This window comes from Ambystoma mexicanum, chromosome 6q, assembly GCF_040938575.1.
Source record: "Ambystoma mexicanum isolate Mex_15411 chromosome 6q, UKY_AmexF1_1, whole genome shotgun sequence".
Lineage (NCBI taxonomy): Eukaryota > Metazoa > Chordata > Amphibia > Caudata > Ambystomatidae > Ambystoma > Ambystoma mexicanum.
In genome coordinates, this window is record NC_090937.1 from 1,269,034,870 (window position 1) to 1,269,106,958 (window position 72,089).

Consider the following 72,089-nt stretch of genomic DNA (forward strand, 5'->3'; position numbering starts at 1 on the left):
TGATACTTTTTCTTACAGATCGCCAGCATGCTTCTTGCACTTTCAGTGTTAGCCCATGTCAGACGTATTTTTTCAAAGTATTATACACCCAGGCACCTCTCACTGAAGCAACCGGCAGCTAGACAGCTCTAATGCAGTGAATCTGTTTTTGCACCAACTTGCTACGTAGGAGCACAAAACAACACAATGGTCGTATGCTAAAGACACCCTACCTACTACCTACTACGCCAGTCGCCAAACAGCCAAACAGTACTCGGTGATGCACTCAGCAGGTGCTGATAAAATGACATTATTTGTAAATGTTTAACTACCAGAAACTAAAAATAATCCTCTGTTTTGTAGACCTGATTTGAACAGTAATTCTACTGAGCTAATATGGCTATCACCCCCTTGGAGGGGACATGGCCGGTATGGGCCACAGCCTGAGCCAGACCTGAGCAAAGCTCATTGGGAGATAAGCTCAGTGTGGAATGCGCGAGCATGTGGAGTATGCGAGAACATCTCCTGAGGAAAAAAAAGAAAGTTACAAAATGGCCGCCGTCACTAAAATGCAAGGTACTAGGTCAATTTTTGGATGGCAGTGACCATTAAAAATGGAACGAAATGGGTGGTGCCACTTGAAAAGGGATTTAGTCCCTTTTCTATTTTATGTCGCCGGTGCAGGCAGCGATTACAGAATCGCGCCTGGGAAAGACAGATTCTGATTGGTAATGGATTCAATAACTGGCTTAGGGCTAGATGGGCCACAAATGTCAGCACAATATCTGTGGAGTTTGGTTGGGATGATGAAGCTGGACATGGCAATCTTATGAGTGTTTTATAAATTATAGCTCTGCGGCAACGCCTTGGAAACAAGATTTCAAGAAGCAATACAGGTTCGATCCTCGGGTCCACGCTTAGTAAATCTCTGGGTGTTAAGCGTGCTATAAATACCCAACTAAGACATATTCCTGTAACAGCGCCTCGATGCTGCCGGGCTGTGTGAGTGCTTTAAAAATGCAAATAAATAAATAAATGATTCGAGATTGGAGTAATGCAACATTTCAAAATCAATGCCGGCCAGCCCTGTGGTTTCAAAAACATATTTGGGCTTGCTGGGTGATGAATGTTAGTGATTTAGGTCGAGGAATAGGTTGGATAGTGCATTGAAGAATGTTTTGGGATTTATTGCCTAGAAGGAGAAAAAATGTGCAGCGATTATTTTGAGCATCTATGTTTTTTTACCGTTTCACAATGTTAATCATTTTGGAGATTCTAAGGTCCAACAGGTGTTTCTTTATGGTAGTGTGCTGCAAGTGGTTGTGCTACATGCGTTTTGACATGACAGTGACCTTTCTTCAGGTTGATTCTGATCTTTGGTAACCTTCTTTATGTCTAGTTGGTGAACCATCCTAAGTTCTTCGGACACATCAGTACCTCTGGCCAATGTGACACCATTGTCTGCTGTTTTAAAGACAAAGATGATAAGAAAGAGCTCGGTTGTGTGCTGCTGTGGTGCATTGAGTGTATTGTTGTTGACAGGATGTCGTAGAACAGAAGAATGTGTAGTCTCTCAGTTTGTGGCGGTGGGTAGTGTTGAATTTTAACTGGTGCTAGTTGACAGAAATGCTGGACCGGAATATAGAGTTTATAATATTGAGCTTTGTAAAATGATGAACAAAGTGGTCAAAGTGGTATGTGATTCAGGCAGAAAACATGTTTTTGTGGGATTTTTCTAGTAGTTGGATACTGTTGGCTGTTATAGTCTGATTGTTGGCCTTTTAAGTGAAGGAGCGCAACATTAGCTAAGGTATAAATTGACATAAATCCTCCACCTCAAGGTGAAATGTCTAATTTGTTGGTGCTGTAGAAATTGCTGCAATTCAGTTAACATGAAATAAAAGTTGGTGGTTATGATGATCTTCACCTCTGCTGTCCCTAAAATGACTACTCAATAACCTCTGCCAAATAGTGCATTATACATGTCATTGGGGTGGTTACCCAGTTAATACAAACATTGTTTGGAAAACCAAGCACTAGACCTGCACCACATGTGTGTTATGTTAATATTTCTAACTCCTGCTTTCTCCTACAGGTAGGCTTTTTTGTTGCACAGTAGGTGTTACTTTCACCACAGTTTATATACTCAAGATTTCCAACTTTAGAGAGAGAGAGGAAAGGCTACTTCTGCCTGGCTGAGCATTGGACAGTGATCTGGCACATGAACTCAGATCTCTGTAACAAGTGTTTGACACACTGGGATTTCATCTAAACCAGTGTGTAGAGGAGGATGGTAGGCGAACAGACCACGGTGTTCCATAGCAAGCATTCTGGCAGGTCCTTCGGTAGCAGTATCATTTGCAGTACCGTGCCAGCAAGCACTAAATCGGGAGCATTGCTGCCCTTCCTCCAGAATGGGATGGATATGTTTGAATGGGATGGATATGCTTTTGACACTGCGTAATCTAGATGTAGGATGAACGGAAGTGAGAGCTTTGGACTTCTGATTGTCTGCCTATCCAATCACCTAGTTGCTTACCTGTTTAAAATAGTTGCAGAAAGGCGACTATTTAACTTGAATGGCTAGTCAAGTTCATTTCTCTTATAATTGCCATAGTGAAGTTTATGTATACATTTTGATCTGGGGATGGAAAATTAAATACTTGTTTGATTTTTGTTGGGGGATAAAGGCAGTGGTGTAGCACAACATGTGTCCCCCCCCTCATCCATGCTCAGGGTGCCCACCAAGCTCCTCAAGAAAGCTTAGGCTGTGCCTCACTCTTCGCTGCCCTGGACCAACACACATGCGTAATGCCAATGATGATCATGCTGCTGCAGGGGCAGGTCGGGTCAAAGATGTATGTTCTACAATTGAACCTTACATCTTTCACCTAAGATAGAAACAAGGGGGGCAGTGCCTGGCCCTGGCACTCCAGTGTTCCAGCCACATCTGTGCCTGACCAGTATCATTGTGTGCAGTAATCATACCATAAGGAAATGCTCATGCTGGCTCTGCAAAAATGTACTAGTATCCTCATGTAAGAACATACTGCTGTTGGATTTCCCCGTAAAGCCAATAAAAAGCTCACGCCATTGAAATAAAACATGTTATTGCTGGCTGCACATAATGCTTTCCACACAACCATGTAAGAGCTCTGTTCATGATGACTTTGCCCTTAACACCAGTAAAAAATTCAATAACACAGAAAGGGAACATGTCTTCTTTCTGCCTGCAAAAATGCCCCTCCCCCATACCCTAACACTCATCGTGACTTTGCCCTTAACACTAGTAGAGCCATGCCTCAGTAAGAAAACGTAATCTCTTTGCTGGCTGGAAAAATACTTCCCCACCCCTTCGACATGAGGGCCTCATCACAAGGTGGGCACTAACCCTGGCGGTATTACCGCCAGTGCTATTAGCCCTACCGCCAAACCTCCCAGCGATATTAGTGCCGGATCACGGGTTTGGCGGAACGTTAAGTCCCCATTCCCCCATTTGGGCCCATTCAGGAATTTTCCATTCCCCATTGGGCCTAATGGGTAATGTTTGGCATAATGTTAATTACCGCAGTATTACTGACCCTCTCAGTTGGACCTGAGAGGGTCAGTCAATGAGAAAGGAGGTCAGCCAGGCCAGGGCCTGATCAGTGATACACATGTTATCAAGGAGGTGCTTGATCAGGATGGCATGTTCAATGTGAATCCTTCTTCGGTAGACCACAGATGAATCCCCTAAGGGACGGGGGGTTATAAAGGCAACATGCCACAGCAGAATGGCCAACTGCAAACCTGTTGTTAAGGGTTCAATCCTGTAATAAGTGTCCTTTGCATTCTGATGTCATACTGTGCACTATCTGCTGGAAGTGTGAAACAGAATCCCTTGTAAAATCTGAAATGGTGAATCCCTCTCTGGACTAAAGCTCACTCTTTGACTATTTTTTGACTATTCAGGCTTTATCCCGTCCTCTGTCCTGCCACTTCAAAGGGACTCCAGTAATCACGTCCCTGGTGGAAGGTGACCATTGAAGTGACAGGGCTGTCTTTTAAGCACCAGGGTATCTTCAGGGTGTTTTCTTGTTCCCTGGATGAAGGTAATTGCCCTTCTAAGGGGGATGAAAGAGGGGGCGTCTTGCACTGATCCTAAAATTGTGGTTGTGTGTACACCAAGCCTAAACTGATTAATAAACACCAGGCCCTGTCATGAATGAGGCACTGTCCACCAAGCTGACAATAATATGACATCAATTGCTTATGGCTGTATAGTTGTGTAATCCCAGCAGTCACCATGTCAATACCAGACATAGCTTATAGTTAGATCTTGATCTGCCATCAGGCCTTTTGGCTAATGCAATTAAAGACATTTAACACTGTTTGTTCAATTTCAAGGTTATTCACATGTTTATTGCAACAAAATCTTATTTGAAAATTAGAATTACAGTGTTCTATACATGCTAGCTAGTAATCCTTTGGATCACACCTTAATAATGTAATCATGAATGCTCCCTCTCAATAGACTTCTTCCACTTTTGTAGCAGATTGGACAGATTGGACAACTGGCTTTGTAAACTTTATTAGTCAAGCCCCACTGTAGCAATACATAGCATTGGCAGAGATTACCGCCAAGCAGATGGAAATCCGCCACACTCCCCGTAGATTCCTAGTAAGTGTGGCTATTCCGAAAACCTGATTGGTCGTAACTATTTACTGGATGAATTAGCATAGCCCCAAGAGGTACCCTCAGAAACAATAACACTTTCTTCTTAAGCCTTGCTATATATGACAGGCAGTTGTCTTACCCAACATGCAGGAAGTAGGATGGGCACACTAATGGGATTGTGTTGTTCTTGCATTTTGACTTGGAGAGCAATCATGTAATTTTGTATGGTGCAACCATAGTATCCAATGGGTAATTGAGAAGCATGTTAAGCGTTGCTGATGCTTTCTCAGAAATGTGGTCTTGCAGTAGGCGTTAGAGATGTGTTAAACCACAGGATTATTCTTATTGTCTAATAATAAAGATCACCCCCAAAACACACCCTAACACTAATAGGGCCTTGTATGTGTTCATGCTTATATGAACCCTTTGTACATGTCTTAGATATATGTAAGTTCAGTTACTCACCCCCCTTCTGTTTCTCCACTTCCTCTTCACCAGCAGGTTAATTTTGATTCCTATCACACTATGATACAATTGTGCAGGAACGTGAAACAAGAATGTTCCATATTTTGCCACTTAACAATAATGATAATAATGTTAATATTAACAATTATTTGCTATATCTCCAAGGATAGCAGCATCGGATTAGGTGTTCAATACCTATACAGGACACAGTTGCAGAGGGAGCAGTCTATGTTATTTTATCCAATTTGAGATTCAGATGTCTCAATCGCCATTTTCATGGCCTTGTGTCTAGCAGGTTCTCTGTTATCGGCTATTCTACTTTAAATGCAGAGAGACAGCATGGGATAAGTGATCTTCATTTCCTTGGGGAAAAATTCTGTCTGCAATTAAAAGCGATTTCAAACCTATTGTTATTGGATATTCGGCACAATGTCTTGGCTCAGCCCCAGTAGATAGAATCCCAGACTTACATTGGTCTCAGCAACGTGTTTCTTTGGTGGATTTTTGCAGTCTTTATCCGGGGAAAAAAACAATATCTCCTCTCAGGCCGCCAACAACTCTATCTATAGTGTTAACAGAGGTTGTCTGGCTCTATAAGGAGACCAAGACCCAGGAAAAACCTCACAAAATGGAGTAAAACCTTCAGCGTAGAAAGACAGGAATATTCCTTGGTATGCATGAATGGAAGCAGTTGCAGGACACCAGATCAGGATATGTAGCAGCGAGTTTGGTAGGTTAGACAGTGAGAGTGGAATGTGGAGACACAGGAATGAGTCAGAGAGATAGATCCAGGAAATAGACTAGACAGACAAGGCAAAAAGAAAGAAGGGGTACAGGGAAACGGGATTCTCCACATGTCGGAGCAACACAGTTGTCACACATGTGCTTATAGAAAATCCTTTGTTTTAAGGAATGCCGGCATGTTCCTGCATATAATCGTAATGTCAAACAGCTAGAACGCTATTGTGTTCTTCTATTGGACAATGTGTAAGGGATGCATTTCCAACGCAACCAGAGAGAGGCACAATGTGTGCTGACAGCATGATTTGTGTACCATGCAGCCAAAAAGTAGAAGGCGCTGGTAGAGAAGAAGGAGGATGTGATCTACTGACCCCTTCATGATTATGAGGGCAGGAGGGGAACACCAGGCATGCATTTGGGTTAGCTAGTTCACCAGTGACAGGCCAATGAGAGGCAAGATGGAGGCAGGACATCTCACAATATTTAAGGTGAAAGCAGAGCAGGGGCACCCTCTTATTTGGCAAACACAACAGTGCTTCACCAGAAAATACACACACAGCAAGTTCATAAATAGTTCCCATGCTGTTTGGAGTGGGACAGATTCTTCAGAGGAGGTTAAAAGGCTTCGATAACAGACTGATCAAATGATGGAAATATTGCACAGGAGGTGGGCCTGGGTTTTGTCAGACACACCCTAATAAGATGGATATTCCGGAATCTTTCAAGCCTGGTGGGGCATAGCTGGTTGAGCAGGCGATGAACAAATGGCTATTGAGGAGGTTAGGGAGGGATGGAAAATATGCTTAGAGAGCAGGGGAAGCGTGGGAGAGCTCCCTCCGGCAGTGCAATCACTTGTGAGGCATGGTACAGCAACATGGTGGCTCTGAAACACAAAAAACATGGCTGCTGCTGCAGAGATGGCGGTTTAGTCCTAAATCCCCTTATTAAAACTGCACAGTATGGGAGGGCACTCCGGAGAGATGGGAACCTATATGCCCAAGGTATCAAATAAGCAGTGTCACATAGCAATTTACTATGCAATTCCGCAGGTTTGCTAATTAAATTGACAATTGTGTGGCAGAGCTAGCTTTTTAAATTGCTTAGTTCAATGAAAGCACAGGTCACTCTGCATTCCTGTGTTGACCTCAGGGCTCCCTACAGCCCCTTTTCTCTGCTCACCATAGGTTCAAAGGGGCTAACAGAGAGAAAGTGCAACAGAAATCATCTCCTCCACTAAAAGTACCAAATGCCTGTGTTTGAGTGCTAGGCAAGAAAAGTTCTTTCTTTTTCAAACAACTCCAAATCAGAAGTAAAACAGATAATACTTATATTGAGCTAACTATATTCTATTTGGCAAAGACCAGTATGTGTTTTTTATCTTTTAAAATTTAAAAGGCAGCCCTGCAATTCTATTCCTAAAATTGTAAGATAATACCTAATACATAACTACAGAATTGCTACTGTAAAACACTGCATTGACTATTTTTCAGTAAAGTTTAAGTTATTGTAGATAAATCACATACTGTTAACTATATTTCATTTTGTTGGGGAAAGGACATCATATTGACCAGTCAACACCTTTTCAAATGTACATGATCACACAACCAAATTATTTTGAAACTAGTTCTGTGAACAGCTGGTTGCATTTATGTGTGCTAGAGGTGCACAACCCAGGGGCGATCCCCTACTCCTTTACATTGTATCATATCACCCTGTTGCTTTATACCAGGTTCCCTGAAAGTGAAACGGTCACAAACTACAATATGCCACCTAGTTTGCCGAGTTCCCTGCCTGCTCTGCCATCTACATGTGATCCACTCTGTTTATCCTCTTACATAATTGATGTACAAAGCTGACAAGATGTTTATGCAAAATAGTTATCAATTCTTCCATTCAGTCTGTATATCTACAGGTCTTCTGCAATACTATGCACTGTAGTCAGCTTACAGAGCTCACTTTGCTCTATGGTTAGAATTGCAATATATTACCACTTGCAGGAGAGTCTGGGAACACAAAGAAAATCTGCAACTAGCTGCCAGCATTTCATGCCAGGCCACTTACGCCTCTGCCCAGCCATCACCTTGTCCTTGGAAGCGGTGCCCCAGGACAGGTTTCCGCTGGAGTGCCACACCTTGTCCTCCCCTCCCCCCGTCCACTCACTTGCGCACCTCCTGGCTCACATCCAGATCCTGGAAATAGTTATTTCCAATTGTGGACATGTGTTATTACTTTTAAAGGGAGGCAGGAATTGTGCAAATCCTGGTTCCTTAAAAAGAAACAACAAAAGCATCAGCACCCCAGATGGGCCTCAGAGTGCCAAAATCAATAAATACAACTTTCATGGGTGCGCAGGGCTGGAATTCTGTGCTTGGGTCTACCTGGCTTGGGCTTGAGGACCGTTAGAGGTCCAGCACCTCCCCCAAATGTGGTATTTAACGCTATATTGAAAACCATTGATATTAATGACAGGCAAGGGCCATCTTGTCCAGATGAAGTTGACAATTACCCTGCCCGCTGCATCAACATATTAGTCTCAGGTTATCACTTTCCCTTAACATTGTGAGCTTTTTGATTTACAAAACGTTTCCTTACATAACAAATGATGGGTAAAGCATGCAACACTTCCCTGTGCAACACCGACTGCACCAAGTTGGACAGAGCATTGCACTGAAAACTGTATTCAGAGCCATTTATCGTATCATATTTATTTGTGTCCATTCATGCATCTAACCTTTACATTTTACAGACACTCATCTCATTTATGCCTCACTTCAGCAGTACACAAAAATGCTGTATTGTTGCTCATTTTATATCTTAGGTAAAAATAACATCTGGTGACATTAAAAATATCAGTACAAAATTGCTAATGAAATAATTTTGTTTGCTAATAAAGGACATTTTAATTAGCAAACTCTCCTAATCAATTTTTGAAAGCGAATGTATGCCTTGATGCCATTGCACTCAGGAAGAGAGGCCTGTAATGGGTTATCCCAAAAGAAGCTAAGCAGGGAAACAATTAGGCATTAATCAGCTGTGCTCTCCAGTTTTATACAGCAAAGAGAATTGCTAGCATGTCAAGCAGCATCGGGTCCCTGGCATTTCACGAGTGTGAGATGTAGGTCCGAGGCAGTGGCTTAAGGGGGATCACAGGCATAATGTGCAAACCATAAAACAACAAGGCAAGCTATGGGATTCCATTTGTATTTTTTAATGGCGTTGTGTCTGCCATTGCTATTCATCGCGGTGAGTCACTGGCTGAATCTTAATTCGGATACTGCATGACATACAGCAAGCTACAATTAAACATAGAAGCAGCCAGATATAGCCAAAACGATCCCTTCTTCCTCTATATGCTCCAACATAAATAATAATAACCAACATAAGAAAACTGAGGAGCGGATAAATGCCTGGAAAACAACAATCCACTTTGGCAGATCTGGAGGTGGCGAAGCAAACTGTTGCCGGACCCCCCCAATGTTTAAGAGAAAGCAGACGAGAGTTGGGGCAGCACTATACTGGCACTTTAGCATTAAATCGAGCCGTGTCTCTAGCTACACACACAGTGTGCCACTTTTACTGTCCATTTAGGGCACCTTTCATTAATCTTTCTAAGTACACATGTTTGAAATAATGTACAAGAGGAATCACACTGCAATCCCACCTCTCTGAGCCCCAGTCCTTTCAGTAACTCCTCTTCACTCTGCAACATTTGTTTCAATCAGTCACAAAATAAGCTCTCAAATGCTGTCACTCACTATCTTCTGCAATTGAGCGCTTTATAGCAAATGATAGTTGACACTCCACAGGACATCTGGCATTGCAAGTGTTTATGGCTCACATGTTCTCCTAATAACTCATTGCAGTGTCCACACCTCGACAACAGTGTATATCTCGTCCGATCATATCATGCACACAAGGCGCAGCCTTTTTACAGGCGGCCGTTTGGGACTTAATTCAAGATTCATAAATGTAAAGAGTGAACAATGAATTGTGTATGTTACAAACTGAGATGAACATATCCTATATTGAGATGAAAACATTAGATACTGAAATATACACACTGTACACTGATATGCATATATTGTATAATGAGAAGTATATACTGTATATTGAGATACTGCTCAGATAAAGTAATGGTATAACGAAGGGTATATACTGTATAGTGAAATTCAAATACGATATATTGAAGTATGTATGCATGGGGAGGTATGCCGGAGCTCCTAGGTATAGGGAGTTAGCATAGTCCAGTCTCAACATCACAATAGACATAACTGCAGCAAGTCTGTTCGGGAAGGAGAGGTAGGGAAAGATACGTCTAAGAAGTTTGAGGTGATAGTGACAGTATTTTGACACGTTGTTGATCTGACGGGAGAGGTTAGGCCTGAGTCCATAGTGCAGCCTAGGTTTTTCACTGTGTCGGGGTAGTGGTGGGGGCAAGGGAGAAAATGAAGTAGAAGGGCAGTGTTGCCGCAAACCATGATTTCAGTTTTGGCAGGTTTCAATAGAAGGTGGTTTATTGTCATCCATTGATCAATATCGCAAAGACAGGCTTCAAGGTCGGGGTGGGGGCTGGAGCCTGATTTGGGGGTTCTTAGGATGATTTGGGTATTGTCAGCATTGTTGTACATGCTACAGTGATGCTGTGCATGCGGATAACTCCCGGAAGGGTGGTCATATAGAGGTTGAACAGGAGAGCAGATAGGCCTTCCACCTTGTGGTGCTCCAGTGTTCATCGAGCGAGCAGCTAAGAGAAAATGGGAGAGGAGGGTTATTTGTTTCCTGTTGCTGAGGAAGGAGGCGAACCACTTGAGAGCAGTGCCACGGATTCCAAGGGAGTGGAGGCGGTCAAGGAGGAATGTGTGGTGAACTGTGTCAGAGATCAAGTAGACTTAGACCAGCGCATCCTTCAGAGTCTGCAATAACCATGAGAGCATCCCAGATCGAGGTCAATGCGGTTTCAGTTACATGTTGCATTCTGAAGCTTGATTGCGTGGGGTCAAGGAGACCGTTGGATTCCACAAAGGTGTGGAGCTGGGAGTAAGCTGTTCGGTCGATGAGTTTTGCAAGAAATCTGGTGTTGGAGATTGGTCTCTAGTTTTTGGGGCCAAGGAGGTTGAGGGATGCCTTTTTAAGATGAGGCATCAGGGAAGATGCCAGAGGTGAGGGAGTCATTTAGTATGGCTTTAGCATGATCTCCTGCACAGGTAGATGAGAATATTTCTTTCAGGACAGAAGCGGGGCAGGGGTCGAGGGGTGGACCGGACTGTTTGCTGGCAGATAGTAGATCAAGAAACTCATCTCTGGAGATGGGCTTGAAAAAGTAAAAAGTGGCGGAATTAGGCATTGGGGCAATGGGGTAGGGGGGGCGGTGGTGGGAGGGGGAAGAGGAAGGACAGTTTGGTGTTAAGGGAAGTCGTCCTGTCAAGAGTGGTGGTGTAGAAGTGTAGGGAGAGGGAGGCATAAAGTGATTGAGATGGGGCGGGTTGGGTAGAGGTGCAAATGGGTTTGACTAATTATGATATGATCATGTGGAGTTCTTTGCTGCAGTTTCCACAGTTGTGAATTTGTTTATTGTAATAGGCTTTTTTGGCCTTCTGGATTTCAGCTTTGTAGTTACGGTGGAGCAGGGCAAACATGGATTTGCTGAGAATGGTTTTTGATGCTCGCCATTTGCGTTCAAGTGAGTTATTTTGTTTTTTGGCATGGTCCATTGCTTGAGGAAATGGGGTGTGAGGAAGTGAGAGGAATTATTGAGTCATAAAGCCAAGAGTCGAAGGAGTCAATGGTTAGGGCTCTATCTGGGGGGAGCAATTGCAGGGGGATGAAGAAGTAGGTTTTCGGCTAGGTTGAGAACGATCTTGATTTTGTTCCAGTATTTGATATACTGGGGGGGCCGGTTGAGCTGTAGGAAGAGGGGTAGGGGTGTGGATAGAGAATGGGATGGCATAGTGGCTGGTCCAGATGAGTGGTTTGGGACGCGATATATAAACCAGGTCATGGTGAAATGCATACATGACATAATGAGAAATTGCTTTTACTTTAGTAATAGTATACTTATACTAAATGCTTAGAGATCTACATGTTACATTGTAATGTATCTATAACATAGTAAAAATGACATACTGTAAACTGAAACCTCTTGTACACTCCATGTCAAAACATTTATATTGATTATTTAAATGTGTATGCTATTCACTGAAATGTATATACAAAATGTTGAAAAATATACATTATATATTGAGAATCCTTACATACTGTAGTGAGAAGCTTGCATATTTTGAATACTTTGTGAGCTACAAACTCCCATCGCCCCTCCTGCCATGGTGGTAAATGACAACACCTGGCGGCGCAATGTCCAAGACACCTTCACTGGGAAAATTACAAAGCTCCAAGCCAGAATTAACACCAAGCGCTCCTGAACAATAGTGGCCTCATCATTGCCTCCTCAAACCAACATGCCTACAAATACCCCCTTCTTCCAATTCCAACTGATCTCAGTCCCTGACTTGGTCACCATAATCAAGGGTCTTAATGTCATGATGCCTACCTCCAAGGAGCCAGGTCCGACCCAGCAACCCCAGAGGCAGGCATCATTCCCCCCAGGGAAGTGCCAGCGGGCCCAAGCTGGGGCCCTTTGGACACAGTCCTGGCGTCTTAGGCACCAGGCTCATGTTGGACCCCTGTCCTGGCGCCTTAGGCTCAACTTGATCACAGACTTCAAAATAGAAAAGCAGATCGCTTCAAGTACGAAACCCGAGTACCGATCAAAACCCACGCTAACTCCAAGAGTATCGACGTATCCGAACCTATGCAAATCGGCGGTGTTAAAGGACCATTAATGCAGAAGGAACGAGAGAGAAGGCGGCAAATGCAACTTTGTCTGTTCTTTGAAATTGTCTAAAGACCTAAGAAGGTGGTTGGAGCCACTGATAACGATTTATTGACACCTGATTCGAGAAACGACCTAGCCCGACAAGTGTAGGGGTCCGCTTGCCGAGCTTGAAAACAAACTCTTTGACCTCGCATTTTGTCATGCCAATGGTGCTCGTGGACCCAAAACAGCCTCAGCAGTTGCATTCTGTAAAAGCATACATCGACAGTGGAGCTATTGGAAACTACATAGACCGTGAATTGGCTTCCAGGATTAAGCTCCCTCTCCGCCTGAAAGTAACCCAAGATGTCATTACTACAGTAGATGGAACCGAAATAGCCTCAGGGCCTGTAACACATTCCACTGTTGAAATGACACTGGTGGGTCAGGATGGACATCGGGAAGCAATCGTGTTTGATGTGATGAAGGCCCCACAATTTCAAGTAATTCTTGGAATTCCTTGGTTAGAAACACATAATCCCAGAATCGACTGGCGAGCAAAGAAGATAAGTTTTCCTGATTGTGAACCAACTTGTTATCCAAGAAATCCAGTTATGGGTCTAGCCTCAGCAACTTCCACCCCTGTACAGCTACCGTCAGAATACCAAGAATTCCAAGACGTTTTTCAGAAGGAACAGGCTAGCACGTTACCTCCCCATTGGTTTTATGATTGCCAAATCAAATAATGATTAAGAATCGTTATCCTCTGCCCCTGATCCCTGAGCTTATCGACCAGGTGAAAGACGCGTGTGTGTACACCAAGTTAGATCTCCGAGGAGCTTATCACCTGGTGCGTATAAAAGATGGCGACGAATGGAAGACTGCATTCCGCACCAAATTTGGGCTCTTCGAATATCAGGTGATGCCCTTCGGTTTGTGCAATGCACCTGCCGCCTTTCAGTACTTTATGAATGATGTTCTTCGGGAACTAATCGATGTCTGTGTCATTGTTTATATTGACGACATCCTGGTGTACTCTTCTTCAGAATCCGATCACAGAAAACATGGTAGGGCAGTTCTTGAGAAATTGCGCCAGCACAGACTATTTGCAAAGCTCGAAAAATGCGTTTTTCATACCACAGAAGTTGAGTTTCTCGGATTCATCCTGACACCTCAAGGAGTCCGAATGGACTCGCGAAAGGTGGACGCCATCCTCAAATGGCCATCTCCTAGCTCGGTGAAGGGAGTTCAGATTCATTCCAGAATTTTCCCGAACAGTCCAACCCATCACAGCTCTCCTAAAGAAAAACAAACGCTTTGAATGGACTCTTGAGGCCGAACAAGCCTTTCAGGACCTGAAAACCAAATTCACCTCTGCACCTGTATTGAAGCACCCGCACCCAGATCTCCCTTACATTGTGGAAACCGACGCATCCAGTTCGGCCATGGGAGCTGTCCTGTCGCAAAGAGACCCAGAAACTAACCAACTACACCCTGTGGCCTTTTGGTCCAGGAAATGTTCTCCTCCTGAAATCAACTACGCAATTACCGACAAGGAGTTACTGGCTATTAAATCAGCTTTCAAGGCTTGGCGTCACTACCTTCTCGGGGCAAGACACACCATCACCGTAATTACGGACCACAGAAATTTACAATATTTAAAGATGGCCAAAGCTCAATCTTCACAACAACTCCGATGGGCTCTATTCTTTGCGGAATTTGATTTCGTAATTACCTATCGCCCTTGCTGCAAGAATGGTAAAGCGGACGCCTTATCCCAGATTGGCATGGAAGAACCCAATTCGAGTTTCGAACCTGTGCCAATCATACCTGAACAAAGAATCTTAGGCCTAACTTCATTGCAAACTATTGAGGACATCCAAACGCAAGTAAAACAACTTCTAGACTCTTCAGCCTTACTGGAATGGAGTCAAAAGGGTCCTCATTACACCGTTAAGGATGATTTACCCTACTTCCAGGAGCGGTTGTTTCTGCCAAGTAAAGAATTGCAAGAACTTGTTATTGCCCATCATCATGAATCATTAATGGAAGGACACCCTGGTATCGCTAAAATGGAGGAAAAAATCAAATGCCACTTCTGGTGGCCTTCTTGGAGAAAAGACATAAGTCTTTTGTATTGTCTTGCGGAATTTGCGCCCAAAACAAGGGTCAAAAGAAAAGGCCAGCCGGCCTACTTCAACCCTTGGATATTCCACCGGCACCATGGCACACCTTGTCAATGGACTTTATAACTGACCTGCCTCCTTGTGCTGGTTACAACACTATCCTTGTAATTGTGGATCTATTCTCCAAAATGGCCCACTTTATCCCTTTAAAAGGTTTGCCTTCAGCTTCCACCTTGGCCAAGGAATTTCTGTAGAATATAGTTCGCATACATGGTTTTCCTTCCATATTAGTCTCGGATCGTGGAAGTCAATTTATCTCCCATTTTTGGAAGAAATGTTGCCAACTAGCACAAATAGATGTGCGGTTATCCACCAGCCACCACCCCCAGACCGACGGACAAACCGAGAGAACCAATCAGACCCTCGAGCAATATCTTCGGTGCATGTTACACCAATCTGAGTTAAATTGGAAAGACATCCTTTGGATCGCAGAATATGCATACAACAATTCAGTGCATTCTGGAACCGGACAAACTCCTTTTTATACTTTGTATGGTCACCATCCTCGGACCTCTGACCTAGATCCACCTCTGACCCTGGAAATGCCCGCAGTAAATCATCTGCATTCCACAATAACCCGAGCCTTCAAAGAAGCTGCAACTCATGTACAACAAGCCAAGAAAAAGTATAAAGAAAATGCTGATTTGCACCAAAGTAAAACTCCTCCTTACCAAGTAGGAGACCAGGTATGGCTAGCAACAAAACATTTACCCCTCAAGGGCCCGCGAACCTTCAATCCCAGATTCATAGGACCTTATCCCATCAAGGCTATAATCAATCCCGTGGCCTTTAAACTGGATTTACCGTCTAACATGCGTATTCATCCAGTTTTTCATGCATCACTTTTGAAGCCAGCACAACCAGGGACCCGACTGTCCAAGCCTCCAGACCCAGTTCAAATTGAAGGGGAATTAGAATTCGAAGTTAAAGACATTTTAGACTCCAAGGTGTTAAAGTCAAAACTCTTCTATCTTGTTGACTGGAAGGGATATGGACCTCAGGAGAGATCTTGGGAGCCTAGTAACCATGTTCACGCACCTCGATTAATACAAAGGTTCCACCGGAGATTTCCGAACAAGCCAAAACCCCCGGAGGGAACAACCTTGGGAGGGGCCTTGAGGGGGGGTACTGTCATGATGCCTACCTCCAAGGAGCCAGGTCCGACCCAGCAACCCCAGAGGCAGGCATCATTCCCCCCAGGGAAGTGCCAGCGGGCCCAAGCTTAGGCACCAGGCTCATAAAGCTAGACATGTGTTCAAGTGTTTTAATGTTCACTTACCTGATGCAGACCATGCTGCTACACCCAGGCCCTCTTGAGGCCTGAAAGGAACTACTTTACCTGTGGGACTACTTTCCACCTGGGTGTGGTCGGGGAAGGATACATACCTGATCGGTGGAAGGATACATGCCTGGAACTTCTTCCAAAGCTATTTAAACCATGCCCGATCAGCAACTCACGCTTCGCGTTGTTCTGCTCCTCACAGCTGGACGCTCACCGTGTCAGCTCCTGCATCTGGACTTCAGCCACGCCTGTCAGCATCTTGGGTTGCCTGCAAAGGGAGATAAGAGAGAATTGTAGAGAAAGAAGACCTTACCTGCTAAAGCTGCATCACGGGGACATCATACCAACGATCCTGAAAGGGAAGACATCATTTTAAAAGCATTTCGCTTCGATCGCTGCAGCGCTGCATTTCACTCACCTTTACTGGGCGCCTCCATCTTCAGCAGCGAACATCCGGATCCGCACCCACTTCCCAGAGCCTAGAGAGAAAAGACAAGAAAACAAGGTGAGAGAAGGAAGGGAAATAGGAAAAGCTCAGTTTCCTTCTAAGACTTACCTGTTGGGTCATTTCCATTTCATTTCGGGTCCTGCTGCTTCCTGGCATTCCGGACCCCGGCCCCAATGGGGAAAAAAGACAAAGGGCCTCATTACGACCCAGGCGGTAAGGGGTTTACGGCAGCGTAAACAGCGCCGACCCTTACCGCCTGAGTACGAGGTCCCTTAGCGCCATGGCGGATTTAACACCTGCTTTTAGCAGGTGTTAAAATCCATGGCGCTAAGGGACCATGGAGTTAATTACGCCACCGTAATTTATGGTGGCGTAATTAACGCCTTCCCCACTCCCATTATGCCCTATGGGGCAAAAATGGGAATGGGGAAGGGTAAATGGGGATTGGGGACTTACTGCCCCGCCAAGGTCGGAATGGGGCGGTAAGTCCGCCAACCACCATGGCGTAAACATAGTTTACGCCATGGTGGTAAAGTCACGGCCCAGGCGGTAACTTACCGCCTGGGTCGTAATGAGGCCCAATGAACATTATTATTAAGCTTGAACTTTTGAACTTGCAACAGAACTCTTACAGCGCCTCACCTGAATAGTCAAGCTTATTTTGAACTCCCATCAAACCTCAATCCAGTGAAGTAACTGGGTTTCAATGCGCCCCTGCATCAGAAGCAGGATGGAGAACTCATCCTTCCAGACCCTAAGGTGAGACTTCATAGGGAATCGTGGAAGGGTATCGAGGAGGGTTGGAAGGGAGTGGGAGGCTTGAGCATTATTCCGTCAGTAGGTAATACTCACTTTTCACGCACAGGGGAATATTCCTGCGAGCCAGAAAAGCCAGAGTAGAGGGGCCCTTCCTGTCCATCATCAGAGTCCTGCGCTTCACCATTGAAGAAGCATCAGCACTCGAAGCCGGACCTGCGCCTCCGTGGGAATCAGGTGAGCGTGACACTTAAACCATCCTCATTCAAAGGTGGCATCTGCCCAGCATCCCTTGTTAATGACAGCAGTGAACCACTGCTTCCTCTAATTGCTGCCATCACCAATTGTATCTTTGTGTCTTGCTCTGTCCCTAACACCCTTAAGGAAGGGTGGCACTCCCCATTGCTCAAAAAAACATCTTTAGGCTCAACGATACTGACCAACTACCATCCTATAACTACTGTTGCCTTCCTCCTGAAAATTATTGAAAGAGTGGCCTACCTCCAAATATGAGACTTCCTCGAATCCCACCCCATTCTAGGCACCAAGCAATCAGGCTTCTGCCTCAGACATGGAGCTGAGACGGCCCTACTGGATCTAAGAAACAAACTTGACGATGCAACCCCGCCTTCTCCTTCTTCTCCTGCTTGATCTCTCGACGGCCCATTCAACCTTGCCACCAATTTCTGTGCCATCACCTCACTACCTCTGTGCACTTCTCTTCTGATGCCACCAAATGGATCACTTACTTCCTATCTGACCGACTCTCCAGAGTCTTTGATATGATATGATATGATATGGCATTTATAACGCACCTATACACAAGTATTTCAAGGTAAGGTGCGACGAGGCAAGGGAGGGGAAACGTAGGGAAGACAGAGACAATTATCCTACTAGGCCAGGTGACATTGAGATCCTGCAAGCGCAGGGAAGGGGAGAAGGGGAAAAGTTCAGGGGGAAAGGGGAGCGGAGGGGACAGTGCAGTACATAGGATAACAATCAAATAAATAAAGACAATAAATAAAAGTGCACCAGCTGGTGGCAAGTGCAAGGGTAAGTACAGATATCAGGTGTCAAGTGCTACTAGGGGCTGTTGGAATACAGAAACAGTCCCTGAGTGCAAGGGTTTCCAGGGGGGCAGTGCAGGTGTGCAACTGGCAGATCAGGGGACCTGGTCCCGAGATCAGAGGGTAGCCAGGTAACCAGTGGAGTATCATATTCAGCCAGGAGATGAGCAGGGGAGAGGAGGAGAGAAAGCAGAAGCAAAGAGGAAGGTATTGAGGTGCTTCCGGAACCAGAGATGGTTCTCCTGAAGTTCCAGAGAGGCAGGGAGGCTGTTCCAGAGGGAAGCCCCAGCATAAGAAAGAGATCTACCACCAACTCGCTGCTTGGAGAAGCAACTAACTCTAAGGAGTTGGAGGTGGATGAGCAAAGAGCTCGAGATGGAAGATATTTAGGAAGAGAGAGTTGAAGGTATTGAAGCCCCAGACCCCAGAAGGCTTTGTGGACAATGCAGAGGGTTTTGAACTTAATCCTTGCAGTCACTGGGAGCCAGTGCAGAGATTTCAGTCCTGGAGAGATACGAACCCTGGGCTTGAGGCCAAGGACAAGTCTCGCAGTCCTGTTCTGGATGAGTTGCAGAGGGCAGAGAGTAGAGGCAGGCAGATGTAGAAAGTGGCTGTTGCAGTAGTCCGGCTTAGAGAGAACCAGAGCTCTGGACACAGTGAGCTTCTGGGGGAAGGAGAGGAAAGGAAGAATATGTCTGAGGAGGTGCAGCTGGTAGTGCGACTTCTTAGAGATGTCAGAGATGTGAGGAGAGAAGGAAAGTTTGGAGTTGAAGAAGGCACCAAAGTTTTTTGTCTCTCAGGTGGGAGCAGGAAGAGGGCCAAGAGAGGCCAGCCAGAGAGCGACAGGAAAGGAGGGAGCAGGTGTGCCAATGAGGCGAATCTTGATCTTACTGCCTTTAAGGAAGACATCATTGGCGGCACACCAATCCTGGATGGTGGACAGACAGTCAGAGATGAGAGAAGGAGAAGAGGTGGCTGAAGGGAGCCTGAAAATGATCCAAGTGTCATCTGCATAGCACTGAAAGTTGGGGCAGAGAGCGGCAATGCGATGAGCAAAAAGTGCCAGGTATTGGTTGAACAGCCAGGGAGAGAGGTTAGACCCCTGGGGAACACCACAGGTAGAGATAGGGATGGAGGAGAGGAAGGACCCAAGTTGGACCTGGGAGGGTCGGTCGGAGAGGAAGGAGGTCAGCCAAGCCAGGTTATCATGGAGACGGTTGAGCAGGATGGCAAGGTTGACCGTGTCAAAGGCAGAAGAGAGATCAAGTAAGATGAGGACGCAGGGGGTGTTGGAATCGAGGTTGGAAAGCAGGTCTTCACAGATGTTCAGGAGAGCAGTTTCTGTGCTTCTGGCAGCTCTGAAGCCAGACTGATGGTCATGGAGACAGTCGACAGATTCAGAATGAAGATTAAGCTGGGAGATGAGCAGCTTTTTCAGGAGTTTGCCCAGGAAAGGAGTGATGGAGATTTGGCGGTAGTAAGCAGGGCAGGAGGGGTCAGTAGAGGGTTTCTTAAGAAGAGGGTGCACAAGAGAGTGCTTCAGGGGGGATGGGAAGACTCCAGTGGTGAAGGACTAGTTGCAGAAATCTGCTAGAGTAGGAGCCAGGGTGTCAATGTGGTCTTTGATGGTTTTGATGTTTTTCGAGGAACAGGGATGATGCTGCAGTCTTCGATGAGGGGTCTCTTTGCAAGCAATGAAATGGCTGCACCCACACCTATCTTCTGTGGTGTTCCCCAAGGCTCCTGTGCCTCACCCACCCTCTATAACATCTATATGAAATCTTTATTTGACCGCATCGACTCCATTGGCACATCATACACGGTATCACATGATTTTACCCCAAAACATTTTTGATGGATATGTTTACCGAAAAAAAATCCTTTGTAAAAACACATTTTCAAAACAATGTATATGGGGGGTAAGGGGTTAAAACAGGTGAGGAGGGGGTTAGTTTGGGGTTAAAAACATATGTAAATGGTGGGCTTGGGAGAGTGACACCCCAAATAAAAAAATAAAAAATTCAGTGATTTTTTCAATGAATTATTTTCTGTAAAAAATCCATCGAAAAAGGTTTTTTGGTAAAATTACTATGAAACATCATACACAAATTATGCTGATGACACACTAATTTCATCCAACAACTAAACCTAAGAAACGATCAACATAAATACCATTTACAAAACATTCAAACATGGATAACCCTGCATATCCTCTGGTTAAACGATGAAAAAACAGAGCTACTGCTCATCAGCTCCCCAGCCCACCTCACCAAACTAGACAACACATTCAAATCATTCAACATTGATGGTCAAAAAATGTACAGTCACCACAGCAGTAAAAACCTTGTGTGTCTACACAGCAGATCAACCACATCGCCTCAATGTCAGCCTCAGCACAAAGCTCATCTATACGATGAAACCGTTCCTCTCCACGGAAAATCACCTCCCTGTCACTCGTGCACTCATTCCAAGTTGGACTATTTTAATTCACTATTCTGTAGCACTTCAGAAACAAACTTTACCAAACTACAAGTCACACAGAAAAATGCCCCTCAGCAGTGATGGATCTGGGTAAACACACCCACATCTCTGAAGCTAGGACCTGTTCACTGGCTCCCGATCAGGGAAAGAATCAAATTCAAGACTCTTTCTATCACCCATCACTGCTTATCCAACCCAAACAAACTTACCTCTCCCAGAAGCTCAAAAGACAAGTCCCCATGAGGCCTCAGCAAGCAGCCTACAAACACTGATACAACCGCAAAAGAGCCAGAGCTTTCTCAGTGTGCACCTTTAGACTCTTGAACAACTCCCGCCTTCCTTGCGGGCTGAAGCATCCTACCTGTCATTCAGAAAGAAACTTAAAACGTACCTCATTAACAACCGATTGCACTGTTTTTTCTCCCTTTTCTTAACCTTTGTATGTAACTAGTGCCTAGATGCCCATGGGCTCTGCAGGCTGCTATAAATGTATACATAAATAAACAAAATAGCATGGTGAAACTGCATACACATGAACTCTTTTTCTTATACACGCACTCCTGAAAATGTCACATGGTTTACAGTCCTGTGCACTGGAAGGGGCAGATTGTTTGTTTTCTTTCTGGTTTCACTTTGCACAGGTTGTTCAGAGGAGTAGGTGGCCTTCAGAGACTGTGGACTTTTGCAAATATATATATGCCTCTCGGTATGCCTCTCAGTATGCAGTGCATATATTTCGATATATAATGTATTCATCTCATAATACTGTATGTACATCTTGTGTACAATGTATTGACCTCGGTGTACAGTGCATATGCATACATACTTCAGTATATCATGTATCATATATGAATTTCACTATACAGTATATGTCTCTCAGTATACAATACATGTATCTCAGCATGCAATGTATCTATTTCAATATATATTACATGTATCTCAATATACAGTACATACCTCTCAGTATAGAATGTGTGCATCTCAGAGTACAGTGTGTATCTCATTATATGACATATTTATCTCAGTATGTATTGCATAAGTTTCATTGTTCAGTATATACATCTATAAATCTTGAATTATGCCCAAAAAGCCCCCCTCCCCTAGGAGAGGGCCTCCTTGGGAAACTGATCGCCCACAAACACAGTGGTAAGCTTAGTTTGGACTGCTTGAAGCTTTCTTATTCACAGTGAGCCTGTATATCTGGCTGCTACTTTGTGCATACCCCCTCTTCTTTGCTGGCTCACTTCAGTATGGAAGCTCTCTAAGGTGCTTTCTCCTCTCTTCTCCACCCAGGAAATTCAGGGAGACATACAGGTTGTTGTATCAGTCTTCATTTTCTCCAATGATCCGTGCACAGTGAAAACGGTGATGATGGATTACTGTTTATATTAGTAGTGCTGTGCCCATGTTATAAACACTTTGTTTGTGTATTATGCATACATGTTCTGTAGAATTTGCTTCAGTGGTAAAATTTCCTGGCATTGTATATATTTTTCAATTATCTGCATTGCATTGTAAGTTTATGTTACTACCAAGTAAGAGGAATTGATCGCAAAACACCCTTGTTTTGATCATGAACTGCCTGAACTGTGATGTCCTTGGAGATGGATGAGGTTTATTCATGCAATGACTTGAGTGACCAACCATTTTATTATTCATGTATGACATTATAGACACATCACATGGCACTAAATGATTCCACTGTTACGGTTTGCCATCTGGCCGGGGTGTATAAACCATGTTTAAAAAAATAAAATGTGTATTACATAATTAAATGATGTGAGTAATTCCATCTCTGAAAGGGAAATCTGCTGATCAGATTCCACTTTCATAAATTCCATGCCAAAATCATAGTGTGTACCTGTGCCCTGCTGCACGAGTATTCTGATCTGCAGCATCTGCTGTCCAGTGGCTCAGAGTAGGTTGAAGGGACACATGTGCTCACATGACAGCTGAAGTGACAGCCAAGCCTCTGCAGCACAAGGGCTGCATTTAAGAAATGCACCCCTGTAGCAAAACTCTATAATTATGAGTTTACTGTCCTGATGGCAGATACGTCTTTATGGCGGATGGTATTTCTCTTAAATATTACAGCCATAGCAATTTCATATAACACATGTCAGTCATGTGAGCCCAGCTCAGCTGTGAAAGGAATATGTGTTTTCCACCGCATACAGGCTGTTCATGCCACTGCTGGCAGGATTGTAGCCTTGGTGATTGCCTCTCTGTTTTCCTTTGTGAGGGCAGATAAGAGCCTTCCCAGAGAGACAGCAACTCCACAGGAAGCTCACCTGGGAACAGGAATCAAAGGGCATACCCATTCACAACAGCAGTAGCTTCACATAAGGGTGCTGTATATCTAAACCCTTCCATTCTATTGAAAAGAGAAGGGGATGGTGGTAGTGTAGATAGATGGCAATATTTACAGCTGGTGAGGGTTCCACCATCGTGCTTCTCTCTGCGTTTATCTTTCATTCCTGTTCCCTCCACTTACTGTGGCACAAAGCAGATTGGGAGTGATATTAGAGGGCAAAGCCTACTTGTTCCAAGGATATTCAACCCCTAAAGCAGGATAGATTTATTAAAATCACCTGTGGACATTTCCTTTTAAAGAGGTGGTCTGCCATTCCTTCTGTGATTCACTCTTAAACAAAAACCTGAGGAAGAAGAAACTGGACAGCTGTTGGGATAGCTGATCCCTCCAATGTCCTCAGCCAGTGAGGTGAAGACTGAGTGTCCAAGGCAGAGGTGACTCTGTCCCCTAAACATTCGCAGGGACCATTGTAGGTGAACTGCTTTGGGGACAATCCCTGTCTCTCTGCTGCCATTAAAAATGGTACCCATAACCTCACCAAGTTGAGAGACACCTGCAATTGTGGGCCAACCACCCCTGCGTGTGGGAGCACTAGAATAAGGACTAAAACCCATTCTTGAGTCCCTGAATTGGGACTCGCAGCAGTAGAGAGTCAAGGAACCAAGTATGCCTTCGGTTTTACCATTGAACCAAGTCAAACTGTCACTCACCCTCTCTTCGAACCTGCTTATCATTGCACCATGTTGGCCAAGCATGATATTTCCAGGACATCCATATTAAAGTCCATTATAGAGATTGAACATAGGTCATCTTCATCAGGTAAAGGCATTCAAAGACACAATCCCAATCACAAGGGAATCAAATACAGAAATAATCTGGTGAGTGCCTTGCATAAGAATTGGAACAGGAGTGCTATTTTTGATGGCTCTTTCCCAGATCTATTATTATAGGTTGTTCAGCCAGATGTGAAGGAATCATGATGCAAGGTCCATCATCACTCTGATGGGAGCACATCAAGGTTTTAGAAATACTTGCTGAGTCCATAGCAAAAATAACTTCACCAAGTGAAGGATGGGTTGTTCCATTCTGCTTTATATCTACTATGCATCACTGGTCCGATACATTAATCGGTGTGAAGCACTGGCTCCAAAATTCAAATATACTTGTCCAGAACATTTGGGAATTTAAGGATAGAATTTCTTTTATGAAATCTCAATACAGAACGGTTGTTCAAGGTTAACTCAAGGATTCCATCTACTGGTATACGCAGATGTCGGATATTTAGCTTTTTCGTTCCATTGTAGTCCATTGTGAACAGATCTCTTTGCATTCAGACTAAACACAGAGTTCCCAAGACTCTTTAGCAAAAGGCCAGGTACAGATACTGTAATTACACATTCATCTTTCATCCTTGGGACACAAATTGTATATCCTTTGTCTTCCTTTCCAGTCATTCCACTGGTGCTATTGAAATGCTGCATCTATGGTACCAGTAACACCAATGTGGCTGGCATAACATTGCTACCTGCTGTCTGTGGAAATGCCAGTGGAAAGGGCAGTATTTCTTCTTATGAGCCATGTCTGTTAACAATCTATCAGGGGGTCCACACCTGTTGATTTCGAAGGTATTGCTTCGGGTTATGGAGTAGAGAATGTATGCTGAACATGAGTTCTGGGCTTGAGGTACCACAAAGGAAAGGATTAATATTTGGAAGACCTGGTTTACTTTTGGGTATTAAGAACCTTTGATTCCATTTTTGCCTCTGTGATATAGAGAGCTAATTCTCAAGAGGAGTGGACCATGAAATTGTATTACAAATTGACAAATGTGTGTAGTTAGGCTATTTCCTCTAATCATGCTTTGAGGGATGGTAAGGCAATAACAGCCTTTGTTTAGAAAGCTTTTATGTGTACCCGATTTGGGGCATCATAATTGTTAGGTAAGCATTTGTAGAGTCCAACTGGTGTGGGAATTAACAATCCTTATCTCTTGTTATTAGGTCACCCACCCTTTTATATAGCCTGTACTACAAAAGTTGGTAGAGTGACTGAGCAGCCAAGCTTATTTTAAGAGGGGTAATGTGAGCTGTAGAGTTGTACAATGAAAGCAGTAAATACAGGTATCCAAGTAAACACTTACACATTTAGAGTTATAGTATACATATGTATTTATATATACACAAGGACACTTAGACAATCTTTAAAAAGCATCAACTAATAGTAACATTAACCCCAAAGTTAGGATTCAATTCAGCAAAAGCAATAAAGTAGGTGAGTAAACTTCTCTTATGCCAAACATATTCCAGCACACTGAGAGATGTCATTTGAGGTCAATATTAGCACTTACTTGTGATCACCATTGCAATATTAAGTTTCAAGGAGGGAAGAGTTAAAGTCAAATGATCAGAACATACATTGTAAGTAGTAAAACAGTTAGTTTCTCCAAGCAGGATGTAGGCAGTCTTTTATCCCAGCAATAATAGTGTTTATCAGTTAAAATCTGTAAGGGAACAAGCACTACCAAAGCCAATCGGTTCAGAAGGGGGCATTTAGAGAGCCAGGAAGTGCAGAGTGACTGCAGACATAAGTGCTGGTTTGGTGACTGTAGGGATACAGAAAACAGTCCCCAGGTGCAGGGGTTCCCAAGGAGGAAGCACAAGCATGCAATTGGCAGGGCTTGGGCCCAAGATCAGATGGGTGGCCAGATAACCCGTGCAGTCTCATTATCAGCACGGACTTCAGCAGGGGGGAGGGGGAGAGAAAGCAGAAGCAAAGACGAAGGTTTTTAGGTACTTCCGGAACTGAAGATGGTTCTCCTCAAGTTTCAGGGAGGCAGTGAGGCTGTTCCAGAGGGAGGTACCATCCGAAGAGAGACATCTACCACCGACTCATTGCTTGGAGAAGCGACTGACCCTGAGGGAGTTGGAGGCGGATGAGTGAAGAGCTCGAGAGGGAAGATATTTAGGAAGAGAGAGTAGAAGGTATTGAGGCCCCAGAAGGCCTTGTGGATGATGCAGAGGGTTTTGAACTTAATCCTCGTAGCCGCTGGGAGCCAGTGCAGAGATTTCAGTCCTGGAGAGATACGATCCCTGGGCTTGAGAAGGACAAGTCTCACAGTCCTGTTCTGGATGAGTTGCAGAGGGCGTAGAGTAGAAGCAGGCAGATTTAGAAAGAGGCTGTTGGTATAGTCCAGCCTGGAGAGAACCAGAGCTCTTGACACAGTGAGCTTCTGGGGGAAGGAAGAATAGCTCTGAAGAGGTGCAGCTGGTAGTGTGACTTCTTTGACACGTCAGAGATGTGAGGGGAGAAAGAGAATGTGGAGTCGAAGATGACCCCCAGGTTTTTAGCCTTGCAGGTGGCAGCAGGAAGAGGGCCAAAGGAGGCCAGCCAGAGAGCTACAGGAAAGGAGGGAGTGGGTGTGCCGATGAGGAGAATCTCAGTCTTACTGGCATTAAGGCAGAGGTCATTGGCTGCACACCACTCCCGGATAGCAGACAGACAGTCAGAGATGAGGGAAGGGGAAGAGGTGGCCGAAGGTAGCCTGAACATGAGCTGAGTGTCATTCGCATAGCACTGAAATTTGGGGCAGAGAGTGTCAATGCGTGGGCAAGGAGTGCCAGGTATTGGTTGAACAGCCAGGGAGAGAGGTTAGACCCCTGGGGGACACCGCAGGTAGAGAAAAAGATAGCAGAGAGGAAGGACCCAAGTTGGACCGGGGAGGGTCGGTCAGAGAGGAAGGAAGTCAGCCATGTCAGGACCTGTCCGGCGATACCTAGGTTATCACAGAGACACCTTAGCAGGATGGCATGGTTGACAGTGTCAAAGTCAGAAGAGAGATCAAGCAAGATGAGGACACAGGGGGTGTTAGAGTCAAGGTTTGAGAGCAGGTCTTCACGGATGTTCAGGAGAGCAGCTTCCATGCTTCTGGCAGCTCTGAAGCCAGACCGATGGTCATGAAGACAACCAACAGATTCGGTGTGGAGATTGAGCTGGGAGATGGGCAGTTTCTCCAGGAGCTTGCCAAGGAAGGGAGAGATGGAGCTCGGGCAATAGTTGGCCGGGCAGGAGGGATCAGCAGAGGGTTTCTTAAGAAGAGGGTGCACAAGGGAGTGCTTCAGGGGGGATGGGAAGACTCCAGTGGTGAAGGAGTGATTTCAGAAGTCAGCCACAGCAGGAGCCAGGGTGTCAATGTGGTCCTTGATGGTTTTGGAGGAACAAGGGTGAACCTGTTTTGACGAGACTTTCATGGATCAACCTCGTCTGTGGAGAACAGGGGAAAGGCAAAGAAGAAGGGAGGAGGGGTGGCTGCAGAAGGGCCAGAGGAAGAGCAGGGATTATAGGGAGGGAAGGGAGAAGAGGGGAGGGAGGACAGGATGTTCTGAGATTTAGAGATGAAGTCATAAGCCAGTACCGTGCCGAGGGCCTGGGAAGGGACAGGAGAGGTAGAGACTGCAGCAGGATTGGCCAGTTCCTTGCAGATTTTAAAGAGTTCAGCCGAGTTATTAGATGTCGCCGAGACGCTGGCTTGAATATGAGCTCTCTTCTTGGTGAGGACAGAGAGCCAGTATTGCTTTTGGAGCAGACGGCAGGCCAGTTTGACAGATGATGTACAAGAAGCACACCATTTCCTCTCAGCCACCCTGCACTTGTGTTTAAGGGTGACAAGGTCTGAGTCATACCAGGAGTTGCACTTGGCTTTGGGCTTCAGGCGGATCCTCATGACAGGGGCAAGGATATCAAGAGTATCAGATATAGAAGAGTGGAGCGTGGATAAGACTGTGTCAGGGTGAGAATCAGCCAAAGGGGGACAGGGGTGAGAAAATGGCAGCGAAAGTCTCAACTGATACGCGCTTCATGAGTCGGATGACAAAGAATGAGGGTGGCAGTGATGGAGGTGGCTTGGCCTGTGGGGTACAGAGGGTGAGAAAGGAAGAAAGGAGAAAGTGATCACTCAAGGAGAGAGGAGTGGTGAGTCGGGCCAGAGGGTAAATAGGGAGTGAGAGGGAGTTGCAGAGGTCGCAAAAGAGTCCAGAGGGAAGACAGGAGGCATCCAGGTGGATGTTGAAGTCTCCAAGAAGGAGGACTTGAGTCGTTGAGGCCAGGAGTTAAAAGGAGAGGTCCACCTACTCAGAAAGGAAGGAGTAAATCTGACCAGGCGGCCGATAGATAGGAGCCACAGTAAGGGAATGGCTAGGGGAGAAAGAGCCTGCAGACGAGGCATTTAAAAGAGGAGTAGGCCTGCGTAATTATGAAAGAGGCAGGAATCCATTAGTTGAAGATCAGGGCTACACCCTCTCATGAGCGGTTGGACCTGGGCGCAAAGAGGATCTTGTAGCCATCAGGGAGGACTATGTCAAAGCTTGCGACAGAGCTGACTGTGAACCATGTCTCGGTGAGACCGAGGACATCGATGTCAAGTTCTTCCAGAAGGTGGCAGATGTCGGAGGAGTGTTTGACAGCTGAGCGAATGTTAAGAGTGGCAATGTGGAGAAGAATGCCATCCTTGAAGGACTTCCGGGGAGGGGTACAGATCAGAGGTATGCCATGCAGAGGTGTGGAAGAAGCCCGAAGTGGGGCAGAGAGTGAATGAGAGGGCAACATAGCCGAGGAGGAAGCGGGGAGAGGCGATCAGGCCGTGGAAGGGGGAGAGGGGACAGCAGGAGAAGAAAGGAAATTGATGACGCATGGGAAGCCTCTATGAAAAAGGTGGACATTGGCCTGAGGGCCTTGGACCAAGACGGTCCCGTTAGAATAAACATTAATGATAATCTTAGAGGAATGAAAGAAGGCCAGGAGGGCATCCCACCGGGTGCCACTAATAATGGGAGAAGAAGAGAAAGGAGAGAGAACAGAGACCATATCTAGGGTCCATAGGTCTGGTGAGGGAACGACAAAGAGGATGTCGGTGAGAGTTTCCTTGGAGAAGGCACTGTTATACCAGTTTTCGTGAGAGCATGATAGTCAATAGAGAAGCAGTCAGAAAATATAGGAGAGACAGAGAGCACCATAGTAGGAAGGGAGAGGAGAGGGTGGAAGGGAGAAGGGAAACTAGGGAAGGACACCAGGCAGGGTGCAGGCAGATGAGACAGTGAGAGCCAGAGAGGTTGAATAGTAGGACAAGACAACACTCAAGATTAAGGAACTATCCAAATGCACGTTTAAGACAGGGGGAAAAATCCACCTAAATTTGAGAATCCTGAATAGAGGGAGAAAGGCCTAGGTTTCACAATGCAATAGTTTTGATACAGTGCAAATTGAACAAAAGTGGAAAAACCACCTATGTTTGAGAATCCTGAATAGAGGGAGAAAGGCCTAGGTTTCACAATGCAATTTTTAAGTATTGATACAGTGCAAATTGAACAACAGGGGGAAAAAAACATCTAAGTTTGAGAATCATGAAAAGAGGGAGAAAGGCCTAGGTTTCACAATGCAATAATTAAGTATTGATACAGTGCAAATTAGACAACAGGGGGAAAACCCATCTGTAGGAGGACAGGGGTATGCAGGGGAGTCTTAGAGAGGGTGACTGGCAACTGGCGTCCCCTATGGACACCTGCAGGCACAACCAGGAGCCACCTAGATGGGAGCTGCCCTTTGCCTAGGGGCCCTTAGCCGTGGGGCTGCGGGGCAGAGGGCTGCCCTGGGCGAGTAAGTGAAAAGGGAAGGTGAGGTCAATCAGGGGAGGGCGGGCCGGGAGGCAGCGGGAAGGAGGGTAAGACACGGAAGGGACCAGAGGAGCAAACAATGAACGGGGGACAGGGGCAGGAAAGGAACGTGCAAAATGCAATGGCCTCGAGGGCCTCTCACCAGATGTAAAACACGCCAGCAGTCACCCCCTCAGCCAGAAGGAAATGGCGAGCGCGGTGAGCTGCAGCTGGCTACACCTCACACAGCAACAACACAGAAAGCCATTCAGGGGGGAGGGCGGGTCGGGAGATGGGTGGGAAGGAGGGGAAGACACGGAAGGGACCACAGGAGCAAACAATGAACAGGGGACAGGGGCAGCAATGGAGCATGCAAAATGCAATGGCCTTGAGCGCCTCTCACCAGATGTAAAACACGCCAGCAGTCACCCGCTCAACCGGAAGAAAACGGTGAGCGTGGTGAGCTGCAGCTGGCTACACCTCACATGGCAACAACACGGAAAGTCAATCTGGGGGAGGGCAGGGCGGGAGGTGGGGGGGAATGAGGGGAAGACACAGAAGGGACAAGAGGGGCAAACTATGAACGGGGAACAGGGGCAGCAATGGAGCGTGTAAAATGCAATTGCCTCGAGGTCCTCTCAACAGATGTAAAACACTCCAGCAGTCACCTGCTCAGCCGGGATGAAAGGTCTTTGAACTGGCCCATTGACTTTGGCCTTGCCACCAGCTGGCCGTTCTTTATTTTTATTTTTTGTTATTATTATACCATGTACACCTGCAGGCACAACCAGGAGCCACCTAGATGGGAGCTGCCCTCTGCTTAGGGGCCCTTAGCCGTGGGGCTGCGGGGCAGAGGGCTGCCCTGGGCGAGTAAGTGAAAAGGGAAGGGGAGGTCAATCAGGGGAGGGCGGGCCAGGAGGCAGCGGGAAGGAGGGTAAGACACGGAAGGGACCAGAGGAGCAAACAATGAACGGGGGACAGGGGCAGGAAAGGAACGTGCAAAATGCAATGGCCTCGAGGGCCTCTCACCAGATGTAAAACACGCCAGCAGTCACCCCCTCAGCCAGAAGGAAATGGCGAGCGCGGTGAGCTGCAGCTGGCTACACCTCACACAGCAACAACACGGAAAGCCATTCAGGGGGGAGGGCGGGTCGGGAGATGGGTGGGAAGGAGGGGAAGACACGGAAGGGACCACAGGAGCAAACAATGAACAGGGGACAGGGGCAGCAATGGAGCATGCAAAATGCAATGGCCTTGAGCGCCTCTCACCAGATGTAAAACACGCCAGCAGTCACCCGCTCAACCGGAAGAAAATGGTGAGCCCTGCCCTCCCCCAGATTGACTTTCCGTGTTGTTGCCTCACATGGCAACAACACGGAAAGTCAATCTGGGGGAGGGCAGGGCGGGAGGTGGGGGGGAATGAGGGGAAGACACAGAAGGGACAAGAGGAGCAAACTATGAACGGGGAACAGGGGCAGCAATGGAGCGTGTAAAATGCAATTGCCTCGAGGTCCTCTCAACAGATGTAAAACACTCCAGCAGTCACCTGCTCAGCCGGGATGAAAGGTCTTTGAACTGGCCCATTGACTTTGGCCTTGCCACCAGGTGGCCGTTCTTTATTTTTATTTTTTGTTATTATTATTATACCATGTACTGCACTTTCCCCTCTCCCCTGCACCCCGCACTTTTCTTTTTTCCCCCTTCCCTTTCACTTGTGCGATCTGAATGACACCTGGCCTACTAAAATCGTTGTCTGTCTTCCCTCTTTTCCCACTCCCTTGCCTCGTCGCCCCTTGAAACACTTGTGTATAGGCGCGTTATAAATGTCATATCATATCATATCATATCCCTTACTGGTCTTCCCAGTTGAAACAAAAAAAGGGGGTCAGCATAGTTGCAAGGCTTCACTGGGCTCTTTCCGGTCCAAGCGGGTGCTGGTAGCATCTTTTCACATCATCTTTTTCAGATGTTGTCCTACAGTGGTTGACTCTGCCTTGAGTACCAAAAACCTCACCTTTTAAGCAAGTTCCCATTCATTCACAGCCCTAGGGTTGTCAATCACCCAGCACAGTGGCTCTCCTTCTGGACTTCCAGCCGGCCAATCAGAACTGATTTCACTCAGGCACAACTAGAGGAAAAGGACAAGGACGTTTCGAGACCCTCCCTCACGTCCTGCCTTTTCAGACACACTGGAGCCTGGACGTGTTTCAGGACTGAAGCCCACCAAAGGCAAAATGCACAGAGGACTCAATCCAGATTCAAACAACAGAGTGAAAGCCCAGAATGAACTAACTCACAAGAAATGGCAAAAAAGAAGACAGGGGGCATTTTGGGAAAAGGGTCATCCTTGGGTGCTGTACTGTAGCTGACAAATCATCCTGCAGATACATGGCACAAAGCTAGTAAAAAACAAAACAACTGCCACCAGCCATTCAAGTTAGTTAGTGTAACAACAAGTTACATGAGAAGTGGGATAAGGAGTTACTTGTAACCCCCAGCACTCCACATAAGGTGGTGTGTGCTGGACCCACAGAAGAAAAGGGAAGACAAAAGTCATCTTAGTATTCTTGGGAACAGAATCTCACCCCAACAAATGTATTTAAACATTAAGAGGAGTCCAAGGGACTTCTCAGTGGCCCTGCACAGAAGGAGTTGTGTGTCAACATGCAAAAAGCAGATGCATCTGCAGTCTACCAGACTTCATTAAGCAGTAAGAAACCAAAACTCCTAGTCAGAAAAACACATGAGGGACTGGCAGAAAAAGACCCACTCACTCAGGAGTAAAAAATTAAAAAGCCATGTGTCCAGCAAAAGAGCTGGGGGTCTCTAGGTTTAAAGGAGATTGGCACATACATGAAAATTCGCCCTAAAACTAACAAGCACAGATATTTTGCATTTACATATGGGACATATATTTGGCCCGTACTATGTGTTTGGATTGGCAAGAAAACAATAGTCTATCCCTAGAATGCCTTTCAGCTGTTGCTCTGCTTTTGCTCATATACTTTAGAAGTGTGTCTGATGTCAGGGCATTTGAGTTTAAAGGTTGGCTGTTTTTCATAAGTAAATTGACGAGGGGGGTCCTGGGAGTCTCTCTGCCAGACATTAGTCCTGGTTACGAGAGACTTACCCAGAGTCTTTAGCTCACCATCTTTCACAGAGAAGAAATATCCCAAACATATCAGTCTTTGTCCTGCCCTGGGGCAGTCCAGCACCGAAATGCTAGGCAATTCACCTCTGAACAAGAGTACCAACAGCATCCCCAGACACGTGTTTCGGTCTGGTTGGACCTCATCAGTAGGGAGGAGCTGTGCCTCTCTAAGAATAGTGAGCAAGGGGTCCACGTCTGGATTCCCCTAGTATGGCCTAGCAGTTCGGGCTTGGCTGCTACCATTGGTGGCAGTACCTGACTGATTTGCATATGGCTTCCCCTTTTGCAATGGTGCAGACGGGCTAAAAAACGGTGGTGTTGAAGGTGGCCCAGAGCAATGCCAGTGGTTCAGATTCATTCAGAACCTTCCACCCATCACTTTGTGCTTATTGTTTGTCTCACTATGTGAGAGAAGGTATGCCCAGACATGGGTCCCTTGCTCGCTGCGCCATAGGGAACCAAGCTACACCTCACTGAGGAGGCCCAACAAGGCCGAAACATGTCTGGGGTTGCTTGTGTTTCCGTGCAGAGAGGACCTGGCCTAGCAGTTCGGACTTGGCTGCTACCATTGGTGGCAGTACCTGACTGATTTGCATATGGCTGGACCCCTTTTGCAATGGTGCAGACGGGCTAAAAAACGGTGGTGTGGAAGGTGGCCCAGAGCAATGCCAGTGGTTCAGATTCATTCAGAACCTTCCACGCATCACTTTGTGCTTATTGTTTTTCATAAGTGTCTGATCGGGTGGCTGATACCACAAAAGATGACGTCTTTCCAGGCTTATAGAGTTTCTAGCATTTCCTGAGCATCCTATTTTATATGTTGTGTGTTGCCCAAGAACTCCTCCAGTCAGTGTCCTAACGTAATGATCTTCCCAACTATTATAGCCTTTAACCGTCCTTTGCACCCATTGTACTTCCCTCCTTTTCTAGGTGAGTTTTGTTGGACTTTGTATAAGGGACGGTTGGATACTACTGTTTTTGTCACTCATTCATCCAGGGGTGGAATGACCTCTAACATGTCTGGGTCTTTTTTTATTTTTTTTATTTTTTTATTTTTCCATTAGTCGGAATCAAAGCGAGATAGATACGAGACCATATGAATTTCTGCTCGGGTGACGCGAAGACATTTTGATTAGTTCTATCGAACCCGGAGACACAAAAAGAAAAAGAATTTGAAATAACCTAATGTATTAGGTAAACACAAAGGATATAGGAAGACTTTGGGACCATTAATTACTTACCAGTCTGTTATCTTTATGGAGGGACCGAGAGGCAGAGGCTGCATATCTGTTATAAAAGCCCATTCGAATAAGAGTATCTAGAGAACGTGATATTGTGGGACAGATGCACGGATTTGTGTCGTGGATCTGACCTACTTATACAGGAGACTATTGGGTACCAGTGAGGGATTTAGTCCATGACATCTTTCTACATCTCCGGAGTTGGAATACAGGGATTTGTTGGCTTACTCCAGTCCATGGAAGGCGAGACATCAATTCTTTGCCTTACGTCCTGAGGAAGGTCTCGTGAAGAAAGGGACATAATTGGTGATCCCCTGACTGAAACACGTGTCGTCTTTATGAACTGTTCGGAATTCATAACTTATGTTATATAAGTACTTGTCAAATATACATGTAACATTCATTTTTGGTTACACTATATGATAGTAAGCCGTTGTGGTTTTAAGAGTGTAGGTATGAATGAGGGACAGAGAGTATTTGAGTATGAGTTGAGTTATGTTGAATTGTGATCATTAAGATTGCTAATGGTATATATTTTTTTAGATATGGTGCAACATAAAATGTATGATTATATATTCGTTTGTATATTCATCAGCAGTAGTTCTGTAGCAGCTTTGAACTGGTATAGTATAATGCCTCCATGCCTAGGGTGCAATAATAATTGTCCTAGTTATAAGACAAAAAGCGACGACTTCATTGAGGGATGGAGGTGAGGATTATCCCACCTCAATTTGAGATTAATTGGAACCCACACTTACATATTTTCATGTTGTGGTTTCAGTTGTGAGTGGTGTTAGACTAGTTTATTGAGGCCTGTCTTGCAGGCTCAGGATAAGATGCTATGGTGTTGATGAAGATCGAGGAAGGGTTAAAATTCAGCAACATTCAAGAAAACTGGAAAGTCGGATAGAGTGGATGAAACAGACGGAGTGGATGAAGCAGATGGATTGGATGAAGCGGGTGGAGTGGATGAAGCGGATGGAGTGGAATAAGTAGATAGAGTGGATGGAACGGATGAAGGATGTCACAGAATGGGGGAAGAACCGATGAAGTGAATGGAACAGATGGAGTAGATGGAATAGATGACGGGAATGGAACGGATGAAGTGGATGAATCAGACGAACTGGATGGAAATTATAGAGTAGCTGGAACAGATAGAATGGACGGAACTGATGAAGTCAACTGAACGGATGGAGTGGAAGGAATAGATGAAATGGATGAAGCGGATGAAGTAGACAAAGTGGATGGAGCGGATGAAGTGGATGGTATGGATGAAGTGGATGGAATGAACGAAGTGGATGGACTGGATTAAGTGGATGGAATGGATGAAGTGGGCGGTAAAGATGAAGTGGATGGAACAGATGAAATGGATGGAACGGATGAAATGGATGAAACGGATGAAGTGGATGGAACAGATGAAGTAGATGGAATGGATGAAGTGGATGGAACAGATGAAGTGGATGGAACAGACGAAGTGGATGGAACAGACGAAGTGGATGGAACGGATGAAGTGGATGGAACGGATGTAGTAGATGGAACGGATGGAGTTGATGGAATGGATGAAGTGATTGGGATGGATGGACTAGACGGAACGGATGGAGTTTATGGAAAGTATGGAATGGATGGAACGGATGGAGTGGTTGGAACGGATGGAGTAGACCAAACGGATGGAGTGGACTATACGGATGGAGTGGATGGAGTGGATGGAACAGATGGAAGGGATGGAGCGGATGGAATGGATGGAACGGATGGACGGGATGGAGTGGATGGAATCAGATGGAACGGACAAAGTGGATGGAACGTATGAAATGGAAGGAACCGATACAGTAGATGGAACAGATAGAGTGGATGGAGCGGATAGAGTGGATGAAACGGATAGAGTGGATGGAACGGATGGAGTGGACTGAAACGGATGAAGTAGAAGGAACAGATGAAGTGGAGGGAATCGGATGAAGTGGACGGAATGGATGAAGTGGATGGAACGGATGAAGTGGATGGAACAGATGAAGTGGATGGAAGGATAGTGTAGATGGTGTGGACGGAGTAGATGGAAAAAGATGGACGGAGTGAATGAGTGAATGGAAAAAGATGGATGGAGTGGATGGAAAAGATGGAAAAGGAAGGGAAAGGATTGAAAGAATCGAAAGGATAAAAGGATGGAGTGGATGGAAAAGATGGAAAAGGAAGGGAAAGGACGGAAAGGATTGAAAGGATTGAATGGATGGAAAGGATAAAGCGGATGGAACTGATAGAACGGATGGAACGGATGGAACGGATGGAGTGGATATATCTCTGTATATCTCTAGATCCCCTATTTATGCTATGTATATGCTATGTATCTGTATCCTCACGTTATCTGTATCACATGTTTACCCTATCCATCCTGTCGCTTTATATACATATGCCGCTATGTATCGCCCCTGTCCTGCTCTTGATCTTGGTCGCAGGTGCTTCACTGATAACCACCATATAACACTACTACGCTTGCTCTTTCCTATACACCATCATTCATCTAGAACACAGCTATGCTATGACAGATTCGGCCTAGCTGTTCTCATAATAACATGACCCCACAAACACTTCAACATCCTAATTAAAACACAGCTAGCTGAGCACATACCGGCTAGTTTAGGTGTCTCCTCAGGCCTAACACAGCCAAAACTCAGTCTAGTGGTCCACCCTCCAGACTGAACACATCATACTGATTTCCTCAGCACCACACCTACCGCTAAGAAGCAGCTATCATGCAACAACCACACCAGCTGCACACATATCCAGTGTGCCCACGAACCATACGACACTCTCTCTCTCTACTGACTTGAACTGCAGTTCCGGAGGGTGTTCAACCCAACAGCGCTTTGAGGTCATACCACTGATACATAAGGCACTATATAAATGCCAATTAACATAACATAACATAACATAACATAACATAACATAACATAACATAACATAACAAGTGTGTAGTAAGTCTTGAATTATTAGCTATTGGTTCCATGTTTAACATTACACAAAACTCTGATAAGGTACCATTCATTATTTTACTATCCAAAATGACCAGATTAAAGCTGCTGTACTTTTATGGTGTATGCTGCAACCATTGCCTATGTGTATGTATAGTTAGGTTCCTGTGTTAACAAGACTACTGCAATATAATGTTTTGTTTAGATGACTACATTCTTTAATACATTAAGTCGTTCATGATAGGTCTCCCGATCACCCCTGACATGTTGTTCCCAACATTACAAACACAACCTCTTCTAGGGATTTTTCATAATAATTAATGTCATATGTGATGTCATCAATGATGTCATCAATGACATTTGCGATGTCATCTTTGATGACCTGTGTTTTAGTCTTAGCAGTGCAGGGTGGTGGCGCGAGTTATGGTTGCTTAGCTTACCATAACTGGCTTATTTCTCTGTGGTTTTGGTTTTACTTGTAACTATAAAGTCCCTTTACAAAAGTTGAATTTCATAGGTTTTTATTAGCGCAACTTAACCATAATGTCCCATTAACAACGTTTTTTCAGTGAATTGTATTGGTTTTTATTAGTACACCCTTAATTTCCTACAACTTACTAATATCATACGTAACCCAATATAGCAACATTTTTGTCCAATTTCGAAATTTTCACCTTAAAACTCTGCCATTCCCCACCTTCTAACATCATTTTTAACACTTCTATCCACTTTTTGCAACTTGTTCTATGTTCATCGACGTCTGCGAACATCTGACATCATCGCGGACTTGCCGGACAGTGTCACATTACCACGCTCTTGGGTGCGGCATGATGATGTGTCGGTGATCCCGTCAGCACTTTGTGATCAGGTCTGTGCTTGGCAAACAGTTCAGAGCTGCATTTTCTGCTGATCTAGGAAATTTCATTATCCATTAAAAATCAGCACAGAACACATAATTGAGAAAATATTAGCAAAACTGCCATTCCTCTTAAAAACTGCACCATTTATTATCATCCCTCCTCCGCAAGAGCCACCACCACTAAGACCTACAAAACAAAAAAAGCACAGTACTTCCCAAGACAATGAAGAGGACCAAGAAGAAGAGGTAGAGGAAGTGCTTACCTCTAGCACCCACATTGAATCATGGGTGTAACAGTTCTTTACCACTGTTGGAAATCTATCAAAGGCTAAAGCTACCAAAGTAAAAATCACTCAGTGAAATGTTGTACTGAGTTGCGGACTACCTGGACAGTACTCCTATGGCACCACCTTCATGTGCTGCCACACCAAATCCAAACACCGGAATGCTCTAAGAAAGGTTCCTTTGTTAGCAAGTTGTAGGCTGTCTTCTTCCACCTCATCTTCCTCAACCAATACTGTAACTGTTATACCGAAAAAGTAATGACATAGTAATCACATAGCCCGAATGATATGAATAGTATGTTGGCCAGAAGCAAATCGCATCATTTGACAAACTTTGCAAACTGAGAAACCTGAATGTGACCATAGGGAGTGCATTTTGCAAATGCTGGCCATTCTTTTTTTTGTAATGCTTTGTAAATATATTCTATGCTTTAGATCGACACAGAGCGCGAAGATGCAGCTTGAACTCTGAAGGCCTTGAAGCTGTGCAGAAACCGTGCCTAATCAGTAGCACAGGTGCCGGTTTGTCTTGCAAGCACTGTTGTAAAAGGCCGTTAAACATGAATTATATGCAACTAGTGGTGCTCCTTCACGAAGCATGGTATTTTTTGCCTCAGAACTGTCTGAGCCTTCGCTCATGAGCCACAACAAACAGATAACGTTGCATGGAATGTCTCTCTGCTAAGAACAGGATATCCTCCCTGTGTCAGTGCTCCATGTTCCTCATAACAGAAAATTGTCTCTGCAGCCTTTGCTAGAATAACTAAGGTTTAGACTAAATGAAGACGTGTCATAACTGTCAATTACCAAACCCTAGCCTTCATGACATGTATAAGGGTGGGACGAATAGCATTAGCAAATGTTGATGTATTATGTATATACATGAATGCTTGAGCGCTGTTCGCTCTCTCTCGCATCTCACGGTGTCTGGGAACACACGTCGTAAGGCGTTGAGACCCAGTTGTCTGACTGAGATGCTTTGAATAAAACCAGACTTGTCTGGAAAGCGAACGTCATGACTGTTCAATGCGGTTTGGCATAGGCAGACCAGACGTGTATCAGACCTTCAGTAGCCGAATAATGGAAGCTTTGAATTAGCATGTATAGACCATTTAGAATCAGTTTTGCTACGAAAAAAGGCCAGACCTGCAGCATTCGACGTTGTAAGACACTGAAGAAAGGAAGCGAATCAATGTTTGAAAAGTAGAGAAAAACACACACGTAGACATAATCAAATGCAGAGAAAGCGCTAGAGCATGATCAGCAGAAGCAGACAGAAGCCATTAGGAACATGGATAGGGCCTTCCAATTAGACATACAGAAAATATATCCTTCACAAGATTTGCATACATCAGAGGAACTGATAAATAATATACTAAATGAGCGAAGAAATGAACATTCAAGCACTGACCCAGTTGCACTGCCTCCTTATGTACCTCCTCCTGTTGCTAATCCCACGGTTCCATCCGCACCTGCAGTAGCCATCCCATCTGTGCCCGTGACATCATTTATACTCTTTAACTGGCAGTTCTGCATCAATGGGGCCTGAAAGAGGCAGTGTTAGACTGACTCGTAGTACGATTAGCAAGGGACGGAAAGACAAACTGAAACAGTGGGCGGAGACGTATATTGATGATGGCGATGAAGTGGCTGTGCAAAGTTCCAGGTCTGATCATAGAGGCCTTGGTGAACAGCAGGTATTGTTAGAATATATGGGAGATTACCTTGTTAAAATATGGAGTGATTTGTCTAATACAGTGGTACCGCAAGAGTTGCGTGATTTGATTGTCCTTTCCAATTTGCGAGACAATGCGGCAAAAATATGAGAACATGTAGGGTGAATATATTTGTTTTTACACTGAGTGACATTGAATTATTGTTCCCTGGGATCCTTCTTGCGGACATATGGAAGCAGATTAGAAGTACAAATGATGCAGCGATTTTAGGCGATACATGGGAAACTTTGATAAGAGTTGATAGTGAGAGAACGGCTGGGGAGAAGCCTCTGCAAGTAATTTTAACTTTGCCTACGCGGATAGTAGAGAAATTGAAAACTTTAGTGCCTGAGAAGACAATAGTTTGGGATAAATTGACTGCTTGCTTAAAAGGAAAACCAGAAGGAGCGACAGATTATTTTAACCGATTTGAAGATGTATTTGCAGATTTTAGAGGTCTAGATCTAAGTACCGAACCTGGGAAGAGATTATTTGTTGATATGTTTGTGCGAGGATTGTTACTGAAAGTTCAGACATTAATAATGACATCTGAAAGTGCATGGCAAGCAAAATCACAAAGCAAAGTATTACATATGGCCCAATATTATGAGAATCAAGTAAATTCAGAAAAGGATAAGGAAATAAGGGAGAAAAGAGATTTGAAAACCAGAGTGTTACTGCAACAGGTAGCAAACAATAATAGAGGTGGCAGGAACGCACCGTCTAGAGTCCAATTTGCATTATCATCTAACCTGCAAGGGGGTCCAATAGGTATACATCAATGTGTCTATTGTAGACAATAAGGCCATTGGCGAGCTCAGTGCCGGCAATTAAAGAATAGAAATGGGACTATTTCGAGAAGACTGTTTAGAGGTTGTCTAGGAATGGCAGGTCCGAATAGAAATCAGATGAAGCCACAATTTCAGGATAGTCAGGTTAATCAAAATCAACAACGGAACACCATGAATGGTGGAAATGTTTTTGATAATCCCTCCAATGCATATTACTTTGGAGACTTTACATCTGACGATGTACTGTTCCCCTAGGACAGCCCGAAACAGGGGTTGGAACCAACGCCTATTCCCGTTGACCAGAAAGGGCCTTATGTAGAAATGAAGGTTGGGAATAAGGAGCACATTTTTCTAGTGGACACAGTTGCACAAAAATGTTCGATCGACCATCAGCGGGTTCCAAATATGTCACTGTCAGGGCATAAAAATGTCTTAGTAGGCTTCTGAGGTACGCCAGTAATTAGTCCAGTTTCACAACCAGTGCCAATCACACTAAGTCCATTTACTGAATCTCGCCTCTTTCTTTTGACAACAAATTGAGGCAAACATTTGTTGGGATTGAATCTATTGAAGAAATTGAATGCAGTAATTTATTGTTCTCCTGATGGAGTGTATTTGTCGATGTCGCCACAACAAACTCCTGTACCGCAATTTGTATCCATGCCATTGCTGACTGAATTGAGTGAAGTGCCGGCTTGTATATGCGCAGTGAACGATAATGATCTTGGATGTTTGAAAGTAGAACCAGTAAACATTTTTTGAAGGAAGGAATTACATTACCGCGTATTCCGCAATGCAAAATTTCGAGTGAGGGTGAAAGAGCATTGAAATATATTGTGTCAGATTTAATTGCTAGGAATGTAATTGAAGAGATTTCTGGTAGTGTTTGCGATAGCTCGATTCTTCCAGTTTACTAGAAAGGATGTAATGATATCCTGTACTGTTTTATAATTGATTTACGTGCAATTAACAAAGTAGTTGATCCCCAAATTCCTGTTAGTCCCCAATTTAACCACGATTATGAACAATGATTCCAGCATCCGCATCACACTTCAGTGTGATCGACTTGAAGAACACGTTTTTTAGTATTCCCGTACATCCAGACAGTAGATATTTGTTTGCTTTTACATTAGGAGGGCGCTCATTTACATTCACACGTATTCCACAAGGCTACACTGAGAGTCCAAGTATTTACAGTAGAGCATTAAAGGAACAACTGGACAAGCTTGAATTGCCACCAGGGTGTATATTGTTACAGTATATTGATGATCTGCTTATAGCAGCAGACTCAGAGGACATCTGTAAAGAAATCATTGTTGCTTAGTTGACACATTTAGCGGCACATGGTCACAAGGCATCATTGAAGAAATTCCAGTATTGTCGACAGGAGGTGGCCTGTTTGGGCTACCTCCTATCGAAGGAGGGAAGAAGATTGACATCAGAACGCATAGAGAGCATCTCTGATATGCCTGTTCCAAACACGCAGAAGGAAGTCAGGGCTTTAATTGGCATGGATTCATATTGTAGGCAGTGCATTGCTAATTTTTCAATGATTGTGAAACCCAGAGTGCCATTGACAAGGAAGGATGTTACCTTACCTTTGCCATGGAACATGGAGTGTAAAGAAGCTTTTGACCTGCTCAGAGCTGTGTTATGCTCAGCTCCGGTTTTGGGCACACCAAATTATGAGAAGTGTGTTATGTTATTTTTGCATGAAAATGATGAATGTGCTTTGGCTGTCTTGACTCAGGAACACGGGGGCAGAAATAGACCATGCAGTTATTTCTCTTCCACTTTGGATCCTGTTTCATGTGCTTTGACACGTTGCTTGCGAGCTGTTGCTGCAGCGTCAGTAAAACAAACCGAGGGGATGGTTTTAGGTCACTCTTTAGCCGTGCTGGTACCCCATTCAGTAGACATTCTTCTAAATAGAATGCAAACAAAGCATTTCACATCCGCCCGACTAACAAGGTATGACATTATCCTATTTGCACATTATAGTCAAATTAAGAGATGTTGCACTTTAAATCCAGCCGAGTTGTTGCCCCCTCCCAGTGAAAAAGGGAGTGAGAAACAATTATCACATGATTGCTTCATTATTACTGAGCAAGAGACAAAAGGAAGGATTGATTTAACTTATACTCCCCTGAAAGAGCCATTTGCAGGACTGTTTTGTGACGGCTCTTGTTTTAAATTATCGAATGGTACATCAACTGATGCTTATGCCATTACTACAATGAAAACTATTGTAGAGAGCAAACAAATCCTATTTAACTCAGCGCAAGCTGCAGAAATAATAACATTAGCCAGAGCATGTCAAATTTCTGCAAACCTTAGTGTAAACATATACACTGACAGCCAATATGCTTTTTGGGGTGGTCCACAATTTTGGCCGATTATGGGCTGAAAGGGGCTTCCTGACGTCACATGGAACTAAGATTCAATATGGCACTTTAATAGTGAGACTGTTGTCAGCACTTGCGCTTCCCAAGCGGTTAGCAATAATGAAATGTGATGCACATAAGAAAATAACATGTAATATAGGAAAGGGAAACGTATTTGCAGACCGAATTGTGAAACAAACTGCCATTGATTTGCACACAAAAACATATGTCGAAACAGCAGAGAAAGTGTCCTGCATGATAGAGGATGGCATTGAGACAGTTAAAGAGCTACACGCAGAAGCCACTCCAGATTAAATAAAACAATGTACGGAGGGTCCAGCAAAATTAGATCCCGAGGGTTGTTGGGTGGACAAAGAAAATAATAGATGGATGTTGCCAAATGCATATGTTATGTCAATGGTTACCATGGTCCATAGTCCAACACATATATGTGCGAAAAAGATGTCCCAGCACCTTGATTCTGTATGGTACAATACCAACATTAAGAAAACTGCTGAGAGGTGGGTTCAGAATTGCATGACCTATTTACAACATAACATTGGGAAAGGAACAGTGACACCAGTAGGAAGTTTTGGTCCTCCCTCTATGCCCTTTGAGGTCATCCATTTTGACTTCATAGACATGGAAAGATGCCAGAACTATAAATATGTCCTCTTAGTGGTCTGTGCATTTAGCAAATGGGTGGAGGCCTATCCCCTGAAAGATTGTTCAGCCATGTCAACAGTGAAATCCATGTTAAAAGAATACTTTCCCATATTTGGGCTACCCCGTGTCATATGGTCAGACAATGGTCAACATTTTATAGCGGGCGTGATATTACAGATTTGTGAAGGCCTCTGAATCGATAAGCGATTCCATTTAGCTAGACACCCGATGAGTGCTGGTTTGGTAGAATGCCAAAACGGTATCTTGAAAAACAAATTGGCCAAGATATGCGCCAAAGGCAATCTGAAATGGCCCGATGCATTGCCACATGCTTTACTGTGCATGTGCACGTCTGTGCAGGCAAGGACTGGCCTCTCCCCATATGAAATAATCATGGGGAGACCAGCCAATGTCTGGAATGTGCCACGTCCAAAGAGATTGAAGGATGTTGAATACCCATTGCTCATTGACTACTGTAAACAGTTGACTCAAAACTTGCGTTTGATTCATCAGCAGGTGCAGGAGGCTCTTCCTGTCAGATATACAGGCCTAGGACATTGTCTGCAAACGGGAGACTGGACCATTGTAAAAAAGAAAATCTTCGCTTGCACCACGTTGGAAGGGACCATATCAGGTGTTACTGGCCACGCAGACTGCAGTCCGAGTGAATGGTCGAAAGCATTGGATCCATGCAACACACACAAAAAGAATCTTGTTTCCTTTGCCACATGAGAAAAAGATCGATAGCCCTGACCTCGAAAGTAAGACAGCCTTGAATGATCACAAAGACATCGCTGACTTTCAGCCAAAATTCATTCCTGAGCCCGAGAAGGGGCCTGGGGAGATTGCAACGAAAATTGAAACATCAGTGTTACCTCAACATTCTTCGACTGCTGCCTCATGTGTAATGTTCATCGATCACACTGTACCTGGAGCTGTAAGGTACAATCTGCATTCACGAAATCGGAAGTAATCAGCAGCTTTTGTTTTGCCTTTGTTTCTAGCTCACGGACAGAGCTAGGAACAGAGGCCGAGGGAAAGGGATCGTATGAGCTATATATCGGATGAGAGCTCTGGCAGGCGCTTTCCCATTGCTACCATTGAAAGTGAAGGCCTTTGCAACCTAGCATGAACAAGCGGGGGCAAAAGGTACCAACACTATAAAATTGATATTGATACTTGCTCCTGCCTTTTTGGAGCTGTCGAGGTAAACACCAGCTTGCTGCCATCTTAAGCAGGCTGAACTGAACTTGTTTGAACTTTGCTGCCAACGTGTGTTGTCATGGAGTATTTTATCCGATGGATGCTAAGAAACTTTTCCTGAAATAAGCTTCATAGATCATGCCTTTATTCGCTCTTGCTACCAACTGCACTGATGCTGCCATTGATAGGCATATAAACATTGGCATTAAGTCTGCCCCAAGAAAGACTTGGTCTACAAAGACTAACCTGCTCCTGATTACCATACCTATCTGTATTGTATTTACATTGATCCCAATGTTTTGGTACTTGGGAACTATGCATCACATGAACACTCTATTGCCAACTGTCAATGCTCCCACGATAAGTACCCCAGCTCATGTGCTTTCTTATGCTCTTCCGTCACGAGATATGAAACACAGAAAAGGTTATGATAATAACACTTTATTCCTGATTATGAATATGACTCATGCTATCTTGAATTGATCCAATTTCTGGGTTTTTTCACATTTACCCCAACACGGGGAAAGAGGAATGGGTTGGTATATACATCCTCTACCCCTTAGTACTGCCTGTTACGCATGAATAAGAGCCCTATTTTTTGGAAGATGGAATGATAGTGTCACTGGAAACTTTGATGGAACAAACATAAATGAATTTGAAAGATAGGTATTAACACCGCTAGGTTGTTCTGTGTTCACAAATAGGAGCAAAATGAACACTGCATCGACCAGTCCCATAGATAGACTCTCTAGGCCCTACAAGTCCCTAATTACTTTCAAAATGACTCCGGTTGGAAACAAGGATGCCATCCCTCCCTCCTATACTATTAATCATAGTCCACCTTCTGTTCCATTTTGCTTACGGAAAAAAGGTTCCCACCCAGTGGGAACATTTACTAGATGCATGAATACTGCTGTACTTGAGCAAGAAGAGAAACCATAATATATAGGAGGTTCTGTCTATTTTGTGTGTGGAGACCAAGTTTATCCATGGTTACCTAGAAACTGGGAAGGTACCTGTTATTTAGGGATACTTTTACCTGGTGTATTCCTTGCCAAAACTTCCGAAATAGCAAAAATATCTAGAACTCGGCCACGACGAGAGGCTACTGCTGGGCAAATTTTTGGGGACATAGCAAAATCGTTTATACCTTTCTGGGGACTGGCAGTAAACTCATGGAATATAAGAAAACTGTCCAAGGTTTTAGAGAAAACAATAGATCGAACCACTGACATACTTTACAATATGACACTGGAACAAAAAGCAATCAGGCTAGTTGCACTTCAAAATAGAATGGTAATTGATATTATTTTGGCTGACCGTGGAGGTGTATGCTAATTAGTGGGATCAGCATGCTGTGTATTTGTAAGTGACTCCTCCCCTACAATATTTGAAGCAATTAAGAATTTACATGTCCTAAGTTCTGAAATTCATGTCCCCACAGGTGGCTGGAATCTAAACATAAATTCATGGTTCTGGGAACTGTTATGATCCTGGGGATGGAAACTAATTGCAATTTTGATTATGATATTCGGTATCCTCATATGCTGCTGTTGTTGCATACAATGCTTGCCAGCCATTTGCTCCATAATTACAAATGAATGTGTACAGACAATCAGTACAACGATTGTGAAGCCTCTTCCTCGTAAGATAAATGAAGTTCCGAAACATGAAAATGAAATAATTAAAGAATTTATGGCAATCAATATTTCTGATGATGATGATATCGACCTGGGTAGTTCAGAAAGTGACACCTGGTCTGATGTGGATGCAATGTTTGGATGATGATGCTGTTGGTTTAAGGCCAAAAGGGGGGTTTGTTATACCGAAAAAGTAATCACATAGTAATCACATAGCCTGAATGATATGAATAGTATGTTGGCCAGAAGCTAATCGCATCATGTGACAAACTTTGCAAACTGAGAAACCTGAATGTGACCATAGGGAGTCCATTTTGTAAATGTTGGCCATTTTCTTTTTTGTAACGCTTTTCAAATATATTCTATGCTTTAGATCCACACACGGTGCAAGGCTGCAGCTTGAACTCTGAAATGCTAACGTAGACAGGAATGCAGAGCCGTGCAGAAATACATTGTTTTCCCTCTCACTGAGGTCTTGAAGCTGTGTAGAAGCCACGCCCAATCAGGTGCCGGTTTGTCTTGCAAGCGCTGTTGTAAAAGGCAGTTAAACATGAATTATATGCAACTAGCAGTGCTCCTTCATGAAGGATGGTATTTTCTACCTCAGAACTGTATGACCCTTAGCTTGTGAGCCACAGCAAACAGATAACATTGTATGGAATGTCTCTCTGCTAAGAACAAGATATCCTCCCTGTGCCAGTGCTCCATGTTCCTCATAACAGAAAATTGTCTCTGCAGCCTTTGCTAGAATAACTGATGTTTAGACTAAATGAAGATGTGTCATAACTGTCAATTACCGTAACCCTAGCCTGCATGACATGTATAAGGGTGGGATGCATAGCATTAGCAAATGTTGATGTATTATGTATATATATATGACTGCTTGAGCGCTGTTTGCTCTCTCTCGCATCTCACGGTGTCTGGGAACACACGTCATGAGGCGTTGAGACCCAGTCGGCCGACTGACATACTTTGAATAAAACCAGACTTGTTTGGAAATTGAACCTTACGACTGACATGTCATTGAGTATATGGTTATAGTGCCTTATTTACATATATGGACTAACATAACCACACAGCCTACTTCTGCCGGACACAAAATCCCACTAGCTACCTTGTAAGCGATAAAAGAGGATGTTGATCCATATCTTTCGAAGACAACAGTACTCTGTATATACTGCAAAACACTACTCTGAATGGGGGAGCAATTTCGAAGTGCTTTTGAAGCTGTAATCAAGGTGCATGAGAAACGGCGGAAGAGCCGGCCTCAGCTAAGGCCAGCATAAGGCCCTGTTAGCTCCTGTGGCCATCCAGTTTGTGCCCATCTTGTGGTGGAGTGGCGTAGAGCCCCCACCAGCAGCCCGGCTGCCCTGCCTGCTACTCTGCCACGACACGTACCTCGGCGCTGATCCATCCCACGATCACAACTGCATCCGACGGTGAAAAATCTACAGGCTGCCATCCAGCCCCTGCCTGGGCTCTGATCTGCAGCTACATGCTTGATTTATCTTTACTTTGCTTTTAAACCTGATTATATTGCATCGTGCTGACTTTCCCCCATTTTAAAATGTTGGGCGCGATGTGGAGTCAGAATGAGGCTTGGCTTCTATCCGTTGCTAGGCAGCATCCAGAATAAGGATTAGAGACATCCGCCGGCAGGCGGAAGAGCCAGCCTCAGCTAGGGCCAGCATAAGGCCCTGTTAGCTCCTGTTAGCGCACTGGTAGTGCGCAGTGCCGGATATCCCCCACCTTCATTACTGGGAGCTTTCACTGCTGGAACTGTGCCCTGCACCCCTGCATTCGTTACCTAAGTCTATCCATCCAAAATAGGCCTGCATCTCCCCTTAGTAGGATCCCTATCCACGTTCACCTTAGTAGCAGAACGCTGCCAATTTCATTGCGGCACCCCGCTATCAGCATCACTTGTTCACACTACCTGCTTGGCCAGCATCAGCTGTATTCTGACAGGCCCCTCCAGACTACATCCAAGACTCAAGTCCGTCCAGAACCAAGGGCCTGACCCCGTGACAACTCACCAAAAGGTAACACGAACTGTACCTCACAAACTGATGCTATACTATCTCCTCTTTTACAGTGGCAATGTGCCTCTACATATAAGTAAATGTATAAGCAGCCCACTTTGCCTACCCTGAGCTGCCTATTGTGTATCAGCCCACTTTGCCTACCCTGAGCTGCCTATAGTGTACCAGCCTACTTTGCCTGCCTTGAGCTGCGTAGTGTGTACTGGCCCACTTTGCATACCCTGAGCTGCCTATTGTGTACCAGCCTACTTTACCTGCCCTGAACTGCATATTGCGTACTGGCCCACTTTGCCTGCCCTGAGCTGCCTATTGTGTACCAGCCTACTTTGCCTGCCCTGAACTGCATATTGCGTACTGGCCTACCTTGCCTGCCCTAAGCCGCATATTTTGTACTAGCCCACCTTGCCTACTGTATGCCTACCTGACAGAGCCCACTTCTTAGCTTCGCAGACCTACAAGCATGCCTATCTGCAATAACCAACTACTAGACTTGTGCACCCACTGAAAACAGCCTACTGCCAGTAGCTGAGCTGCTCTAATAACTTAGTAAACCTAGCACCAGCCTATGCCCCTGGCCTAACCTGAGAAAAATTACTCTGCTCCCCACTACTACTACTACTGTTATTACTATAATGCTAGAAACCGAGAGCTCCATAACCACCCGCGGCAATTCATGTCCACTGTAACATCGAATTCTGATGAGCACCGACCGACAGACACTGACCCTCAGTCTATTAAGTTACCTATCCCCTACCACTCTCTAACAAACATCCCGCGTGACAACTTAAGCAGAAAGGCCAAATTACGATCAAGATTACCTAAAATCTATGAACCCCCAGCCAGACTAGTCACCAAATCTATTAATAGTAGAGACCTCCAACTCAATGCAACCAAACTAAACACCTCCTCCAACAAAAGAGATTCCCACATTAACAGTCCCATTAACAATCACTGCTGCAAATCAAGCAATAGGCCAACCAAAAATAAAAGTTGTGTCACCCCTGCGACACCTAAACGAACCACCTATCTTAAGAGTGCCCTTATTAATGCTAGGTCATTAATAGCACATGCCACCGAAATTGGCAACCTCATCCAATTTGGTGATTATGACCTCCTAGCCATAATGGAAAATTGGCTTCACCAAGCAGCAGGACCCGCTTTGATGCTTGCCTTGCCCCCTAATTACAACATTCTCAGAGAGGATAGAACCAACTCTCGAGGAGGAGACTTAGCCATCATCGCTAAAAATAATCTCACCATAAAAATAGAAACGCCTTCAAACACCAAATCCTGCAAATCCTTAACGGCTAAACGGCTAAACGGCTAAACTCTTAACATCATCCTCTCAATCTATCAATATACACCTCATCTATAGGCCACCAGGTCCCATTGGGACTTTTGAGGAGGACATCTCTATGATCCTCTCAAATAACCTAAAAAACTAATCGCAAGCCATCCTTCTAGGAGATCTGAATTTAGGTTTCAACAACCATAAAGATTTGCAAGTGACCAATATCACCAATGTCATCACAGAACTAGGATTCACCCAAAGAATTTCACAACCCACCCACGAAAAAGGCTGAACACTCGACTGGGTAAACAACCACAACTGTAATGTAACTATTACTGATGTCAGGCCACAAGTCTGGACAGATCATGCGCTAATAACCTTCCTCATAAATGAAAACACTACCCAACCTGAGGAAAATATACTAGTTCCCCCCTTACAAACCAGAAATAAAAATAACATAACCACGGACAAACTGCTACCACTTATCCTCCCAAATCTAAACTCCCTACCTGAATCACTAAACCCCTCAGCCCTACTGAATGAATTCAACTCAACCATGGCCATAGCCTTGGACACTATCGCCCCTTTGAAAATGAGAAAAGGTAAGCCCAGAGCACAATTAAACACCTGGTTCACCCCTCACCTCAAATCCCTAAGGATCGAAAAACACAAATGTGAATCCGCTTGGCAACTAACTCCATCTGAGACTGATAAAGCAGCTCTCATCAACGCCTCTAAGATTTACAAAAATGAAATAAGTAGAGCTAAAAAGAGAACTTTAACAAGAGAATGCTGCAGGCTAAATCTGGAACCAAAGAGCTATTCATTATACTAAAGGAACTGGAAAACCCCATCCCTGCTCCGGACAACTGCGACAAAAATAGAAACGTGGTGCTCCAACATCCAAAAAGCGCTAAATGACAAAATAGCTACACTCCAAACTAAAATTAGAAAAAGAAACAAAATATTCCTCCTTCAACTAATCAAAGAGGGAACCCACCTACTTCTATCAAACCAGAACAAAAAAACTTCACCAAAGTAACTATTTTAGAGTTTGAAAAGATAATACTCTCGCTCAAACCTACCAACTGTCGAGGCAACATATGCCCAGCCCAACTGATAAAAGATGCGGCCAGAGACCTATCCCCATTTATTTCTAAACTCATTAATGCTTCCTTCACATCAGGCACGATACCAGACAACCTCAAACAATCATGGGTCCTCCCCCTCTTTAAAAAGCAAACTCTGGAACCGTCCATCCCGACTAACTACAGGCCAATTACAACAGTACCATTTCTGTTTAAAATGCTAGACAGAGTGGCTTACTTACAGATCCAAAAATACTTGGAGCTGCATCAACTATTAGGTACCAGACAAACAGGCTTCAGGCCTCAGCACGGTACCGAAACTGCGCTTATCAATCTCAAAACCCAGGTCGATGAGCTGAGAGACCTTGGAAAAACTGTCTTACTCCTCCTACTGGATCTCTCAGCGGCATTTGACTTGGTAGATCATGATGTGCTCTGTACCCACCTGGAATCTGAGGCCCACTTCTCCACACATGCCATTGCGTGGATCAAGTTGTTCTTAAGTGGCAGAACTATGAGAGTTTTCTTTACCTCTGCAGCGGCTGACCTAGTACCTATCACATGTGGCGTTCCCCAGGGCTCCTGTGTCTCTCCTACCATGTATAACATTTTCACGAAGCCCCTGTTTGATGATCTGGACCTTCTGGGTGTCACCTACACTAACTATGCAGATGACACTCAGATTCTCATTCCACTTTCGGGGGATTATGAACAGGATTTGGCCTTGGTGAATAAGATATACCTCATCATCCAGGCATGGATGGCCCATCATGGTCTATGCCTGAATGATGACAAAATGGAACTCATCATACTGGGGAATACACAAAACATCAAAAGACTGAACGATGACTATTCCATTGGCAACACCATTAAAGTAGCAAAATAGGTAAAAACATTAGGTTTTTACCTCGACTCTTGCCTCTCTCTAACAAAGCAGGTGAGTGTGATGGCCTCTAGTGCCGCATACACCTGTAAGTTGATTAGAGCAGCAAAACCATACCTGTCCACTACCAGCTGCCTCACCCTATCAAGAGCTCTGGTATTATCCAAATTGGACTATTGTAACACATTATACATAGGGGCTAATAAACACACACTGCAAAAAATCCAAACCTTGCAGAACAATGCCCTCAGAGCCGCCTTAGGAATCCCAAGAAGAGAGCATATCTCAGATGTCAGAGGACAATCTAATTGGCTCTCTACAGTGGACAAAATTAAACTTAAAACAGTATCACTAACATTCAAAAGTATTAACGATTTAGCCCCCAAATACCTAACAGAAAGGTTCAAAAGAAGAACATCCAATAGACCCACCAAAGAAGCATATACCAACCAGCTAGTTGTGCCCCCATTTAAACTGAGCACTGCCATAGGCAACAGCTTCCCTGTCAAACCAGCCCAGTTGTGGAACTCCCTCCCTTCCTCTTTAAGGTCTGACAAATCCTATCCACACTTCAGACTGAACTGTATTAAATGGCTCAAAGAAAACAACCTATAACTAACTGACACCAGGATTACTTACGTCTTACCCATCTGTTAATCTGTAGCTGAACGCATACTCACATGCTCACCCCCCACTTACCCCACCTTGCTTTTTGACTTTCAATGTATACTGTGTATACACCTCTGTGTACAAATATATCTGTATATAAATCTGTATATAACTCTGTGTACAAACTTGTAAGGTAATCATTATCCTGTTGTCAATGTATCCTGTATCTACTTGGAATGTGTAACTGTAACTTGTAAGCTTAAAGTATTCTTGCACACGCGCCCGGATACCTTCGGGTCTGGCACGCGCTATAAATAAATAAACAAACAAACAAACAAACAAACAAACAAAAACTGCCCCCTACCTTAGATGTAACACACAAGCAACATCTTCCCCTGTCCACCTACCCCTCCTGATTAGTAGTGCATCTTCCCTCATTCCCCTCCTCACCTTACTTTCTGACTATCCCCCGTTCCAGCCACTGCAAAGGCGGGACGAAGGCATTTAGCACCACGGGTTGCCAAAATGGTAACCTGGGTGCTAAAAAAATAATAATTTTCCTTCCTATAGCAGGATGTGCACAAGTCCCACTATAGGAAGGAAAATCCTTTTCCAATATGGCTGCCATGGAAAGGGAAGCCAGGCTCTGTACGGAGCCCCTCTTCCCTTTCCATGGTAGCCTGCAGGAGGTGACGAGAAGGAGTGAATGTGGCAGCGGCACCCGTCGCTGCCGAAATAAGGTAAGTAATATGGGCTGTGGGGTGAGAAAAAATAATAATAAAAAATGGGACGGAGGGTGGGGGGAAGATGGCATTGGGGAGAGTCGGCCATCAGGCAGCTTGAAATGTGGGCGTGTACCAGTGGTTCAGGTCCATGTTCCTTGCCAACTTATTGGCTGGCTCCCCCACCCACGGTGCTAATGGACAATTGTATACTAGAGAAATATATAAAAGGACAGAAACAAATACTTTTATCAAGCATACAATAAGGATCATAATCAATTAACCTTTATAACTATCCATGGTCTCCACATTCCCCTTTCCAGGCCATGGATCATTAAAAGACCCGAATAGCAGGTGCACACCATCGCACAGAGCAGCCCTTCTACTCTTTTTAATTTTATATTTGTAACACTCCCTAAATGCCTGCTTTCAAACAGTCACACATCCATCCACTAATCACTTCCACAAACTGTACATATAACCCTATGACCATACTCTGCTTCCACACATCAACTGCCACTTAACAATTTTCTACAAATCTTTTGCATCTGCATTTCCCTTACTTATACAAAAACAAATTACACAATTCTCCTATAAATTCACATATGAATTGTGCAGTGAGAGAAGTACATAAATAGAAGGGGCAGTAGGAGAGGGCAAGTGCCCATGAGAACCCAAGAGGGAAATGCCAAGGGATGCCAAGGTGGCATGCCACTGGCTAACTACTAGAGCAGAGGCGTCCCAATGGTGGGATGCATCTTAACCGTAACATCACTTTATCAATGTTTTTTCTGTCAATTTAACCATTTTTTATAAGTCAAAATGTTTCATGGTGTAAGATCACTGTATAGAACATGTGAATAATTCCTGTTTTCATATGTAGGAAAGAACTACAAACCTCCTTTAAAAAAGATATTTTTTGCAACACATACTTATGTCTGTCATTATCAGCAGCGCATGCTGGGGACGGAAATCATTGTTCAATTGACTACAGCATAAGGCTCCACCATGACCCTAGCAAACCAAACCTCCCCTATTATTCACTGTGCCTACCCTGAATACTAGCTCAGTGTCCACTATACCCTAATAATTTAACCAATGGCCAGTGCTCATGACTTGCAGCCATGGTCATTCTCCAAATCCATTGGGCATAGGCTTCGGCCATTCTGCATTCCCCAATAAGCAAATCAGATTACACATTTGTGTTTACTGAGGGCCAGGCCCACTTCCCTCACACCAAAAGTATATCACTAGTTTTTCTACTTACATGCTTACACTTTTCAAAAATAAAACACAAGACACATTTCACAAACTATGTTTTCAGGTCCTTGCTAATCATCGTTACATACGTTTGTTGTAATCTAGTCCACCACTTCAGGCTCTAACCGCAAGCAGAATATGTTTTCCCATTCAAATCTACTGCTTCGGCCATGCCGCATACTCCAATAACCAAAATACAGTACACATTTCTCTGTGCTAACGGCCAGGCCCTTTGTCCAAACACCAAATTGTATATCACTGTGCTGTGTACTTATATTTTACACTTTTGAAAAAAATAAAACACCAGACATATTTGCAAAACCATGCCTCCAAGTTCTTGCTGACCCTACTTGTGCATACTGCTGCAATCCCATCCAGCCCTTCAACCTGTACCCACAAGCAGATTTATTTTTCCCATTCAAACCTACCCCAATTTTAGAAAAATGTTACCACATAGCCGGTCCCTTGTGGCCATGCCCACATTAACTCCATTGCTGGTCCCTCATGGTCATGGGCAGTAGCCAGATTGTCCAGGTCATTGCTTAAGGCCATGTCACAGACACTCTGGCCACTGCCCATGGCCACAGGCTATACTTCAGTGACCAAAGGTATTTTACTATCTTTTTAAACGACTTTATGACACTTAAAAAAAACACACACACATTTGCAAAACTATGCTTTCAAGTCCATGCCAATGATCCTTACACAAGTTTTCTGCAAATTTGGCCATGTTTTATTTTTCAAAAGAGTCAAAATGTACGTACATACAATAATCATGTAACTTGATAAAATTCATTCAGACTGTGCACAAACATTCAAGGTTGGGTCTATAATCTTTCTAAAAACGTGTGTGCCCCTTAAACGGCGACAACGTTCTAAACCATCTAAAAATGTTGAGACCCCCCTCTAATTTAGCCCCCTCTTGACAAAATCCCACCTAATCTTAACTTTGTAATAGGTACTTTATGGTTAAGTTGCACTAATAAAAACCTATGAAATTCAATGAAAGAACTTTGTTAATGGAATGTTATGGTTAAGTTGCACTAATAAAAACCTATAAAATTCACAGAAAAAACTTTGTTAAAGGGAAATTATGGTTAATCAAAACCTATGAAATTCAATGAAAACATGTTCTTAAAGGGATGTTATGGTTAAGTTTCACTAATAAAAACCTATAAAATTCACTGACAAATGTTGTTAATGGAACATTATGGTTAGGTTGCACTAATAAAAACCTATGAAATTCAATGAAAAGATTTTGTTAAAGGGAAGTTATGGTTACAAGTAAAACTGAAAAACCTCAGAAATTTGCCAGTTATGGTAAGCTAAGCAACCATAACTCGCGCCACCACCGTGCACTGCTAAGACTAACACCCAGGACATCAAAGATGACATCAAAAATGTCATTGATGACATCACTAATGACATCACATTTCTGGCCCACTTGTTTTTGTTCACTGAAATATCTCAGCAAGGTGGTTTTGTTCACTGACAGAATATTGAAATTCTGTATATCTACAGAATCTTGGGAGGATAGCTCAGCGGCAACGTGCTCGCCTTGGAAGCAAAATGACACGGGTCCTCGCTTCAAAACCTCTGAGTATTAAGCACGTTATAGATAACCTATTATATCATATCTTATCTAGAAATTAACCTTGTCATATGTTCTTAGAGTACTTTCCTCAGAGTTTGGTCTCAGCTCATGGTGCATCTACATGTGGCAATAGGCAGGCCTCAAACACACAATTCCTTTGTGTACATGAAGATAAACTTTAATGCTATTACATTTTCTGATGATGCTGTTCCTTTCTTCCTTACTTTAGTTTCCCTGTATGTGCCTCTGATTTGTATGCATTGTGGGTCTTCATATGTATTGTTTGTACTAGCACAAGTGTTTAGTAACTCTTGAATTGTTAGCTAGTTATTACATGTTTAACATTACACAATCACCCCTGACATCATGTAACCAACATTATAAACACAACCCCTTGTAGGGACTTATTTTACATGTGATGTCATCAGTGATGTCATCAATGACATTTGTAATGTCATCTTTGATGTCCTGGGTGTTAGTCTTAGCAGTGCACGGTGGTGGCGCGAGTTATGGTTGCTTAGTTTACCATAACTGGTGAATTTTTTAGGTTTTTCAGTTTTACTTGTAAGCATAACGTCCCTTTAACAATGTTTTTTCATTGAATTTGATAGGTTTTTATTAGTGCAACTTAACCATAACGTCACTTTAACAGTTTTCTCATTGAATATATATATATATCAGTGAAAAAACTTTGTTAAAGAGACGTTATGGTTAAGTTGCGCTTCTAAAAACCTATGAAATTCAGTGAAAAAACTTTGTTAAAGGGACGTTATGGTTCCAAGTAAAACCGAAAACCCCCTGAAATTCGCCAGTTATGGTAAGCTAAGCAACCATAACTCATGCCACCATCGTGCACGGCTAAGACTAACACCCAGGACATTAAAGATCAAAAATCAACTCCGAAGAAAAGCAACGCAGAAGTAGAGCAAATGAAAATAAAAGTGTCCAACGTAAGCATCCATCTCTAGCAGAATTTGTAAAAAAAAGTTGAAACAAAACAGCTAATACAGTCATTTAGTGAAACAAAAGAACTTTCAAGTACAAAAACGTTGCCTCCTCTATCAAAATGTAAAACAAACCAAAAAACAATTAACAGAAAATCAGCTATCACTACACATAAAACTTCTTCTTTAAATCTTGATATAGTGCAAAGTAAGCATACCAAGAAAAGTATTTTAGCCAAAATGTTCCGTCACAAAGTCCATCAAAATCTTATAAAAACAGGAGAGAAACCAGGTTCAATGCTTAAAACCTATTGTAGGAAATTAATCTTAGAAGCGTTGATAGACAGTACAATTCTTCTCAAAAGAAAGTTATTTATTTTAGTGTTAAACAAAATGAAACCACTAACAAAACTAATAACTAAATTACAAAAAAGACTTCTCAATAAACGAAATGTCAACAGAAAGAACTTCTTAAGTATCTGTGGAGGTTAATGGAGTCACACTACGAGCACAGACTCATACTTTAATGAAGAAGCGTACAAACAAAAGCAAACAAATACAATTGCCATACATAGCAGTGGTCGAGGTTATGAAAAAGTTAATAATACCATAATGGAACAAGAAGTACTCCTTACAAAAATATGCCTGAAAACTTAGAATTACCCATCCATTCAACTGAATCAGAATGTCTAGTCTACAAATGGCCATGCATGTCAATGTGTAACATTCCCAAACAATTTTTCAAGTCTTTACGCCAATTCCTCAATCAATATGTGAAAAGCAAAGACAAAATCAAAATGAAACTACTGCAAAATAAGGATACCTGTCCAGTACGCAAGTACACAGGACTACAAGGACATTCGTTGGCCTGCATTACATGACCTTCAACTATAAGCAATCTAATTTATAAACTGTACTATGCTAAAAGTCCGGCTTTAGCACTTGCCAATTTAAATAACATTCTTCTACATGGTACAGCAAAAGACCTACTAGAAGAAATCGACTATATCCAGAAAAATATTTTGGAAGTGAAACCCACTTACAGAATGAAATAGCTTTAAACCAAATTAGTAACAATTCTACACATGGCAACCTTTTACTACACACATACAAAAAAGAAATACTAAAATTTAAAAGTACATCAGCTGAAGTACCAAACCATGTGTGTTTATCTTGCCGCAGAACTTTTTATAAAAGTAACACAAAACTGTAGACCTATCATACAAAATAGAAGACAATGAAGATTCTAAATGGTTTGAATTAGCTCTCTACCTTATAGCAGAAAACAAATACGAAATAAATGACCCCGTAATACTTGGCAGTTACTGCACTACAAAACTTGACAACAATCAAACTCCTTCACGTGCTATCACAAATATTTTGTAATTATATCCACTACCAAAACCCCTTCAACAACTTAATTTATATGAGAGCATCATAATTCAAACAGTGCACCCATTTCAAGCAATAACCAACCAAAAACTGCAAAATTACCTCCAACTGAAATAGTGAACGGTATTCATGGAAAAGTAGTGTATTTTCCATTAGATCTAAAAGAAAATGTGCACACTCTAGGAGTGCACCGTCCAATGCAACAATCTTTATTTATCTTGGTAAATGGAGTACCTACAAAAGACAAAAAAATTTGGTAACAGCTGGTAGATTTACATAAAGTTAGAGAAGCCTTGCAATATCTTAAAGAGAATAATGAATATTACAAAGAAATTAATATTGAAGACAACTTGAAGGATACAACTGAAATAATTCAAGAGACACAAGAAGCTGGTCAATTTGAGCTCCTAGATCCTGCTACAATATCAAACACTTTAGACCATTATACAATTCATCCATTGCACTCTAATCACACCATAGAAGATGCACTGGAAACGTACCAAATGCGTCAAACAAAAGGATCACCAATCAGCATATGGGAAAAAAGTATAGAAGCACATGCTTTTCCTCTACTCTTTCCTACTGGCAAAGGAGGAAGGTACGATGATAGACCTATTTAAATATCAGCATCAGAATACCGCTCATTACGGATGTATTCTGAAGATCCCAGATTTAGACAAAATGTGGAATACATATTCCACCTACTCTTTGAAAGTGAACTAGCAACTTTATGTTACGGAGTTGCACACATATTAAAATCAGGATCACACTTTCAAAATATGACAGCTACACAATTATTACAAAAAGTTCAACAGAAAGATGAGGTTTTACAATCAAATATTAAAAATCTATTAGCAAATATGCATGGTACTAAAGAGTACTGGTTTCAACGTCATGGAGATGTACGTTGTATGATCAGAAACCTTGGCCCACCCACTTGGTTTGTTACATTAAGTTGTGCAGAATATGCATGGGAAGATTTACATGATTTCCTACGCATATCAAACAAAAACAAAACAAACATAGATATACTTACACCTGGAGAACTTTGTTCTCTGGATCCTGTTAAAGTTTCAAGATATTTTCACCATCGCTTCATTGCTATGCTACATTTAAATACTACACCAAATGCCGATTTGGTTTCCCTAGACCAGTTACAAATACAGGTCAAGTGAACAACCTCATGTCTTCAGTTAGACATTGTGTTAAAGGTAAGTCACCTAAAAATACATATTACATAAAAAGAAAAGAAGAAGAAAAATATATCAATGCAATCATTGCTCACTTATGGAATGCAAACATAGATGTGCACTACATTGCAGACAATTCTACTGCAGTTGCACAATATGTCACAGCTGCAAGACCTCTGGAATGACCTGTCATCAGATAAAACAGTGTCTCAGAAATTATACAGCTTGGGCATAAAAATGCTGTCCCATAGAGAATGTGGATCATATGAAGCAGCTGATTGTTTAACTGGTACTGCATTGTATGGTAAATCTGAAAATATAGTATGGCTAAGTCTTGGTCCAGCTAAATCTAGAAAAAGAGTTCTAAAATCATACGAAGATATAGAAACAATAGCAAAACATGATCCCAACAGCAAAAACATTTTAAAAAACAATTTATTGGACACATATTACCCAAACAGGAGTACTACTTTGGAAACCATGTGTCTATACCACATAGCCCAAAACTACACATACAAAAATAATATAAGACCTGATGAAATAAAACGGTAAATACAGAGTGACAAACTGTGAAGGCAGCTTAGTAAAACTCACCAAACCAAATTTCATTAATCATATCAAAATGTCATTGAAGACTCCTCAACATAAAGAAGTATATTACATGTCACCGGTACAACTCTTTAAACCATGAAGAAAAGAAGAAGAAATACTACATAACTATGACTCATATGAAGACGCTTTCAAAGCATATGAAAGCACTATAACTGATGTAAACTTTACACAGTACAAAACAATGTTGCACAATGAACAGCAACACGAAGAAGAACTCCAGGCCCAACTAGATAAGGACACTCCTGACAGTAGTCAACCTTCTGTAACAGGAAGCCAAGAACCACTGGGAGAATCACTAATAACAAATGAGGCAGAATTAGCTGTGATAGAAGTAGAAAACACCATGTGTCAGTATGAAGATAAGGAAGATGTAACTATACTACAATTAAAACTAAACAATGAGCAACGTAGCATTTTTCAAGAAGTAACAAAAGAAATTGCACATGGTGTACAACATGAAAACAAAGAATGCACCTGCCAAAATTACAAACCTATACTATTGTAGGTCAGTGGTGAAGCTGGTTCTGGCAAAACATTCCTAATCAAAATCATCAGTAAGTTCCTTCAACAATTGACAAACAACAAACTGTCAGCTTTTGTCACTGCCCCCACAGGTTTAGCTGCCTACAACATAAGTGGTGTCACTTTACACCGATTACTTCTCCTGCCAGTAGAACACCAAAACAAATTAGACTATTACAACCTTTCTACAAAAGCTGCAATGGAACTACGCAGAGTATTGAAACAAACAAATGAAAAGCTTCTAATAGATGAAGTGAGCATGGTGTCCAACCTAATGTTGGCTTTGATTCACCTCAGATTACAAGACGTACTCAAAACAAACTATGAAGAGCTCTTTGGAGGAAAACACATTGGGGTCGATTCATGGAACAAATGTGCGCCGAAAATCCCAGCGCAAGCAGGCGCAAGGAGGCGCAAGCGTGAGAAATCAAGCTTGCAATACAAGGAAGGTGCTGCGCTAGTTTCCCGCTGGACGTGCGCCAAATCCATGCATGTCGCACACGGGCACACACGTCATCAAACGGCATGTGCTACGCACACAACAAAAGCGCACATAGCACGGCGCACACAACAAAAGTGGGCAGAACAGTGGGCGGAACACGCGGATTGGGGAACAATGCGTGAAAAAGAAGCCGTAACTGGGGAAGTACTGCAGTGAAGTACACGGAACGCTCACACCCGTATTCATGGATTCGAATACGGGAAACCCGCGCACGGCAAAAGACGCGCACAGGCATCAACGTGTCCGCCACACGAAGGCAGGCGGAAGCGTCCCCGTGCACAGTATAAAAGTGCGCGCAAACAACAAACATGTATATACAGCTACGATGAATGCCCTATTTGTCGCAGCACTGATCGTGGGACACCGCAGGCAGAGGAGAATAGCCAGGGCACGCATTTTCTCACCACAGACAAGCCCTTTTGGGATGCCTGACGACCAGGTCTACGGCAGGTATAGGTTTCCACCCCACATCATCCTAGACCTGGTCAGGGAGATGGAAGATGACCTTATATCCCCCACCCTTTGCTCCCAAGCATTGAGCCCCTTGGTGCTCAATGTCCTGCATTTTTTGGCCACTGGGTCATTTCAGCGGACCACTGCCATAGTGGGGGGGGTCTCACAGGCCACGCAGTCACGCTGCCTACACCAGGTCTTGGCAATCAAGACAGCGCGCCCCTCAGTCCGCAGGCACATATACATGCCCAGAACACCTGCAGAAAGGCAGGCCGTGGTCCTGGATTTTTACAGGGTGGCACACTTCCCCAAAGGCAGCTGCCGAGGGGAGGTCCAAGAGGCGGAGGTCAGAGTTGGACCCCTCGGCAGCAGAAGGGGCAGCTGAGATCCCACAGGGCCCAACGGAGGAAGATGGCATGGAGTCATCCAGGTTGGTGGGGGGTTTGGTGGAGGAGGAGGCCGTGCAAGGGACAGAGACGGGGTCTGGAGGTGGGGATTCCACTGGTGCTAGTGGTGCAGTGCAGGACCAGGGACAGGAGGCAGCACAGGCCGCCGTGGAGGTGCCTGTGTGCAATCCTGTCCCTGATCCTGTCACTGCATCATCTTGCACCAGCAGGGATGCCTACGTCCAGACCCGTTCTCAGGGAGGTGATTGGCTTACACCAACTGGCCTTCCTCTCCCTGCGGATGTAACTATCCGGCACCAGGTTGAGCCTGTCTTGGGTGGGGTGGGGTGGCGTTGCGTCAACGTGCCATGCGAGGTGACCTGCAGTCTTTTCATGAGGAGACTGCACGTCTTCTCGCATGGCTCGTTGACCGTGGTGACCCACTAGGACAGCTCACCAGGGCCGCATTCCTCCGTTTCCTGGACCCTGTGCCGACCCCCTCCTCAACTGAACCCCCTATGCTCCAGTCGTCCTCCATGCCATCTTCCCACCCATGTATCACCTGGGTGCCCTGTGGAGCTGCCTCTGACCCTGCGGCCAGGCTGGTGGACAACAGATCCCTGACACAGTCAGGAGTTGGACGTCCTCCTCCAGCTGGGGTGCAGTTGTGGGGTGGGCACCTCCACAACTGCACCCCAGCTGGAGGAGGAGGTGCAGGCACCAGGAGCCAGGGCACAGGCAGCAGCACAGCAGCAGCAGCAACAAGGTGGGAGCCATGATGGCTGGGGCCTTCATCATCGGAGGGGCAGGCATCGGCCAGAGGGCAGGAGGAACCTGGACCGGAAGTGTCTTCTGTGTAGCAGCGGTTGGGCCATGCGATAGATGCGGAGCGGGCGGAAGAGGCACGGCTTACGATGGTCAGGGCGGAGAACTCCATGCGTAGGGCCCTGAGGCGGGCCTCTTCCATGGCCCTGAGGGTTCGCAGGGACGATGACATCTGGAACTCCAGGTCCCTGCGAACCCTCAGGGCCATGGAAGAGGACCGCCTCCGGGATATCGAGCAGGATTTCGATGATGCCCTGGCCCGGGACATCAACATGTGAGCCGTTGGACTTGCCTGCTGCCCTTGTAAATAGTTGGATAGTATTAGGTTTCCTTTGGTTTTTTCTTTATTTTGGACCTTTAGGACAATCGGCCACATGTTTGTATATAGTTTTTTTTATTAGGTAGGAGTTTTTGATAGGTTTCATTTCTTCAGTTGGGATCATGGACCCTGGATTGTTCATCTGTATATAGTTCACTGTTGGATTCTACTTTTTTCTTTGGATTTCCCATGGAGCAATGGTTTTCACTTTTGTTTTGGCCTTGGATTTCATTTTTGGGACTGTGACTTTGGACACCTTTTCTTTGGATTATGATTTGTTGTTTTTCATTATTTTACATACATGCAGCTTTTCTTTTTTAATTTCCATTGCCGTTTGTTTGATTTTAATTCCATTCATGTTGCTTTTAATACATTTTTTTCATCCAACTTCGATGTGTGGTATCATCTCATTGGTTTCATGCATGTCATGATATGGGTTTTGACATTTACTTGCACCCATTGTGTGTATGTGACAGACATGTGTTCATTTAGATACTTGCCATTGGGGTTGTATCATGTAATTGACATTTCTAAGTGGGTGGATGCAATACTTGGGTGGGTGTTTGGCATCTGGAGGCTGCCCATATGGGCCAGGGATCTAGATTGTGATGACGTGTTGGCTGGGGGACATGTGTCGGGCCCTGCTGGCAGGTGCCCCGCCCTTATGGGGGGTGGGTGTGCAAGGGGACATGAGTGGGGACCTGTTGGCAGGTGCCCTGCACTGCTGGGGGGTGGGGTGCAGGGGGACATGAGTGGGACATGAGTGGGGGCCTGCTGGCAGGTGCCCCGCACTGGTGGGGGGTGGGTGTGCAAGGGGACATGAGTGGGAGCCTGCTGGCAGGTGCCCCACACTGCTGGGGGGTGGGGGTGCAGGGGGACATGAGTGGGACATGAGTGGGGGCCTGCTGGCAGGTGCCCCGCATTGCTGGGGGGTGGGTGTGCAAGGGGATATGAGTGGGGGCCTGCTGGCAGGTGCCCCGCACTGCTGGGGGTGGGTGTGCAAGGGGACATGAGTGGGGGCCTGTTGGAAGGTGCCCCGCACTGCTGGTGGGTGGGTGTGCAAGGGGACATGAGTGGGGGCCTACTGGCAGGTGCCCCACACTGCTGGGGGGTTGGGGTGCAAGGTGACATGAATGGGACATGAGTGGGGGCCTGCTGGCAGGTGCCCCACACTGCTGGGGGGTGGGTGTGCAAGGGGACATGAGTGGGGGCCTGGTGGCAGGTGCCCCGCCCTGCTGGGGGGTGGGTGTGCAAAGCGATATGAGTGGGGGCCTGCTGGCAGGTTCCCTGCACTGCTTGGGGGTGGGGGTGCAAGGGGACATGAGTTGTTGATCAGTGGTGCAAGCGGACATGTTGCTTGTCTGTAGTGCATGGCCATGGTGGATGGGTTGCCTGCGGGACATGACCAGAGGTGCGGGGTAGTCCCTGTGGTGTGGTCTGGCTGCAGGGGCCGTGGAGGGTGTAGAGGGAACAGCTGGGAGGACCCACACTGCCAATTCACGTGTAGGATTCCCTGCGCACCCCCGAAATTCACGTACCCCCCTCTCTCAGCTAAATCGCGTGTGAAACTTCCCGCGAACCACTTAAATACACGTACCCCACTCGCACAGGGCCTATCGCGGGTGAAACTTCACGCGAACCCCAGGAATGTTGGCCCTGTGCTAGCGAGCGGGGTACATGTAGTTCTGGGGTACAGCGTGAAGTTTTACACGTGAAAGGGCCCTGTTGAGCGGAGTATGTGTATTCCTGTGGTTCGCGTCCAGTTTCACCCGCGTTTTCAGCAGGGTACGTGTATTACGTGGTTCGCATGCAGTTTCAGCAGGGTGCGTGTATTCCTGGGGTTCGTGTCCAGTTTCACCCGCTTTTTCAGCAGGGTACGTGTATTCCTGGGGTTTGCGTGCAGTTTCACCCGCATTTTCAGCAGGGTACGTGCATTACAGGGTTCGCGGGAAGTTTCGCACGCGAAAGGGCCCTGGTCGAGAGAGTATGCGAATTTCAGGGGTGTGCGGCAAGTTTTACACACGAAAGGGCAACGCCCGTGCACAATACGTCACAGACGCGCTGACGTGCTAAGGGCCTTTGGTCCAATAATATCACATACGTGTGCTGACGCGCTTACGCGCTAAGGGCCTTAGGTCCAATGATATCGTGTACATGTGGTGACGCGCTTACACGCTAAGGGCCTTTCCTCGAATTACACGCTGACGTGCAAGATTTTCGCGTGCCAAATCACTCCGTATCAAGCTGGCCACGCGTACACACACGGAAGACCACGCTCCTGCCCAGAAGGCCATTTTCCTGCCCCCCAGAGCCCTGAGCACGCTCCCACTAGCCATCTGCTGCTGCCTGTCTGCCTGCTGCCAACGTGCCCTGCTATTTTGTGCCTGCACGTCAGCCATCTGCAGGGGTCCAGTTGCTGTGTCCACCCCTGCTGGAACAGAAGACTCCCGACTGGGATACCATCGCTCCACAGCCCAGCCCCAGGACCCAGTTGCCCACCCACTCCTGCCTCTGGGGTTGCCATGTCGGGCACTACACCATCTGGAACCACTGGCAACCCCCAGCCAGAGAGGCAGAGGGCAACCAGCTTCACTGCCACCGAAGTTGGTGTCCTGGTGGAGCATGCCCTGGGGCATTATGATGTCCTCTTCGGAGCATCACGCGCCAACAAGGAAGGACGAGAGAGGATCTGGGACGACGTAGTGGTTGCCATCAACGCGGAGGGGGTGGCAACCCGTGACATCAAGCACGTCAAGAAGCGCTGGGAGGACTTCAGGTCCAGGACCCTCCACAAGGCCCAGCGCCTCGTGGAGGGGGGCCGGGCATGCCTGAGTGCCATCCAGATGAGGGTCCTGGAACGTGTAGACCCAGCGCTCCACGCCCAGATCCTTGGGAGGCAGACCCGTCTGGAGTTGAGCGATGAGTGGCCAAGCATTGCTGTGTGAGACAGGGCATTTTGCAGTGTGCTGGTAGTCTGATGCTTGCCTGTATGTGTGACATAGGCCATGTATGGATGTGTGTGTGTGCAGGGACATCATGGTCATGCATGTGAGACCAGTTAGGTGTGAGCCACATGGTTGGTGCATGTGTCTTAAAGCAACATGGGGAGCTCTATGTGGAATGCACACATTAATGCATGGTGGTCTCTGTTCCTGGACATGAAGGGGGGGTGAGGAATGGGTGCTGATGTCATGTACATGTATGGTGCACATGTGTGTGTGTGTGTGCCTGAGAAGTGTGTGTGTTACTTTGAAACGCCATAGATGCATGTGACTTTGAAGGCAACCTCTTGGTTTCCAGGGGCCATTCTACATGGATGTTGATGTTCATTGCAGGCGCCCGGACTGTTTCTGCATGTGTGTTGTGTGCATTCACCCATGTGTTGTGGAATGACAGGATGGAAGTGACATTTGACAGTGCCACTCATGTGTTATTGCTTCCTGTCTAGGGTATTTTGTACTGTGCCCTGATGCTTGTGTTCTATGTCTCCCTCTACGCAGCGTCAAGTGAAGAAGAGGGCGGAGACAGCGCTGTGGAGCCAAGCAGCGGGGATGCCTCCACTGGGCGGCAACACAAGGCCCAGCCACCCTCCCAGGAATTACCATCATCTGGGAGCGAGGGGACTGGTGCTGCGTCTGCCTCAACGGCTCTGGCGGAAGGGCCGGGTGAGCCCCCGCAGGGGCTTCCAATGGCGGAAGACGGTGTGGAGACATCCAGGTTGGTGGTCTCCACAGAGGAGGAGGAGCCCACTACTGAGCCACACATGGGGCCTGGTGGGGGTAGTACCACTGGTGCAAGTGGTGCAGTCCAGGGCCAGGGTCAGGAGGCTGCACAGGTCACTGCGGAGGGGCCTGTGCATGTCGCTGTCCTTGACCCTGTGTCTGCACCCCGTCCCAGGCCCGTCCGCAGGTAGGGGAGAGTGCCATGTCACCTGCCTCTCCACTACCTGCGGACGAGGGGTCCCGCGACCGTATGTGATCCGTCCAGGTGGGTGTCGCGTTGCGCACGTGTGTCATTCGTGATGTTGTGCGTTCTTCCTGGGCGGAGAATGCACGCCATCACGAAGAGCAGCGTCGTGATGTGGCACTGCTGGGAAGGGCCCTGATCGGAGGGTTCCTACATGTGACGCGCACTCTGGCGGACCTCTCCTCCTCTGTGGGGGCTATGCGCCAGTTGTTCTCCACATCGTCTTCCGGGCCAGATTCCACCAGGGCCCCCTGTGGACTTGGCCTGACCAACACAGCCAGCTTGGTGGAGATCCCATCCCTGCCGCAGTCGGGAGTTGGCGGTCCAGCAGGGGTGGACACCACAACTGGAGACCAGCAGATGGAGGATGTGCAGGCACCATCGGACAGGGCACATGGACAGCAGCAGCAGGAGCAGGCTGTAGGTGGGAGCAATGATGGCTCAGGGCCATCAACATCGGAGGGGCAGGCATCGGCCGGAGGGCAGGAGGACCCTGGACGGGAAGTGTCTTCCATGTGGCAGCGGTTGGGCCATGCGATAGATGCGGAGCGGCAGCGGTCGGAAGAGGCACGGCTCACGATGGTCAGGGCGGAGAACTCCATGCGTAGGGCCCTGAGGCGGGCCGAGTGCCTCAAGGCCATTCGCAGGGACCTGGAGTTCCAGTTGTCATCGTCCCTGCGAACCCTCGGGGTCATGGAAGAGGACCGCCTCTGGGACATTGAGCAGGAGTTCGATGATGCCCTGGCCCGGGACATCCAAAAGTGAGCCATCGGACTAGCCCGCTGCCCTTGTAAATAGTTAGATAGTATTAGGTTTCCTTTGTTTTTTTTTTTATTTTGGTTGCGCTTGGACAATGCACCACGTTTCTGTATATAGTTTTTCATTAGGTAGTATTTTTGATAGGTTTCATTTCTTCAGTTGGGATCATGGACCCTGGATTGTTCATCTGTATCTAGTTCACTATTGGATTCATCTCTTTTTTTTTTTTGGATTTCCCCATGGAGCAATGTTTTTCCCTTGGATTTGCTTTGTTTGACTGTGACTTTGGACACCTTTCCTTTTGATTATGATTTCTTGATTTTCATTATTTTACGGACATGCAGCTTTTCTTTTTTTATTCCCATTGTTGTTTGTTTGATTTTAATTCCATTCATGTTGCTTTTAATACATTTTATTCTTCATACTTCGATGTGTGGTATTATCTCATTGGTTTCATGCATGTCATGATATGGGTTTTCATATTCACTTGCAACCATTGTGTGTGTGTGACGGACATTTGTTCATTTACATACTTGCCATTGGGGTTGTATCATGTAATTCCCTTTTCTATGTGGGTGGATGCAATACTTGGTTGGGTCTTTGGGCTGGGGAGGCTGGCCATAAGGGCCATGATTGAGGATCGTCATGACCTGGGGGCAGGGGGACATGAGTGGGACATGAGTGGGGGGCTGCTGGCAGGTGCCCCGCACTGCTGGGGGGTGGGGGTGCAAGGGGACATGAGTGGGACATGAGTGGGGGCCTGCTGGCAGGTGCCCCACACTGCTGGGGGGTGGGGGTGCATGGGGACATGAGTGGGGGCCTGCTGGCAGGTGCCCCACACTGCTGGGGGGTGGGGGTGCAAGGGGACATGAGTGGGACATGAGTGGGGGCCTGCTGGCAGGTGCCCCGCACTGCTGGGGGGTGGGAGTGCAAGGGGACATGAGTAGGGGCCTGCTAGCAGGTGCCCCGCACTGCTGTGGTGTGGGGGTGCAAGGGGACATGAGTGGGACATGAGTGGGGCCTGCTGGCAGGTGCCCTGCACTGCTGGGGGTGGGGGTGCAAGGGGACATGAGTGGGGGCCTGCTGGCAGGTGCCCCGCACTGCTGGGGGGTGGGGGTGGAAGGGGACATGAGTAGGGGCCTGCTGGCAGGTGCCCCACACTGCTGGAGCATGGGGGTGCAAGGGGACATGAGTGGGACATGAGTGGGGGCCTGCTGGCAGGTACCCTGCACTGCTGGGGGGTGGGGTTGCAAGGGGACATGCGTGGGACATGAGTGGGGGCCTGCTGGCAGGTGCCCCACACTGCTGGGGGATGGCGGTGCAAGGGGACATGAGTGGGGGCCTGCTGGCAGGTGCTCCACACTGCTGGGGGGTGGGGGTGCAAGGGGACATGAGTGGGGGTCTGCTGGCAGGTGCCCCGCACTACTGGGGGGTGGGGGTGCAAGGGGACATGAGTGGGACATGAGTGGGGGCCTGCTGGCAGGTGCCCTTCACTGCTGGGGGGTGTGGGTGCAAGGGGACATGTGTTGGTGATCAGTAGTGCAAGGAGACATGTGGCTTTGCTGGGGGGCATGCCCATGTTGGGTGGGCTGCCTGCGGGACATGACCAGGGGTGCAGGGTAGTCCCCTGTGGTGTGGGCTGCCTGCAGGGGCCGTGGAGGGTGTACAGGGAACACCTGGGAGGACCCACACTGCCAAATCACGTGTAGGACTCCCCGGCACCCCCGAAATATATGTAACCTGCTGAAATTGCGTGTGAAACTTCCCACGCACCCCTGAAATACACGTACCCTGCTGAAATTGCGTGTGAAACTTCCCGCGCACCCCTGAAATACACGTACCCTGCTGAAATTGTGTGTGAAACTTCCCACGCACCCCTGTAATACACATACTCTGCTGAAATCGTGTGTGAAACTTCCTGCGCTCTCCAGAAATACACGTACCCTGCTGGAATCACGTGTGAAACTTCCCACGCACCCCGGAAATACACGTACCCTGCTGAAATCGCGTGTGAAACTTCCTGCACACCCCTGAAATACACGTACCCTGCTGAAATCGCGTGTGAAACTTCCCGTGCACCCCTGTAATACACGTACCCTGCTGAAATTGCGTGTGAAACTTCCCGCGCACCCCTGAAATACACGTACCCCGCTCACACAGGGCCAATCGCGTGTGAAACTTCCCACAAACCCCAGTAATACACGTACCCCGCTTGCCGTGCTGGTACAGGGTTAGCGCAGCCCTTTGCGCTGGATTGGGGATTTTGATGGCTTTGTGCGAGGGGCGTTCTTGGGGGCGTAACTGGCGCTGCTGCAGGGTCGCTGCGCCACTGTGCACCACGACTGGTTTTGGTAGCTGAAATCCATGAATACGCTGTGCGCGGAAATGGATTTTAGTGCACGCGGCTGGCACAGAGATTCGCACGTGCACACTGTGCGCCAGCCGTGTGCGCCACTTGTGCGCTGAATTCTATGAATTACCCCCATTATTGTTTTCAGAGATCTTCTTCAATTGACACCAGTAAAAGGTGAGCCTATTTTTAAAACATTAGGACACAAACTCTGCTGTACAACTGTTGGCAGCATTGGAAATGTCAACCTTTGGCAACATTTCCAATACAGAGAATTAACTGAAAACATGCGGCAATCTGCAGATCTCACTTATGCCAACATCTTAAAAAGTATCAGAGTTGGTATACTTTCTAAAGAAGCAGAAGCAATATTGAAAACCCGGCACATTCATGCACTTTATGGTGATAATGCATGTGCTACAGATGTTATGGAACAATTAGCCCACAAAAATGTCAATTGTATGGCCGTAATGCCAACTCTTGCAAGCTGTTTCAAATGCAATTAAATAATGTTAAGTAAAGAAATGCAACCAATAATGGAAATTAGCACCACAGACAAACTAGATGTACATGGTATGACACTACCCATGTGTGACCAAGCCACAACAAGACTAAAAAGTTTAGAAAAATCAACCTCAAACACAGCAGGCTTGGAAAAGATATTAAAATTATCCTTAAATTGCAGAGTAATGTTTAAATGTAACCTTGACGTGGACCAAGGACTAGTTAATGGATCACTGGGTACAGTTGTTGGCTTTCAAACATACCCACGTGACAACAAAATTCAGTTTGTCAATATTCTCTTTGACAAACTTTCAGAAATAAAAAGGATAGGACGCTCAACAGCTCGATTCCTTCTCTTCAAAGACATGTATGTACGCAGAGAACATTTTCTCTAACTCTTGCATACACAGTCACCATTCATAAATCACAAGGTCTTACCCTGACAAAGCAATGATAGACATTGGTAACACAGTCTTTAAAGAAGGCATGAGCTACGTAGCACTATCACGCTTACGTACACTTGACGGTCTATTTTTAATCAACTTTGATGCAAGTAAAGTAAACGCTGATATTCCTTGCATTTTAGAAAACAATAGACTTCGCTCACTATACACCCTCATCTAAACACATATTCTGTACCACAAAAAGTAAAATGTTGTAAAAGAAAACTGAATCAAACAGAAATGTAACAGGATGTCACTGCAAATCCTCCAAAGAGAGTAAAGGAAACTAAAACTTCATCAAGTACCACAAACATAAAAGAACCCATTAGGGAAAGTAAACCAGGTACTTCATCAAAGAAGGAAGACAAACTAAAAAAAAAATCAATCAGATACAGAACTACCTGGACCACTTAAACTCTCAAATATAGTTGGAGTAAGTTGCTACGCAAATGTAGCAATGAATATTCTATTTCAATTGCCACCAATTGTTGACAACATTTACTTACACAGTACCGACTAATTGTGTTTGCAAATGTTAGTACTTCACAGAAATGCAACAAACAATCCTGACAACACGTATAGTGTTTATGGAATAAGACAACAATTGGACTACTGTGCTGGAATGGTTAAATTCACTAGGAACTCACAGGAAGATCCACAAGAATTTCTAATGTACTTACTACAAGTACTGGAAACAGAAACATA